Genomic DNA, 72,089 nt, shown 5'->3' with positions numbered 1-72,089 from the left:
CCTCCGGACACACGGTCATATGGGTCGTGGTGGACCGTTTCTCCAAAATGGCTCATTTCGTCCCTATGGCTGGACTGCCCTCTGCCCAGGAGCTCGCTGACGCCTACATACAGCATATCTTCCGGATGCATGGCTTTCCCTCACACATTGTGTCCGACAGAGGAACTCAGTTTACCTCGCGCTTCTGGAGGGCTCTCTGCAAACATCTGGGAGTGGCTCTGGACTTTTCTTCGGCCTACCATCCTCAGTCGAATTGCCAAGTGGAACGAGTCAATCAGATCCTGATCTCCTTCTTGCGTCACTATGTTAACACCCATCACGACGATTGGTCCACGCTCCTTCCTTGGGCTGAATTCTCCCATAACCATCACGTCAGTGAGTCCTCCTCCAGCTCTCTCTTCCATGTCATTTACAGACTTCAGCCTTCCGTCCCATTAGCTGTATCTTCTTCCTCGGATGTTCCTGCTGCTGATACCGTAGTCCGTAACTTTTCAGCAATTTGGCACTCTGTCAACACGTCCCTTGGACGCGCTTCCCTGCGGATGAAGAGACACGCGGACAAGAGGCGCCTGGATCCTCCGTGTTTCTCTCCAGGAGATCTGGTCTGGCTTGCTTCCAAATATGTCCGATTGAAGCTACCATCGTACAAGCTGGGTCCTTGCTACATCGGGCCGTTTAAAGTCATCGGCAAGATCAATGAGGTCTCCTACAAGCTGCAGCTCCCGGCCACGATGAGGATACCCAACTCCTTCCACGTCTCCCTGCTCAAGCTGGTTGTCCTTGGTCCCTTCTCCGCTGCTGCCAGTTCTGCTCCTCCTCCTATTGCTGATGATGACATCTATGCGGTAAGGGATATCGTGGCCATGAAGACCATGCGGGGCCGACAGTTCTTCCTGGTGGACTGGGCTAAGTATGGTCCTGAGGATAGGTCCTGGGAACCCCGGGAGAATGTGGGTACTCCCCTGATACGTGCGTTCCTGTCCTGGTTGCGGGGAGGGGGCGTGGGGGAGGGGGTACTGTCACGCTTCCCAGCTCCCGTGCCATGCTCCCCGGCTCCCCTGCCATGCTCCCCGGCTCCCCTGCCATGCTCCCCGGCTCCCCTGCCATGCTTCCCCACTCCCATGTCACGATCCGCCGCTCCCGTGCCATGCTTCCCGGTCCCCCGCTCCACAGCCTCCAGGCTCCCTCACCTGCGTCATCCAGGCAAGCCGGTCCCCGCTCCCGGCGCCCGTCGGCAACGCTGAGCCAGCCCGGCACTCCTGCCTTCTCTGCACCGCTTCCTGCTCTGGCTTCTGGCACCCAGGCCTCGCACATGCGCATTAGGGCGCGCGCGCGGTCATTGACCCTCTCTTAAAGGGCCAGCGTCCTCCAACAGGATTTTGTAGAATCAAGTACAGGGTATATAGGGGGTTCCTTTCCAAGTGGGCGGGGCCTGTTCTTCGTGTTTGCTAAGCTAGGAGTCAGGTCCTCCTGTGCCTTGTCCCGTACTCACCTATCTCTCTTGTAGAGCCGCTCCTGTGTCGCCAACCGGTCCTGATGGTTCCAGAACTCTGAACGGTGACTGTCCGCCATCTCGTCAGTCCCTACCGTCTCCGATCCCTGGATCCGTGTGGTGAACGACCTCCCCGCTCCGCTGGTTCCGGATTCTGCCTGACATTATCCCGGCCTCCGAACCTGAGCTCCGTCACCCGGACTACCTTCAGAGACTCCGTGGTCCCAGGGACTTCTACACTCCACTCCTCTGAACGGACTGTCTTTCTACCCGTAGTGCTCCGGCTACCGGGCACCTTACCCTTGGTGGGGTGCTCAGTCCAGTGGATTCACCTCCTGGGCCTACCCGTCATCCTGGTCCTAACACATTAAGAATCTCTGGCTTAATACTGGCTAGTAAAACAAAGCCAGTATTAAAACTCATGATTACCGAAAGGGCTGTTGGAAGAGTTGGATACAGAGCCAGATGATGGCGCTTCTATGAGAGCGCCATTTTCTGGGGCGGCTGCGGACTGCAATTCGCAGCAGAGGGGCCCAGAAACCTCGGGCTAACCTGTGCTGTGGATTCCAATCCCCAGCTACCTAATTGTGCCCGGCTGGACACAAAAATGGGGCGAAGACTACGTCGGTTGTTTTTTTTTAATTATTTCATAAAATTCATGAATTAATTAAAAAAAGGGCTTCCCTATATTTTTAGTTCCCAGTCGGGTACAAATAGGCAGCTGGGGGTTGGGGGCAGCCGTACCTGCCTGCTGTACCTGGCTAGCATACAAAAATATGGGGAAGCGCTCGTCATTTTTTTTGTAGTTTTTTGGTAAAAAAAATAAAAAATGCTTCCCTGGATTTTCCATTGCCAGTGAAGGTAACACCAAGCAGTGGGGGTTAGCAGCCAGTAGCTGCTTAGATTACCCTTAGCTAGCAATACATAAAATACAGCGGGAGCCCATAAATATTTTTTTTAACTATTTATTTAAATAACTAAAAACAAAAAGGGCTTCCCTGTATTTTGATTGCCTGACATGACAGTGCTGTAAAAATAAATCTTTAAAAAAAATGACGTAGCGCTCCGTGGTATTTTTGATTCTCAGTGCAGATAAAGCAGACAGCTATGGGTTGTCATCCCCATCTGCCTGGCGTTACCTTGGCTGGCAATCAAAATACAGGGAAGCCCATTAATTTTTTCTATTTAAAAAATAGTTAAAAAAAAAATGATGTTGGGTCCCCCCATTTTTGATAGCCAGCTAGGGTAAAGCAGACGGCTGTAGCCTGAAAACCACAGCTGGCAGCTTTACCGTGGTTGGGGATCCAATGTGGAGGTCACCCCAGGCTCTTTTTTTATAATTATTTTATAAATATTAATATTTACAAAAAAAAAGTAAGGTCCCCCCAAATTGGATCACCAGCCAAGGTAAAGCGCACAGCTGTGGTCTGGTATTCTCAGGGTGGGAAGGTCCATAGTTATTGGGCCTTCACAGCCTAAAAATAGCAGGCCGCAGGCACCCCAGACATGGCGCATCCACTAGATGCGCCAATCCTGGCGCTTCCCCACAGCTCATCCCGTGCCCTGGTGCAGTGGAAAACGGGGTAATAAATGGGGTTGATACTAGCTGTAAAGTCACCTGACATCAAGCCCAGCAGTTTGTGATGTCATGGTGTCTATCAGATACCCGACATCTTAAACTGTCAGTACTAACAAAATAAATCGACAAAAAAAATTTATTTGAAAAAAAAATTCCCTCTTTCATCAATTTATTGTAAGAAAAAAAATAAGGGGGTCCCACGACGACTCTGGACCATCTAGAATATGGGGGGAGACACTCAGGGAACGTATCGCCCATTTTCTAGGAGTGCAGAGCCTCCATGTGAGGAGTGTGGGTGCAATGAATCTGCACCCACTCTCCCCGGGTCCACAGCAGCAGAGTCCATGTCGTAACGGTTGCTACCAAAGCTGCAATGTCCTGCTCATGAGGTAAGGGCATGCCTAATCAGGAGAACTATTCTACATTTCCAAATATTGATATTTGCTGATATTATTGCTTTCCACCTACTATATATTGGGGATAGTATCTTGGAGATGGAATACCCCTTTAAGTCCAGTTATCCAGCTGAATGAATACTAAACAACAGAGCTCGCTATTTAGATGTGTTTTCTTGTGGCGTATAACAGACTCTCACGTTCAGCAGGGCAACTATAAAATAAAATACCTCCATTTGGAAATGTAGTATATAGCTCTCCTGATCAACTATGTTCCTTACCTCATGAGCAGGGCATTGCAGTAATAATAATAATTTATTCATTTATTTAGCGCTATTAGTTCCATAGCGCTTTGCACACATTGGGAACACTGTCCCCATTGGGGCTCACAGACTAAATTCCCTATCTGTATGTCTTTGGAGTGTGGGAGGAAACCAGAGTACCCGGAGAAAACCCACGCAAACACGGGGAGAACATACAAACTCCTTGCAGATGGTGTCCTTGGTGGGAATTCAACACAGGACTTCAGCGCTGCAAGACTGCAGTGCTAACCACTGAGCCACCGTGCCGCCCATTTAGCTTACAGATGCATAACCACCACTAACTGTGTCTGAACACAGGAAGCTGAGCTGACAGCCGCTCTGTGCATGTGGCAGCGTCTATTGTGAAGGAGAGGGCTGCGGGGGATCAACGCTGCACAGGTACCGTGGGACACCGGGGAACACCGGTGGAGTTATAGGGGGTGACCTGGCAGGGCCTGGGGAGGAGTTTTCTGTCGCATGTGTCATAGCACATGCGACAGAAATCAGAGGAGTAGGGTGAATGCGGCCGGCGCGCTGCTGTGCGCGCGGCCATCTTGGATTTCCGGGAGGGGGTCAGGGGGGGCACTTTGTCGACACCGGGGGACCGGAGGGGACCGGGGAGGAGATTTATCATGTTTGTTCATGCCAGATGGGAGATAAATAATTTTTTACCGACGCTGTCATTTACTGTAATGTGATCATCGGTATACGGTGTATACCTTTGATCACGTGAGCGGAGACCGGAAAAACCGGCCTAAATCATGATCTCCACGGTCTCAGCTACCCCCTGAAACCCTGGAGATTTTCTGACGCTGGGGGGCGCTATTAACTTATTTCTGCCTGCTGTTTATAAACGGCAGATCAGAATAAGGCTACATTCACACGACCGATCCATTTTTGCGGTCCGCAAAAAACGGTTCATTTTTTTTACGGGTGCATCCGTGTGGCATCCGTTTCTGTTCCATATACGGTCCGTATGTCATCCGTGTGCCTTCCGTTTGTTTGCGTTCTGCAAAAAAACTGAAGGAGGGAAAATACATAAATTTACCCATGTGATGTCACAGGTAACAACACACAACACCACACACACCCCCACCCCAGTGAGGCACCAGCAGCCAACAAGTCCTGATCGCCTCCCTCAGGTCTAGCCAGGCACACCAGGTGGGTGGAGCCAGGCGGATAGGCACGCCCTCCGAGGAGTCTGCTGGCCTGAGGCAGGGAAAGGACAAGTGAGTCGAGTGGGGAGAGGAGTAGTGAGAGGAGTAAAAGTGGCGAGCTGAGAGTCAGGGGCCTAGGACGGAGCCTAGGACCCCTTGGAACGGTCAGGCAGGCAGACGGTGGTGGCCGTCTGCAGGAGTCTGGTCAGGGACTGAACTGCGGAACCGTAGGGATCGAGAAGAGGGTGGTGACCCTTCGGACCCGAACCAGGGAGATAACAAGTCAACCGGAGCACCAGGCAGGGTACTCAGACCCCGTTCTAGCCCAGAAGCAACCGGGCTCAGACAAATCTACTGATTGCGGTCTGGACCTCAGGGGTTCATTCCCACCCAAAGTCCCGATAGACGGCAACAGCCCACCGATTTCGGATAAGAGCCACCGTCAAGGGCCAGAGATCCAAAGGGCCAGCGCCTGCGGGCAAAAGGGCTCCTCCGGTACCCAAAAGCCGGGGAGCGGACTACCGTTGCTGAAGCATAGGAGTCACTATAGCAAATTTAAAGGTGCAGGAGAAAGGCGACAATACCAACCTCACTGTGGACACACGCAGCCGGCTGCGAGCACCGATCTACACCGAACTTGGTTTACCATTGACTCTGTGTGGTTTAATCGTGAGTACACCAGTGCCATCAGGCACCGTGATGCAAGCGAGCCCCTGCGTCCTGCAACCCCCCACTCCTGCCACCTGGCCCGGGACCAACAAACCCCCTACCCACGGAGGGGTCAACACCTAGCTGCGACCCACCACCGATCCCGGACGAGCCCCCGCATCCTCACCGCAGCGGTGGTGCCCATCACCTCTCCAAGACCCGTGGGTGGCGTTACGAACTGTTACCGATCACCGTGGCTCCGGCCGTGAAACCGGTCCACCCAAAACCAAACAACCAACCCCCCCCTTTCCAGAGCGACGTGGCCCCTGGTCCGGAGGCGCTCGAGCCACCGACAACCCGAGAGAGCAGCCGAGCCCCCAGGGTGGTACAGATCCATAGCTTCAACCTACATGAGGCGGTCACATGTTCACTCCAGTGCCATTTTCTACTGCTTTTCACAGCGTAGAGCGCTCTGGTGATTTTCTAGTGCTTGTACACTTCATATCAGTCTTTTCTGTCAATATAATGTCAGAAAGACACATAATGTCCCACTCTCCTGCATTTTGTAATTTTGCACCCTTTGGTGCCTTTCATTTGGCACTAAGGGGTGCTTAGCCTTGTATTTAGCCAAAAAAATGAAAAACAATGACGTAGGGTTCCCCTATTTTTGTAGCCAGCTAGGGTAAAGCAGACGGCTGCAGTCTGCAAACCACAGCTGGCAGCTTCACCTTGGCTGGTAATCCAAAACTGAGAGCACCCCACACTGTTATTTTAAATTAAATAAATAATTTAAAAAAAAAAAACACGTGGGGGTCCCCCCAAAATTGGACCACCAGCCAAGGTAAAGCAGACAGCTGTGGTCTGATATTCTCAGACTAGAGATGTCCAAGGTTATTGGACTCTCCCCAGCCTAAAAATGGCAGGCCGCAGCCGCCCCAGAAGTGGCGCATCCATTAGATGCGCCAATCCTGGTGCTTCGCCCCAGCTCATCCCGTGCCCTGGTGCGGTGGCAAACGGGGTAATATATGGGGTTAATACCAGATGTGTAATGTCACCTGGCATCAAGCCCTGGGGTTAGTGATGTCACGCGTCTATCAGATTCCCGACATCACCAACCCAGTCAGTAATAAAAAAAAAAATAGACGACAAACACATTTTCATTTGAAAAAACACTGCCCAATACATTCCCTCTTTAACCAATTTATTAGAAAGAAAAACAAATCCAGGTCTGCTGTAATCCAAGGAGTTCCCATGACAATCCACACTGTCCCAGTCAATGAAGAGCAGGATGTTCCCCATTGGCTGGGAGAGCAATGCAGTGACCTGAGCTAACATCAATGGGTCAGCCCAGGTCACTGCAGGGGATAAGTGCTGCTGTCAGCGAGGTACATTACTTGCGGTAATCTTCTGCACTGCTGACAGCACCTGTCACTGAGTTCAATGACCTTCACAGCCAAGTATCGCGAGAGGCCCGTGACGTCACCGCTAGCCACAGTCTCGGGTTGGAAACGAGAGAAGGTGATATGACAAGCGGCGGCCATGGAGGACAGTGACAGCGCTGAGGTCGGGAGGGCGGGACTTCATCACCGCAGGAAAGCCGAGCGGGACCATGTGTGCCGAGTGAGAGGTGGGCGCAGCCTAGCTGGGTAATGTGTGCATAGTGCCAGGTGGGCGGAGCCTAGCGGGGTGATGTGTTCAGAGTGACAGATGGGCGGAGCCTAGCGGGACCATGTGTGCAGAGTGCCAGGTGGGCGGAGCCTAGCGGGACCATGTGTGCATAGTGCCAGGTGGGCGGAGCCTAGTGGGGCTATGTAAGCGGGCGGCGGAGTGCGAAGTGGGTGGAACCTAGCGGGACCATGTGGCGCTAAGGACGTCAGTGTCGTGGACTGCATGGCTGAGGACAGGTGAGTGTGAGTGTGTGTGTGAGTGTGTGTTTGTGTGTGTGTACATGCCGCGTGCAGGAGGGGGGCGGAGCGAGCTGAGCGGGGAAGTCTAGCACACGTAACTAGGATAAATATCGGGTTACTAAAAAAAGCGCTTTGCTTCGATACCTGATGTTTATCTTGGTTACCAGCTTACCGCAGGCTGCCAGGGATGGCTCCCTACACACTGTAGCTGTAAAAAGCCCTGCTTTTGCTACTAGAACCGTTCTCAAACGTAAGTAGAACTATCGAGCTTTAGCAAAAAGCTTGAGTTCTAGTTCGATCTAGAACAGCCCCTGAAATCACTCGAACCGCGAACTGGAAAACCGCGAACCGCGCTCAACTCTACTCATAATGGAGAAAGGGGCAGCATGTGTGGGATCAGTATGGAGTGAAGCAATGTAGCGGAGTCAATATCAAGAGTGGGGTAGTGTGTGTGTGTGTGTGTGTGTGGGGGGGGGGTCTCAGTATAAACGTTAGTGTGGTGGTCTTAGCATGAGTGGGGCAACATGGAGGTGTCATTATGGAAAAGAGGAAGGCAGCATTAGGAGCTCATGGAGAGGGGCAGCATGCATGGGACATTGTGAGAAGGGGGCAGCATGCATGGGACATTGTGAGGAGGGGGCAGTATGCATGGGACACTGTAAGGAGGGGGCAGCATGCATGGGACACTGTAAGGAGGGGGCAGCATGCATGGGACACTGAGGAGGGGGCAGCATGCATGGGACATTGTGAGGAGGGAGCAGCATGCATGGGACACTGAGGAGGGGGCAGCATGCATGGGACATTGTGAGGAGGGAGCAGCATGCATGGGACACTGAGGAGGGCGCAGCATGCATGGGACACTGTGTGGAGGGGGCAGCATGCATGGGACATTGTGAGGAGGGGGCAGCATGCATGGGACATTGTGAGGAGGGAGCAGCATGCATGGGACACTGAGGAGGGCGCAGCATGCATGGGACACTGTAAGGAGGGAGTAGCATGCATGGGACATTGTGAGGAGAGTTGAGCGCGGCTCGCGGTTCGAGGATCTCCATTTCGCGGCTCGAGTAATTTTGGGGGCTGTTCTAGATTGAACTAGAACTCGAGCTTTTTGCTAAAGCTCGATAGTTCTAGATACATTCGAGAACGGTTCTAGCAGCAAAAAGACAAGCTAATTACTAGATGGCTTTCCGCTGTAATAGTGTAAGTCACTCTGTGACTCACACTATTATGAAATTTCAGTGTATAGTGTGCGGGAACAGCGCATTCAGATCACTGCTGTTTGGATAATCGCCATTTATTTTTTTTCCTTGTCTTCCTTCCCTAAGCGCACGCGTGTAGTGGGGCGGGCCAGCATGTCAGCCAATCCCAGACACACACACAGCTAAGTGGACTTTTAGCTAGAGAAGCAACGGCATGTGTGATAGGATGTCCATGTCACATGTCCCTGCATTATAAAAACGAGTATCTGCCCGTCCGGACGCCATTATCTCTTCTGCGTCTGGGTGTCAGTCATCGCTGGCGTAGCTCCTGTCTCTGATACTGCTGTGTACGCTTTATACACAGCGCTATACAGAATAGGGATAGAAGTTTCTTTCAGCCCTTGTAAGGGCTAATACCGGCAGGGTCAGAGCCATAGGTGACAGTCAGGGCCGTGAAAACAGATTTTAACAGCTACACAAGATGACAGCGTCTGTGTAGCTAAGGTCACGGATTTCTTCGCTGCATTTCCCCATTAGGAGGGATAGAAAGGGAGGCTTCCTTTCCTCTACCCAGACCCACAACCCTGCCACTGTACCCTCCTGCCCTTTGCACACTCAAACTCATTGTTACTAAGCCATTATACTAGCAAACATTGAGGAAACTTAGTGGCATCCTAAACGTGGCTGTTGGACTTCTGTATTGTCCCACTAGTGCAAAGATATTTGCAGCACGTCTGCCTGCATTGCACACTCAAACTCATTGTTACTAAGCCATTATACTAGCAAGCACTGAGGAAACTTAGTGACATCCTAAAAGTGGCTGTTGGACTTCTGTATTGTCCCACTAGTGCAAAGATATTTGCAGCACGTCTGCCTGCATTGCACACTAAACTCATTTGTTACTAAGCCATTATACTAGCAAACACTGAGGAAACTTAGTGGCATCCTAAACGTGGCTGTTGGACTTCTGCATTGTCCCACTAGTGCAAAGATATTTGCAGCACGTCTGCCTGCATTGCACACTCAAACTCATTTGTTACTAAGCCAATATACTAGCAAACACTGAGGAAACTTAGTGGCATCCTAAAAGTGGCTGTTGGACTTCTGTATTGTCCCACTAGTGCAAAGATATGTGCAGCACGTCTGCCTGCATTGCACACTCAAACTCAATGTTACTAAGCCATTATACTAGCAAACCCTGAGGAAACTTAGTGGCATCCTAAAAGTGGCTGTTGGACTTCTGTATTGTCCCACTAGTGCAAAGATATTTGCAGCACGTCTGCCTGCATTGCACACTCAAACTCAATGTTACTAAGCCATTATACTAGCAAACCCTGAGGAAACTTAGTGGCATCCTAAACGTGGCTGTTGGACTTCTGTATTGTCCCACTAGTGCAAAGATATTTGCAGCACGTCTGCCTGCATTGCACACTCAAACTCATTGTTACTAAGCCATTATACAAGCAAACAAGGAGGAAACTTAGTGGCATCCTAAACGTGGCTGTTGGACTTCTGTATTGTCCCACTAGTGCAAAGATATTTGCAGCACGTCTGCCTGCATTGCACACTCAAACTCATTTGTTACTAAGCCATTATACTAGCAAACACTGAGGAAACTTAGTGGCATCCTAAACGTGGCTGTTGGACTTCTGCATTGTCCCACTAGTGCAAAGATATTTGCAGCACGTCTGCCTGCATTGCACACTCAAACTCATTTGTTACTAAGCCAATATACTAGCAAACACTGAGGAAACTTAGTGTCATCCTAAAACTGGCTGTTGGACTTCTGTATTGTCCCACTAGTGCAAAGATATGTGCAGCACGTCTGCTTGCATTGCACACTCACACTCATTGTTACTAAGCCATTATACTAGCAAACCCTGAGGAAACTTAGTGGCATCCTAAACGTGGCTGTTGGACTTCTGTATTGTCCCACTAGTGCAAAGATATTTGCAGCACGTCTGCCTGCATTGCACACTCAAACTCATTGTTACTAAGCCATTATACAAGCAAACAAGGAGGAAACTTAGTGGCATCCTAAACGTGGATGTTGGACTTCTGTATTGTCCCACTAGTGCAAAGATATTTGCAGCACGTCTGCCTGCATTGCACACTCAAACTCATTGTTACTAAGCCATTATACTAGCAAACACTGAGGAAACTTAGTGGCATCCTAAACGTGGCTGTTGGACTTCGGTATTGTCCCACTAGTGCAAAGATATTTGCAGCACGTCTGCCTGCATTGCACACTCAAACTCATTGTTACTAAGCCATTATACTAGCAAACACTGAGGAAACTTAGTGGCATCCTAAAAGTGGCTGTTGGACTTCTGTATTGTCCCACTAGTGCAAAGATATTTGCAGCACGTCTGCCTGCATTGCACACTGAAACTCATTTGTTACTAAGCCATTATACTAACAAACACTGAGGAAACTTAGTGGCATCCTAAACGTGGCTGTTGGACTTCTGTATTGTCCCACTAGTGCAAAGATATTTGCAGCACGTCTGCCTGCATTGCACACTCAAACTCAATGTTACTAAGCCATTATACAAGCAAACACTGAGGAAACTTAGTGGCATCCTAAACGTGGCTGTTGGACTTCTGTATTGTCCCACTAGTGCAAAGATATTTGCAGCATGTCTGCCTGCATTGCACACTCAAACTCATTGTTACTAAGCCATTATACTAGCAAACACTGAGGAAACTTAGTGGCATCCTAAACGTGGCTGTTGGACTTCGGTATTGTCCCACTAGTGCAAAGATATTTGCAGCATGTCTGCCTGCATTGCACACTCAAACTCATTGTTACTAAGCCATTATACTAGCAAACACTGAGGAAACTTAGTGGCATCCTAAACGTGGCTGTTGGACTTCTGTATTGTCCCACTAGTTCAAAGATATTTGCAGCACGTCTGCCTGCATTGCACACTCAAACTCATTGTTACTAAGCCATTATACTTGCAAACACTGAGGAAACTTAGTGGCATCCTAAACGTGGCTGTTGGAATTCTGTATTGTCATACTAGTGCAAAGATATTTGCAGCACATCTGCCTGCATTACACACTCAAACTCATTGTTACTAAGCCATTATACTAGCAAACACTGAGGAAACTTAGTGGCATCCTAAAATTGGCTGTTGGACTTCTGTATTGTCCCATTAGTGCAAAGATATTTGCAGCACGTCTGCCTGCATTGCACACTCAAACTCATTTGTTACTAAGCCAACATACTAGCAAACACTGAGGAAACTTAGTGACATCCTAAAAGTCGCTGTTGGACTTCTGTATTGTCCCACTAGTGCAAAGATATTTGCAGCACGTCTGCCTGCATTGCACACTAAACTCATTTGTTACTAAGCCATTATACTAGCAAACACTGAGGAAACTTAGTGGCATCCTAAACGTGGCTGTTGGACTTCTGTATTGTCCCACTAGTGCAAAGATATTTGCAGCATGTCTGCCTGCATTGCACACTCAAACTCATTGTTACTAAGCCATTATACTAGCAAACACTGAGGAAACTTAGTGGCATACTAAAAGTGGCTGTTGGACTTCTGTATTGTCCCACTAGTTCAAAGATATTTGCAGCACGTCTGCCTGCATTGCACACTCAAACTCATTGTTACTAAGCCATTATACTTGCAAACACTGAGGAAACTTAGTGGCATCCTAAACGTGGCTGTTGGAATTCTGTATTGTCATACTAGTGCAAAGATATTTGCAGCACATCTGCCTGCATAACACACTCAAACTCATTGTTACTAAGCCATTATACAAGCAAACACTGAGGAAACTTAGTGGCATCCTAAACGTGGCTGTTGGACTTCTGTATTGTCCTACTAGTGCAAAGATATTTGCAGCACGTCTGCCTGCATTGCACACTCAAACTCATTGTTACTAAGCCATTATACTAGCAAACACTGAGGAAACTTAGTGGCATCCTAAAATTGGCTGTTGGACTTCTGTATTGTCCCATTAGTGCAAAGATATTTGCAGCACGTCTGCCTGCATTGCACACTCAAACTCATTTGTTACTAAGCCAACATACTAGCAAACACTGAGGAAACTTAGTGACATCCTAAAAGTCGCTGTTGGACTTCTGTATTGTCCCACTAGTGCAAAGATATTTGCAGCACGTCTGCCTGCATTGCACACTCAAACTCATTTGTTACTAAGCCAATATACTAGCAAACACTGAGGAAACTTAGTGGCATCCTAAAAGTGGCTGTTGGACTTCTGTATTGTCCCACTAGTGCAAAGATATGTCCAGCACGTCTGCCTGCATTGCACACTCACACTCATTGTTACTAAGCCATTATACTAGCAAACCCTGAGGAAACTTAGTGGCATCCTAAACGTGGCTGTTGGACTTCTGTATTGTCCCACTAGTGCAAAGATATTTGCAGCACGTCTGCCTGCATTGCACACTCAAACTCATTGTTACTAAGCCATTATACAAGCAAACAAGGAGGAAACTTAGTGGCATCCTAAACGTGGCTGTTGGACTTCTGTATTGTCCCACTAGTGCAAAGATATTTGCAGCACGTCTGCCTGCATTGCACACTCAAACTCATTTGTTACTAAGCCATTATACTAGCAAACACTGAGGAAACTTAGTGGCATCCTAAACGTGGCTGTTGGACTTCTGCATTGTCCCACTAGTGCAAAGATATTTGCAGCATGTCTGCCTGCATTGCACACTCAAACTCATTTGTTACTAAGCCAATATACTAGCAAACACTGAGGAAACTTAGTGTCATCCTAAAACTGGCTGTTGGACTTCTGTATTGTCCCACTAGTGCAAAGATATGTGCAGCACGTCTGCTTGCATTGCACACTCACACTCATTGTTACTAAGCCATTATACTAGCAAACCCTGAGGAAACTTAGTGGCATCCTAAACGTGGCTGTTGGACTTCTGTATTGTCCCACTAGTGCAAAGATATTTGCAGCACGTCTGCCTGCATTGCACACTCAAACTCATTGTTACTAAGCCATTATACAAGCAAACAAGGAGGAAACTTAGTGGCATCCTAAACGTGGGTGTTGGACTTCTGTATTGTCCCACTAGTGCAAAGATATTTGCAGCACGTCTGCCTGCATTGCACACTCAAACTCATTTGTTACTAAGCCATTATACTAGCAAACACTGAGGAAACTTAGTGGCATCCTAAAAGTGGCTGTTGGACTTCTGTATTGTCCCACTAGTGCAAAGATATTTGCAGCACGTCTGCCTGCATTGCACACTCAAACTCATTGTTACTAAGCCATTATACTAGCAAACACTGAGGAAACTTAGTGGCATCCTAAACGTGGCTGTTGGACTTCTGTATTGTCCCACTAGTGCAAAGATATTTGCAGCACGTCTGCCTGCATTGCACACTCAAACTCATTGTTACTAAGCCATTATACTAGCAAACACTGAGGAAACTTAGTGGCATCCTAAACGTGGCTGTTGGACTTCTGTATTGTCCCACTAGTGCAAAGATATTTGCAGCACGTCTGCCTGCATTGCACACTGAAACTCATTTGTTACTAAGCCATTATACTAACAAACACTGAGGAAACTTAGTGGCATCCTAAACGTGGCTGTTGGACTTCTGTATTGTCCCACTAGTGCAAAGATATTTGCAGCACGTCTGCCTGCATTGCACACTCAAACTCAATGTTACTAAGCCATTATACAAGCGAACACTGAGGAAACTTAGTGGCATCCTAAACGTGGCTGTTGGACTTCTGTATTGTCCCACTAGTGCAAAGATATTTGCAGCACGTCTGCCTGCATTGCACACTCAAACTCAATGTTACTAAGCCATTATACAAGCGAACACTGAGGAAACTTAGTGGCATCCTAAACGTGGCTGTTGGACTTCTGTATTGTCCCACTAGTGCAAAGATATTTGCAGCACGTCTGCCTGCATTGCACACTCAAACTCATTGTTACTAAGCCATTATATTAGCAAACACTGAGGAAACTTAGTGGCATCCTAAACGTGGCTGTTGGAATTCTGTATTGTCATACTAGTGCAAAGATATTTGCAGCACATCTGCCTGCATTGCACACTCAAACTCATTGTTACTAAGCCATTATATTAGCAAACACTGAGGAAACAGTGGCATCCGAAAAGTGGCTGTTGGACTTCTGTATTGTCCCACTAGTGCAAAGATATTTGCAGCACGTCTGCCTGCATTGCACACTCAAACTCATTGTTACTAAGCCAACATACTAGCAAACACTGAGGAAACTTAGTGACATCCTAAAAGTCGCTGTTGGACTTCTGTATTGTCCCACTAGTGCAAAGATATTTGCAGCACGTCTGCCTGCATTGCACACTAAACTCATTTGTTACTAAGCCATTATACTAGCAAACACTGAGGAAACTTAGTGGCATCCTAAACGTGGCTGTTGGACTTCTGCATTGTCCCACTAGTGCAAAGATATTTGCAGCACGTCTGCCTGCATTGCACACTCAAACTCATTTGTTACTAAGCCATTATACTAGCAAACACTGAGGAAACTTAGTGGCATCCTAAACGTGGCTGTTGGACTTCTGCATTGTCCCACTAGTGCAAAGATATTTGCAGCACGTCTGCCTGCATTGCACACTCAAACTCATTTGTTACTAAGCCAATATACTAGCAAACACTGAGGAAACTTAGTGTCATCCTAAAACTGGCTGTTGGACTTCTGTATTGTCCCACTAGTGCAAAGATATGTGCAGCACGTCTGCTTGCATTGCACACTCACACTCATTGTTACTAAGCCATTATACTAGCAAACCCTGAGGAAACTTAGTGGCATCCTAAACGTGGCTGTTGGACTTCTGTATTGTCCCACTAGTGCAAAGATATTTGCAGCACGTCTGCCTGCATTGCACACTCAAACTCATTGTTACTAAGCCATTATACAAGCAAACAAGGAGGAAACTTAGTGGCATCCTAAACGTGGCTGTTGGACTTCTGTATTGTCCCACTAGTGCAAAGATATTTGCAGCACGTCTGCCTGCATTGCACACTCAAACTCATTTGTTACTAAGCCATTATACTAGCAAACACTGAGGAAACTTAGTGGCATCCTAAAAGTGGCTGTTGGACTTCTGTATTGTCCCACTAGTGCAAAGATATTTGCAGCACGTCTGCCTGCATTGCACACTCAAACTCATTGTTACTAAGCCATTATACTAGCAAACACTGAGGAAACTTAGTGGCATCCTAAACGTGGCTGTTGGACTTCTGTATTGTCCCACTAGTGCAAAGATATTTGCAGCACGTCTGCCTGCATTGCACACTGAAACTCATTTGTTACTAAGCCATTATACTAACAAACACTGAGGAAACTTAGTGGCATCCTAAACGTGGCTGTTGGACTTCTGTATTGTCCCACTAGTGCAAAGATATTTGCAGCACGTCTGCCTGCATTGCACACTCAAACTCAATGTTACTAAGCCATTATACAAGCGAACACTGAGGAAACTTAGTGGCATCCTAAACGTGGCTGTTGGACTTCTGTATTGTCCCACTAGTGCAAAGATATTTGAAGCATGTCTGCCTGCATTGCACACTCAAACTCATTGTTACTAAGCCATTATACTAGCAAACACTGAGGAAACTTAGTGGCATCCTAAACGTGGCTGTTGGACTTCTGTATTGTCCCACTAGTGCAAAGGATATTTGCAGCACGTCTGCCTGCATTGCACACTCAAACTCATTGTTACTAAGCCATTATACAAGCAAACACTGAGGAAACTTAGTGGCATCCTAAACGTGGCTGTTGGACTTCTGTATTGTCCCACTAGTGCAAAGATATTTGCAGCATGTCTGCCTGCATTGCACACTCAAACTCATTGTTACTAAGCCATTATACTAGCAAACACTGCGGAAACTTAGTGGCATCCTAAACATGGCTGTTGGACTTCTGTATTGTCCCACTAGTGCAAAGATATTTGCAGCACGTCTGCCTGCATTGCACACTCAAACTCATTGTTACTAAGCCATTATACTAGCAAACACTGAGGAACTTAGTGGCATACTAAAAGTGGCTGTTGGACTTCTGTATTGTCCCACTAGTTCAAAGATATTTGCAGCACGTCTGCCTGCATTGCACACTCAAACTCATTGTTACTAAGCCATTATACTTGCAAACACTGAGGAAACTTAGTGGCATCCTAAACGTGGCTGTTGGACTTTTGTATTGTCCCACTAGTGCAAAGATATTTGCAGCACGTCTGCCTGCATTGCACACTCAAACTCATTTGTTACTAAGCCATTATATTAGCAAACACTGAGGAAACTTAGTGGCATCCGAAAAGTGGCTGTTGGACTTCTGTATTGTCCCACTAGTGCAAAGATATTTGCAGCACGTCTGCCTGCATTGCACACTCAAACTCACTGTTACTAAGCCATTATACTAGCAAACACTGAGGAAACTTAGTGGCATCCTAAAATTGGCTGTTGGACTTCTGTATTGTCCCATTAGTGCAAAGATATTTGCAGCACGTCTGCCTGCATTGCACACTCAAACTCATTTGTTACTAAGCCAACATACTAGCAAACACTGAGGAAACTTAGTGGCATCCTAAACGTGGCTGTTGGACTTCTGTATTGTCCCACTAGTGCAAAGATATTTGCAGCATGTCTGCCTGCATTGCACACTCAAACTCATTGTTACTAAGCCATTATACTAGCAAACACTGCGGAAACTTAGTGGCATCCTAAACATGGCTGTTGGACTTCTGTATTGTCCCACTAGTGCAAAGATATTTGCAGCACGTCTGCCTGCATTGCACACTCAAACTCATTGTTACTAAGCCATTATACTAGCAAACACTGAGGAACTTAGTGGCATACTAAAAGTGGCTGTTGGACTTCTGTATTGTCCCACTAGTTCAAAGATATTTGCAGCACGTCTGCCTGCATTGCACACTCAAACTCATTGTTACTAAGCCATTATACTTGCAAACACTGAGGAAACTTAGTGGCATCCTAAACGTGGCTGTTGGACTTTTGTATTGTCCCACTAGTGCAAAGATATTTGCAGCACGTCTGCCTGCATTGCACACTCAAACTCATTTGTTACTAAGCCATTACATTAGCAAACACTGAGGAAACTTAGTGGCATCCGAAAAGTGGCTGTTGGACTTCTGTATTGTCCCACTAGTGCAAAGATATTTGCAGCACGTCTGCCTGCATTGCACACTCAAACTCACTGTTACTAAGCCATTATACTAGCAAACACTGAGGAAACTTAGTGGCATCCTAAAATTGGCTGTTGGACTTCTGTATTGTCTCATTAGTGCAAAGATATTTGCAGCACGTCTGCCTGCATTGCACACTCAAACTCATTTGTTACTAAGCCAACATACTAGCAAACACTGAGGAAACTTAGTGGCATCCTAAACGTGGCTGTTGGACTTCTGTATTGTCCCACTAGTGCAAAGATATTTGCAGGACGTCTGCTTGCATTGCACACTCAAACTCATTGTTACTAAGCCATTATACTAGCAAACACTGAGGAAACTGAGTGGCATCCTAAACGTGGCTATTGGACTTCTGTATTGTCCCACTAGTACAAAGATATTTGAAGCATGTCTGCCTGCATTGCACACTCAAACTCATTGTTACTAAGCCATTATACTAGCAAACACTGAGGAAACTTAGTGGCATCCTAAAAGTGGCTGTCGGACTTCTGTATTGTCCCACTAGTGCAAAGATATTTGCAGCACTTCTGCCTGCATTGCACACTCACACTCCTTGTTACTAAGCCATTATACAAGCGAACACTGAGGAAACTTAGTGGAATCCTAAACGTGGCTGTTGGACTTCTGTATTGTCCCACTAGTGCAAAGATATTTGCAGCACGTCTGCCTGCATTGCACACTCAAACTCATTTGTTACTAAGCCATTATACTAGCAAACACTGAGGAAACTTAGTGGCATCCTAAAAGTGGCTGTTGGACTTCTGTATTGTCCCACTAGAGTAAAGATATTTGCAGCACGTCTGCCTGCATTGCACACTCAAACTCATTGTTACTAAGCCATTATACTTGCAAACAGTAAGGAAACTTAGTGGCATCTCAAAAGTGGCTGTTGGACTTTTGTATTGTCCCACTAGTGCAAAGATATTTGCAGCACGTCTGCCTGCATTGCACACTCAATCTCATTTGTTACTAAGCCATTATACTAGCAAACACTGAGGAAACTTAGTGGCATCCTAAAAGTGGCTGTTGGACTTCTGTATTGTCCCACTAGTGCAAAGATATTTGCAGCACGTCTGCCTGCATTGCACACTCAAACTCATTGTTACTAGACCATTATACTAGCAAACACTGTAGAAACTTAGTGGCATCCTAAACGTGGCTGTTGGACTTCTGTATTGTCCCACTAGTGCAAAGATATTTGCAGCACGTCTGCCTGCATTGCACACTCAATCTCATTTGTTACTAAGCCATTATACTAGCAAACACTGAGGAAACTTAGTGGCATCCTAAACGTGGCTGTTGGACTTCTGTATTGTCCCACTAGTGCAAAGATATTTGCAGCATGTCTGCCTGCATTGCACACTCAAACTCATTGTTACTAAGCCATTATGCAAGCGAACACTGAGGAAACTTAGTGGCATCTTAAACGTGGCTGTTGGACTTCTGTATTGTCCCACTAGTGCAAAGATATTTGCAGCATGTCTGCCTGCATTGCACACTCAAACTCATTGTTACTAAGCCATTATACTAGCAAACACTGAGGAAACTTAGTGGCATCCTAAAAGTGGCTGTTGGACTTCTGTATTGTCCCACTAGTGCAAAGATATTTGCAGCACGTCTGCCTGCATTGCACATTCAAACTCATTGTTACTAAGCCATTATACTAACAAACACTGAGGAAACTTAGTGGCATCCTAAACGTGGCTGTTGGACTTCTTGTATTGTCCCACTAGTGCAAAGATATTTGCAGCACGTCTGCCTGCATTGCACACTCAAACTCATTTGTTACTAAGCCATTATACTAGCAAACACTGAGGAAACTTAGTGGCATCCTAAAAGTGGCTGTTGGACTTCTGTATTGTCCCACTAGTGCAAAGATATTTGCAGCACGTCTGCTTGCATTGCACACTCAAACTCATTGTTACTAAGCCATTATTCTAGCAAACACTGAGGAAACTTAGTGGCATCCTAAACGTTGCTTCTGGACTTCTGTATTGTCCCACTAGTGCAAAGATATTTGCAGCACGTCTGCCTGCATTGCACACTCAAACTCATTGTTACTAGACCATTATACTAGCAAACACTGTAGAAACTTAGTGGCATCCTAAACGTGGCTGTTGGACTTCTGTATTGTCCCACTAGTGCAAAGATATTTGCAGCACGTCTGCCTGCATTGCACACTCAATCTCATTTGTTACTAAGCCATTATACTAGCAAACACTGAGGAAACTTAGTGGCATCCTAAACGTGGCTGTTGGACTTCTGTATTGTCCCACTAGTGCAAAGATATTTGCAGCATGTCTGCCTGCATTGCACACTCAAACTCATTGTTACTAAGCCATTATGCAAGCGAACACTGAGGAAACTTAGTGGCATCTTAAACGTGGCTGTTGGACTTCTGTATTGTCCCACTAGTGCAAAGATATTTGCAGCATGTCTGCCTGCATTGCACACTCAAACTCATTGTTACTAAGCCATTATACTAGCAAACACTGAGGAAACTTAGTGGCATCCTAAAAGTGGCTGTTGGACTTCTGTATTGTCCCACTAGTGCAAAGATATTTGCAGCACGTCTGCCTGCATTGCACATTCAAACTCATTGTTACTAAGCCATTATACTAGCAAACACTGAGGAAACTTAGTGGCATCCTAAACGTGGCTGTTGGACTTCTTGTATTGTCCCACTAGTGCAAAGATATTTGCAGCACGTCTGCCTGCATTGCACACTCAAACTCATTTGTTACTAAGCCATTATACTAGCAAACACTGAGGAAACTTAGTGGCATCCTAAAAGTGGCTGTTGGACTTCTGTATTGTCCCACTAGTGCAAAGATATTTGCAGCACGTCTGCTTGCATTGCACACTCAAACTCATTGTTACTAAGCCATTATTCTAGCAAACACTGAGGAAACTTAGTGGCATCCTAAACGTTGCTTCTGGACTTCTGTATTGTCCCACTAGTGCAAAGATATTTGAAGCACGTCTGCCTGCATTGCACACTGAAACTCATTGTTACTAAGCCATTAAACTAGCAAACACTGAGGACACTTAGTGTCATCCTAAACGTGGCTGTTGGCCTTCTGTATTGTCCCACTAGTGCAAAGATATTTGCAGCACGTCTGCCTGCATTGCACACTCAAACTCATTGTTACTAAGCCATTATACTTTGCAAACACTGAGGACACTTAGTGTCATCCTAAACGTGGCTGTTGGCCTTCTGTATTGTCCCACTAGTGGAAAGATATTTGCAGCCCGTCTGCCTGCATTGCACACTCATGACATTTCCAGGAGGGATTTTCCGGTCGTTGATTCCTATATTATTCCCAATTACCCTTACCCGGTATCAATAATACACGGACACTGCTTGCGACTTGGTAAAAAATGGCCACAGCAGCCCTTTATTGCCTATTGTTTACACACTAACACAAGGGGGCGCCGTCCAACGGGCGTCCCCAACATTTAACAATAGGTAATACCATAATAATAATAATACAGTACGTAATACAATACGTAACCATGGGTAGGCCCGGTCCAGAAACCACCTTCCACCACCAAAATATGATCCCTGGCCGCAACACACACCGGGCCGGAGATGAGGTATGAATCACCTACGGATCAATACCCCCCACCTTGCAGGACCCATGCCTGCAAGATCCTTGTAACCGGAGCCACTATATCCTACAAGTGACTCTCCAATCAAATAACATTATCCGTTAAACCGCCTCTGGACCAGACCTACCCCCGCCATAAGTCCAATCCAGAAGCCATACTCCACCACCAGAACACAATCCCTGACCGCAACACACCGACCCAGAGATACGAGGCATTAATCACCTACGGATCAATACCCCAACCTTGCAGGACCCCATGCTTGCAAGATCCCTGTAACCAAAGCCACTATATCCTACAAGTGACCCTTCAAATCACACAACCGTCAGAAACACGATCCCTGGCCGCAACACTCCGACCCAGAGATGGGGGCATTAATCACCTACGGATTAAACCCCCCCCAAGTAGCATCAAGTATCAACCGTGTCTCAAAACCTTACATTCCTCTTTACCTCCAACTCAATATTATCCCCGGCTGCAACCTCCAGCCCAGAGATATGAGGCATCAATCACCTACGGATCAATCCCCCATGTGCATGACAGTAACTGTGACCTCAAAACCTTAAAGCCCATTAGCGACTTTAATCCAACAACATCCCCGGCTGCAACTAGCCCAGAGATAAGAGGTATTAATCACCTACGGATCAAAACCCCTATGCCTTGCAGAACCACGTGCTTGCACTGCACTTGGATCCAGAACCATGACCCCAACCAGTGACTCCTCCTGCAATTACCATTTCACCAAAATGGATCACTGACCATAACAATGGTCCCATATTTAAATGAGGTAAAAGTCACCAAAGGAGTAATACCCTTACCCAAACCAAAAACACCCGTACTTTCAATTACCTATCACCTGGGGCACTATAGCCACCTGTGACTCCCTGGCAACCATCAACTCCTTAATATATAATCCTTGGCAACAACCCTGACCCATATATAAGGCATTGATCACCAATGGAGCAATACCTCCTCCCTGCAGACAACCTTGTACCTGCAGGTCACCAGTAACCGGAGCCACTGTACCTTCCCCAGTGGCTCTCCATCCAAACACCAGTAACAATTAGAGCTCCTCTGGACCAGACCTACCCCCGCTGCTGTGACAAAGGACATAATCCCCATTATTTATGCTGACCATACACATATACATCATACACATCATATACATATATTCCCACATTACCCCCATCTTATTCACCCACTTCCAAGAATCCCAAATGACAATATACATCACAATCCACATAGAAATCTCTTTTGTTTCGTTTTTGTTTTTTTTTTTTTATTATTATTTTATACACGACACTTCCTCCAATCCTTTCTTTTCTCTTTTTTTTTTTTTTTTTTTTGTTGTAATGGCTCTAAAAATTGAATAACTATACATGCATATAAACACACTAATAATAACAATACACAATAGAAGGCAAGGTGGGTGGGAAACTGTCATCCAGGAAATGCAAGAGGAGCTAATTGACTCCCACCTCCTATTATATACACCATAAAGCTCCCTCCTTTCCTTCCACCACACTCCACCCCCTAACCAATCACCTTCTTTTCCTCATTGCTAAACGAACCAACACTGTTTAACCCCATCAACTCCCTACCCTCCGGGCTGTCATGTCGCCCCTACACCCTATGGGTTCCATGGCTTTCTTGACATTTCCAGGAGGGATTTTCCGGTCGTTGATTCCTATATTATTCCCAATTACCCTTACCCGGTATCAATAATACACGGACACTGCTTGCGACTTGGTAAAAAATGGCCACAGCAGCCCTTTATTGCCTATTGTTTACACACTAACACAAGGGGGCGCCGTCCAACGGGCGTCCCCAACATTTAACAATAGGTAATACCATAATAATAATAATACAGTACGTAATACAATACGTAACCCTGGGTAGGCCCGGTCCAGAAACCACCTTCCACCACCAAAATATGATCCCTGGCCGCAACACACACCGGGCCGGAGATGAGGTATGAATCACCTACGGATCAATACCCCCCACCTTGCAGGACCCATGCCTGCAAGATCCTTGTAACCGGAGCCACTATATCCTACAAGTGACTCTCCAATCAAATAACATTATCCGTTAAACCGCCTCTGGACCAGACCTACCCCCGCCACAGAACAGGCCACGTGACACCTTGCGTGGCCTGGACCCCCACACACCCAACGCTTGCTCCCCCAACTTGCAAGCCAAACCAACCATTAAAACCTTTCCATCTATCACTTAAACTCTGAGCATCCCATATATGCACCATCCAGCGTACCCAGTCCACCTTACTGCACCGCACTCCCCTGATCCTTGGTGGCAGGAGCCACCGGGTCCCTCTGACGGCCACTCAGGCCCACCATGCCACAAGCTCCCAAACTATACCGGAATCCACACCATGCCCCGCTGGCCTTATTATAACCAATTAAATGCAGTACCGACTGTACCATCGTCCTCCCCAGTACCGACCAAAGAACCACTGTACAGTCACCCTGTACAGTCAGTCCTCCTCCATTCTCCAGCTGAATTAAACCACCACTGGGGTTGAGATACAACAACAGGATGACACTCACACTGCTTATGCTACTGGGTCACTTCGCACCCCAAACCTAGTTCTCCCAGGAAACCGCTAAGGTGAAACCCCGCTGTAAAACGACTGCAATCCATAGCCTTGAAATTTCCCCTACAGCTGACCTTGCAGCTTCCCCAGAGCCAAATATCACTACTGGTCTCCCCTGACCGATTTATTCCGCCATCACACCCTCTGACAACAACAGAGGCTCGAGCTGTCTTCCCCAGAAAATCCCAAAATCTTCCCACATACTCAACTACCACACTAATGGACCTTCTTCATCCGAAATCAGGCCCACTTAATTTCAACGAGGCCCACACGGCCTAACGGAACCATGCTCCACCCCAAAATTAACACGGCCTCAAAAAACAAAACAACCGCAACCATCGCCCTTTACCCCTTACTGAGTCGAAGATATTGAAGCATTACCTTCGATCCCAAGGTCCCCAACAACACCTCCAACCATAATGCATAGTCCGCTTGCCTCCGCAAACTGGACCACGACAAGCTCCCTGTACTACAATACCCACCGGAAAATTGCAGCCACACCACTGGCCCGATTGACTCCATATGCAACTATGGGCATCAGGAGACACAACTTTACCAAACACCATGTCCGGGCCTTTCGATCTCAAGCAAAACCTTGTGACATGCAACCCCCTTTGAGCTCTCATATTACACCCCAAGATAAATTAAAACCTTGGCCACACCATAGTATCCGCTCAAAGCCGACCACCGTGGGGCGTACCACCATTTTCCCGTAACGCACAACTGCACCTTCAAACCAAATACCTTCGTGCCGTGAGACCGGAGCACCACGACTCCCTAAGCAAACCCTTACCCAGATGCCCATACCTATCACCGGGCCAAGCATTACTTTTTTTTTTTTTTTTTTTTTTTTTTAAATTGTATATGAATATTAAATAGACTCCACCAGCCCACAGATGCCAGGAGTCCACCCATGCAAAACACCCAATAATACCAGATGGCCCTAAGCTATCCGACTTACACTCTATGCACCACAAGTACCCAATCCTCTAGTCCAAACCATAACTCGCATAGTCCCCACCCGTAATCACGGCTGTCCGAAGAACTCCATTATTCCGTCCGCAGCCCACCATTGCTGATTAACCGAGTTCACCCACAGCAGCCCAAAGCGGCCCAGCACCTACATTAACACCAATTCAGTCACGCTGGACTCAACATTCCTCCCAGCACCAACCTCCACAATGGGATAACATGCTGACTAGCCACAAATTAACCCCATGTTACCATTGATGCGGTTGCAAACTCACAAACCCATTACAGCAACCAACACTTCACCTTCTCCTACATTTCCGCTCTCCTTTATTCCCTTATCCACAGCAACCTTTGCGCCATACCGGGGCCCTGCACCTACACATCACTCACAAAAACCCCCTGAAAACTCCTCGAACACACCGTACCGCGGGACCCCTCGCCCCTTTACCTTACCCACCATAATTCATCCAATAAGAACCACCATGCATCAGAAGATTAATAATGAAACACCCCAGCAAACCTTCAATAACTGCGCCGTCTCACCCGCTCACATGTGCCGCAATCATCAGCCCCCTTAACCAAGTCTCACAAGACCTAAACTGCGGTAAACGCCGAACCTCGCCATCCCCAACCTGCAACTGTAACCACCGGACCTGACGCCACCTGCACCCTCACGGCCCCGCTGCCATGAGACCACCCCGTCCGTAACTCTGCCCCTGGCCTCCAGAACAACCAACCGACCTATGAACTAACCACATGCTCCAAACCCCCCCAGCTGCTACCCATATCTCCAGACACTACTCCACTACAGCGACTGTCCCCCCACCACTACAAAAAGGCTGAAACTTAAATTGATTACCGCGCCAGGCTGCCTCCAGAGGACGCCCTCAGATCAGCCGTCACCGTCCTTTTCGCCAGTCGTCCGTCGCTGATCCCGGGACAGTCCCTCAAGCTGCAGGCACCGAATGCCCGCCGGGTTCGCCCCCTGACGCCAGGAGCACCGTGTCCACATGCCCTGTTTGGGCCGATTGTCGCCTCCACAATGCTGGGCGCTCCCCTCCTGGGGGAAGCCGCTACTGATGAGAGCTGCACCCTTGTCCCAATGCCTGCTCCAGGATAGACAGCAGGCCTCCTGTCTCCTCCTCGTCGCCACCTGCTGCGCCCAGTCCTCCGGTCCCGATAATCCAGCCACACAGGTGAGGTGACCCTGCAGGCGCCTCCTGTCTCCTCCTCGCCGCCGCCTTCTGCGCCCAGTCCTCCGGTCCCAATAATCCAAGCCACACAGGTGAGGTGACCCTGTAGGCAGCCGTCCTCCGCCCCCCCGCGGAGGGAGGGGGGGGGTGTTGTCCATCAAAAAATCCAGCCTGAGGCCTCACACCGGAAGTAGGCCCCCGGGCTGGACACGCCCCCTTTTCGGCCATCGCGGCCCTGCAGGAGATTCCTCCCAACAGCCAGAGCGGGCGCTGCAAGCTACCGCTGCCCACCCAGCTGCGGAGGGTCCCCACGGGAGTGGGGGCTCTCACGTTGTCCTCCTCCTTCCCACCTTCCCCAAAAGACCCCGGCGAGTCCTGAAACTGCCAGCACTACAGCAAAGAGGGGGGGGGGGGGGAGGGGAAGGTGCCGAGGAGACACCCAGGCAGCCTGGGTGTAGGACTGCACTACCTGGGCGCCCTGCACCGCCATGCTGACCAGATCCGAGGATTCCTCAGGACATCATGATGGAGGTTCCCCAGCCCGTCCAAGCTGCAGCTCTGCGATGTCCGGATCCATCATGCTGGATGTCATGATGGAGGTTCCTCAGCCCGTCCAAACTGTCATCCAGGAAATGCAAGAGGAGCTAATTGACTCCCACCTCCTATTATATACACCATAAAGCTCCCTCCTTTCCTTCCACCACACTCCACCCCCTAACCAATCACCTTCTTTTCCTCATTGCTAAACGAACCAACACTGTTTAACCCCATCAACTCCCTACCCTCCGGGCTGTCATGTCGCCCCTACACCCTATGGGTTCCATGGCTTTCTAACTCATTTGTTACTAAGCCATTATACTAGCAAACACTGAGGAGACTTAGTGGCATCCTAAACGTGGCTGTTGGACTTCTGTGTTGTCCCACTAGTGCAAAGATATTTGAAGCACGTCTGCCTGCATTGCACACTCAAACTCATTGTTACTAAGCCATTATTCTAGCAAACACTGAGGAAACTTAGTGGCATCCTAAACGTTGCTTCTGGACTTCTGTATTGTCCCACTAGTGCAAAGATATTTGAAGCACGTCTGCCTGCATTGCACACTGAAACTCATTGTTACTAAGCCATTAAACTAGCAAACACTGAGGACACTTAGTGTCATCCTAAACGTGGCTGTTGGCCTTCTGTATTGTCCCACTAGTGCAAAGATATTTGCAGCCCGTCTGCCTGCATTGCACACTCAAACTCATTTGTTACTAAGCCATTATACTAGCAAACACTGAGGAGACTTAGTGGCATCCTAAAAGTGGCTGTTGGACTTCTGTATTGTCCCACTAGTGCAAAGATATTTGCAAAAATATCAGGATCGGGCACTGCAGAGCAAAACTGCCAGACAGTGGAGCCGTACTCACAGTTGCATGGAATCAGTATTCCTGGACCTCAGCTGCACCTGAACTTGAAGTGCTTGGTGGAGCGGTGCTCAGCAGCAAAACAAGACCATGTCCATGAATCCGAGACGAGAAAAGCGGCAGCTCACTCCATCAGGTGCACAAAATTCCTTTTTTTTTTTTCTTCTCCTCTGTCAGTCCCGGATAGGAAGAAAGAGATATCTGGCTGAATATATATATAATATATATATCTGGCTGAATATATCTGAAAGAGATATACCTGTTACTGTATTGATAGCTCTTTTCCTCCATGTGGTATTATTGGCTCTGTATGAGCCTGCATACATAAGAATATGAAATAAGCTTTTATAATTGAAAAACCTCTTAGCTCCGCTCTTGCTACTTGTGTATATATATATATAAAAAAAAAAAAAAAAAACATGCATTGTCTACAGAAAATGAGATTTTGATCAGTGGAAAATGTGCAATAATGTGCTAATAATTATAATGGTTTATGTCATGCATGTATATTAGATTGGTGTACTATCGCAATGTCACTGCAGCTTGTGGATATTGTTTGCATATGTTAGCGGCTGATGCTGCTTTTTAATTGCACTCACGTCAGCTGGGAAAACTCTTTAAAAACGACCAGCTGGCTGCCTTTTCCAGGACTCGACAAAGCGCTTGTCAGCGCGAAACAGGCTGTCGTCCGTTCACCGTCCCCCGCACCCACCTCTCTCCCCATGCTCCTGAATTTGTCTGTTAAACGCAGAATAAAGGAATTTTGTGCACCTGATGGAGTGAGCTGCCGCTTTTCTCGTCTCGGATGCAAAGATATTTGCAGCACGTCTGCCTGCATTGCACATTCAAACTCATTGTTACTAAGCCATTATACTAGCAAACACTGAGGAAACTTAGTGGCATCCTAAACGTGGCTGTTGGACTTCTGTATTGTCCCACTAGTGCAAAGATATTTGCAGCACGTCTGCCTGCATTGCACACTCAAACTCATTGTTACTAAGCCCTTATACTAGCAAACACTGAGGAAACTTAGTGGCATCCTAAAAGTGGCTGTTGGACTTCTGTATTGTCCCACTAGTGCAAAGATATTTGCAGCACGGCTGCCTGCATTGCACACTCAAACTCATTTTTTACTAAGCAATTGTACTAGCAAACACTGAGGAAATTTAGTGGCATCCTAAACGTGGCTGTTGGACTTCTGTATTGTCCCACTAGTGCAAAGATATTTGCAGCACGTCTGCATGCATTGCACATTCAAACTCATTTGTTACTAAGCCATTATACTAGCAAACACTGAGGAAACTTAGTGGCATCCTAAACGTTGCTTCTGGACTTCTGTATTGTCCCACTAGTGCAAAGATATTTGAAGCACGTCTGCCTGCATTGCACACTGAAACTCATTGTTACTAAGCCATTAAACTAGCAAACACTGAGGACACTTAGTGTCATCCTAAACGTGGCTGTTGGACTTCTGTATTGTCCCACTAGTGCAAAGATATTTGCAGCACGTCTGCCTGCATTGCACACTCAAACTCATTTGTTACTAAGCCATTATACTAGCAAACACTGAGGAGACTTAGTGGCATCCTAAAAGTGTCTGTTGGACTTCTGTATTGTCCCACTAGTGCAAAGATATTTGCAGCACATCTGCCTGCATTGCACACTCAAACTCATTGTTACTAAGCCATTATACTAGCAAACACTAAGGAAACTTAGTGGCATCTCAAAAGTGGCTGTTGGACTTTTGTATTGTCCCACTAGTGCAAAGATATTTGCAGCACGTCTGCCTGCATTGCACACTCAATCTAATTTGTTACTAAGCCATTATACTAGCAAACACTGAGGAAACTTAGTGGCATCCTAAAAGTGGCTGTTGGACTTCTGTATTGTCCCACTAGTGCAAAGATATTTGCAGCACGTCTGCCTGCATTGCACACTCAAACTCATTGTTACTAAGCCATTATACAAGCAAACACTGAGGAAACTTAGTGGCATCCTAAACGTGGCTGTTGGACTTCTGTATTGTCCCACTAGTGCAAAGATATTTGCAGCACGTCTGCCTGCATTGCACACTCAAACTCATTGTTACTAAGCCATTATACTAGCAAACACTGTAGAAACTTAGTGGCATTATAAACGTGGCTGTTGGACTTCTGTATTGTCCCACTAGTGCAAAGAAATTTGAAGCACGTCTGCCTGCATTGCACACTCAAACTCATTTGTTACTAAGCCATTATACTAGCAAACACTGAGGAAACTTAGTGGCATCCTAAAAGTGGCTGTTGGACTTCTGTATTGTCCCACTAGTGCAAAGATATTTGCAGCACGTCTGCCTGCATTGCACACTCAAACTCATTGTTACTAAGCCATTATACTAGCAAACACTAAGGAAACTTAGTGGCATCTCAAAAGTGGCTGTTGGACTTTTGTATTGTCCCACTAGTGCAAAGATATTTGCAGCACGTCTGCCTGCATTGCACACTCAATCTCATTTGTTACTAAGCCATTATACTAGCAAACACTGAGGAAACTTAGTGGCATCCTAAACGTGGCTGTTGGACTTCTGTATTGTCCCACTAGTGCAAAGATATTTGCAGCACGTCTGCCTGCATTGCACACTGAAATTCATTGTTACTAAGCCATTAAACTAGCAAACACTGAGGACACTTAGTGTCATCCTAAACGTGGCTGTTGGTCTTCTGTATTGTCCCACTAGTGCAAAGATATTTGCAGCACGTCTGCCTGCATTGCACACTCAAACTCATTTGTTACTAAGCCATTATACTAGCAAACACTGAGGAGACTTAGTGGCATCCTAAAAGTGGCTGTTGGACTTCTGTATTGTCCCACTAGTGCAAAGATATTTGCAGCACATCTGCCTGCATTGCACACTCAAACTCATTGTTACTAAGCCATTATACTAGCAAATACTTAGGAAACTTAGTGGCATCTCAAAAGTGGCTGTTGGACTTCTGTATTGTCCCACTAGTGCAAAGAAATTTGCAGCACGTCTGCCTGCATTGCACACTCAAACTCATTTGTTACTAAGCCATTATACTAGCAAACACTGAGGAAACTTAGTGGCATCATAAAAGTGGCTGTTGGACTTCTGTATTGTCCCACTAGTGCAAAGATATTTGCAGCACGTCTGCCTGCATTGCACACTCAAACTCATTGTTACTAAGCCATTATACTAGCAAACACTGAGGAAACTTAGTGGCATCCTAAACGTGGCTGTTGGACTTCTGTATTGTCCCACTAGTGCAAAGATATTTGCAGCATGTCTGCCTGCATTGCACACTCAAACTCATTGTTACTAAGCCATTATACAAGCAAACACTGAGGAAACTTAGTGGCATCCTAAACGTGGCTGTTGGACTTCTGTATTGTCCCACTAGTGCAAAGATATTTGCAGCATGTCTGCCTGCATTGCACACTCAATCTCATTTGTTACTAAGCCATTATACTAGCAAACACTGAGGAAACTTAGTGGCATCCTAAACGTGGCTTTTGGCCTTCTGTATTGTCCCACTAGTGCAAAGATATTTGCAGCATGTCTGCCTGCATTGCACACTCAAACTTATTGTTACTAAGCCATTATACTAGCAAACACTGAGGAAACTTAGTGGCATCCTAAACTTGGCTGTTGGACTTCTGTATTGTCCCACTAGTGCAAAGATATTTGCAGCACGTCTGCCTGCATTGCACACTCAAACTCATTGTTACTAAGCCATTATACTAGCAAACACTGAGGAAACTTAGTGGCATCCTAAAAGTGGCTGTTGGACTTCTGTATTGTCCCACTAGTGCAAAGATATTTGCAGCACGTCTGCCTGCATTGCACACTCAAACTCATTGTTACTAAGCCATTATACTAGCAAACACTGTAGAAACTTAGTGGCATCCTAAACGTGGCTGTTGGACTTCTGTATTGTCCCACTAGTGCAAAGATATTTGCAGCACGTCTGCCTGCATTGCACACTCAAACTCATTGTTACTAAGCCATTATACTAGCAAACACTAAGGAAACGTAGTGGCATCTCAAAAGTAGCTGTTGGACTTTTGTATTGTCCCACTAGTGCAAAGATATTTGCAGCACGTCTGCCTGCATTGCACACTCAATCTCATTTGTTACTAAGCCATTATACTAGCAAACACTGAGGAAACTTAGTGGCATCCTAAAAGTGGCTGTTGGACTTCTGTATTGTCCCACTAGTGCAAAGATATTTGCAGCACGTCTGCCTGCATTGGACACTCAAACTCATTGTTACTAAGCCATTATACAAGCGAACACTGAGGAAACTTAGTGGCATCCTAAACGTGGCTGTTGGACTTCTGTATTATCCCACTAGTGCAAAGATATTTGCAGCATGTCTGCCTGCATTGCACACTCAAACGCATTGTTACTAAGCCATTATACTAGCAAACACTGAGGAAACTTAGTGGCATCCTAATCGTGGCTGTTGGACTTATGTATTGTCCCACTAGTGCAAAGATATTTGCAGCACGTCTGCCTGCATTGCACACTCAAACTCATTGTTACTAAGCCATTATACTAGCAAACACTGAGGAAACTTAGTGGCATCCTAAAAGTGGCTGTTGGACTTCTGTATTGTCCCACTAGTGCAAAGATATTTGCAGCACGTCTGCCTGCATTGCACATTCAAACTCATTGTTACTAAGCCATTATACTAGCAAACACTGAGGAAACTTAGTGGCATCCTAAACGTGGCTGTTGGACTTCTGTATTGTCCCACTAGTGCAAAGATATTTGCAGCACGTCTGCCTGCATTGCACACTCAAACTCATTGTTACTAAGCCATTATACTAGCAAACACTGAGGAAACTTAGTGGCATCCTAAACGTGGCTGTTGGACTTCTGTATTGTCCCACTAGTGCAAAGATATTTGCAGCACGTTTGCCTGCATTGCACACTCAAACTCATTGTTACTAAGCCATTATACTAGCAAACACTGTAGAAACTTAATGGCATCCTAAACGTGGCTGTTGGACTTCTGTATTGTCCCACTAGTGCAAAGAAATTTGCAGCACGTCTGCCTGCATTGCACACTCAAACTCATTTGTTACTAAGCCATTATAGTAGCAAACACTGAGGAAACTTAGTGGCATCCTAAAAGTGGCTGTTGGACTTCTGTATTGTCCCACTAGTGCAAAGATATTTGCAGCACGTCTGCCTGCATTGCACACTCAAACTCATTGTTACTAAGCCTTTATACTAGCAAACACTGTAGAAACTTAGTGGCATCCTAAACATGGCTGTTGGACTTCTGTATTGTCCCACTAGTGCAAAGATATTTGCAGCACGTCTGCCTGCATTGCACACTCAAACTCATTGTTACTAAGCCATTATACTAGCAAACACTAAGGAAACTTAGTGGCATCTCAAAAGTGGCTGTTGGACTTTTGTATTGTCCCACCAGTGCAAAGATATTTGCAGCACATCTGCCTGCATTGCACACTCAATCTCATTTGTTACTAAGCCATTATACTAGCAAACACTGAGGAAACTTAGTGGCATCCTATAAGTGGCTGTTGGACTTCTGTATTGTCCCACTAGTGCAAAGATATTTGCAGCACGTCTGCCTGCATTGCACACTCATACTCATTGTTACTAAGCCATTATACTAGCAAACACTAAGGAAACTTAGTGGCATCTCAAAAGTGGCTGTTGGACTTTTGTATTGTCCCACCAGTGCAAAGACATTTGCAGCACGTCTGCCTGCATTGCACACTCAATCTCATTTGTTACTAAGCCATTATACTAGCAAACACTGAGGAAACTTAGTGGCATCCTAAAAGTGGCTGTCGGACTTCTGTATTGTCCCACTAGTGCAAAGATATTTCCAGCACATCTGCCTGCATTGCACACTCAAACTCATTGTTACTAAGCCATTATACTAGCAAACACTGACGAAACTTAGTGGCATCCTAAACGTGGCTGTTGGACTTCTGTATTGTCCCACTAGTGCAAAGATATTTGCAGCATGTCTGCCTGCATTGCACACTCAAACTCATTGTTACTAAGCCATTATACTAGCGAACACTGAGGAAACTTAGTGGCATCCTAAACGTGGCTGTTGGACTTCTGTATTGTCCCACTAGTGCAAAGATATTTGCAGCATGTCTGCCTGCATTGCACACTCAAACTCATTGTTACTAAGCCATTATACTAGCAAACACTGAGGAAACTTAGTGGCATCCTAAACGTGGCTGTTGGACTTCTGTATTGTCCCACTAGTGCAAAGATATTTGCAGCACGTCTGCCTGCATTGCACACTCAAACTCATTGTTACTAAGCCATTATACAAGCAAACACTGAGGAAACTTAGTGGCCTCCTAAACGTGGCTGTTGGACTTCTGTATTGTCCCACTAGTGCAAAGATATTTGCAGCACATCTGCCTGCATTGCACATTCCAACTCATTGTTACTAAGCCATTATACTAGCAAACACTGAGGAAACTTAGTGGCATCCTAAACTTGGCTGTTGGACTTCTGTATTGTCCCACTAGTGCGAAGATATTTGCAGCACGTCTGCCTGCATTGCACACTCAAACTCATTGTTACTAAGCCATTATACTAGCAAACACTGAGGAAACTTAGTGGCATCCTAAAAGTGGCTGTTGGACTTCTGTATTGTCCCACTAGTGTAAAGATATTTGCAGCACGTCTGCCTGCATTGCACACTCAAGCTCATTGTTACTAAGTCATTATACTAGCAAACACTAAAGAAACTTTATGGCATCCTAAACGTGGCTGTTGGACTTCTGTATTGTCCCACTAGTGCAAAGATATTTGCAGCACGTCAGCCTGCATTGCACACTCAAACTCATTGTTACTAAGCCATTATACTAGCAAACACTGAGGAAACTTAGTGGCATCCTATAAGTGGCTGTTGGACTTCTGTATTGTCCCACTAGTGCAAAGATATTTGCAGCACGTCTGCCTGCATTGCACACTCAAACTCATTTGTTACTAAGCCATTATACTAGCAAACACTGAGGAAACTTAGTGGCATCCTAAAAGTGGCTGTCGGACTTCTGTATTGTCCCACTAGTGCAAAGATATTTGCAGCACATCTGCCTGCATTGCACACTCAAACTCATTGTTACTAAGCCATTATACTAGCAAACACTGAGGAAACTTAGTGGCATCCTAAACGTGGCTGTTGGACTTCTGTATTGTCCCACTAGTGCAAAGATATTTGCAGCATGTCTGCCTGCATTGCACACTCAAACTCATTGTTACTAAGCCATTATACTAGCGAACACTGAGGAAACTTAGTGGCATCCTAAACGTGGCTGTTGGACTTCTGTATTGTACCACTAGTGCAAAGATATTTGCAGCATGTCTGCCTGCATTGCACACTCAAACTCATTGTTACTAAGCCATTATACTAGCAAACACTGAGGAAACTTAGTGGCATCCTAAACGTGGCTGTTGGACTTCTGTATTGTCCCACTAGTGCAAAGATATTTGCAGCACGTCTGACTGCATTGCACACTCAAACTCATTGTTACTAAGCCATTATACAAGCAAACACTGAGGAAACTTAGTGGCATCCTAAACGTGGCTGTTGGACTTCTGTATTGTCCCACTAGTGCAAAGATATTTGCAGCACGTCTGCCTGCATTGCACATTCCAACTCATTGTTACTAAGCCATTATACTAGCAAACACTGAGGAAACTTAGTGGCATCCTAAACTTGGCTGTTGGACTTCTGTATTGTCCCACTAGTGCGAAGATATTTGCAGCACGTCTGCCTGCATTGCACACTCAAACTCATTGTTACTAAGCCATTATACTAGCAAACACTGAGGAAACTTAGTGGCATCCTAAAAGTGGCTGTTGGACTTCTGTATTGTCCCACCAGTGCAAAGATATTTACAGCACGTCTGCCTGCATTGCACACTCAATCTCATTTGTTACTAAGCTATTATACTAGCAAACACTGAGGAAACTTAGTGGCATCCTATAAGTGGCTGTTGGACTTCTGTATTGTCCCACTAGTGCAAAGATATTTGCAGCACGTCTGCCTGCATTGCACACTCAAACTCATTGTTACTAAGCCATTATACTAGCAAACACTAAGGAAACTTAGTGGCATCTCAAAAGTGGCTGTTGGACTTTTGTATTGTCCCACCAGTGCAAAGATATTTGCAGCATGTCTGCCTACATTGCACACTCAATCTCATTTGTTACTAAGCCATTATACTAGCAAACACTGAGGAAACTTAGTGGCATCCTATAAGTGGCTGTTGGACTTCTGTTTTGTCCCACTAGTGCAAAGATATTTGCAGCACGTCTGCCTGCATTGCACACTCAAACTCATTGTTACTAAGCCATTATACAAGCGAACACTGAGGAAACTTAGTGGCATCCTAAACGTGACTGTTGGACTTCTGTATTGTCCCACTAGTGCAAAGATATTTGCAGCATGTCTGCCTGCATTGCACACAAAAACTCATTGTTACTAAGCCATTATACTAGCAAACACTGAGGAAACTTAGTGGCATCCTAAACGTGGCTGTTGGACTTCTGTATTGTCCCACTAGTGCAAAGATATTTGCAGCACGTCTGCCTGCATTGCACACTCAAACTCATTGGTACTAAGCCATTATACTAGCAAACACTGAGGAAACTTAGTGGCATCCTAAACGTGGCTGTTGGACTTCTGTATTGTCCCACTAGTGCAAAGATATTTGTAGCACGTCTGCCTGCATTGCACACTCAAACTCATTGTTACTAAGCCATTATACTAGCAAACACTGAGGAAACTTAGTGGCATCCTAAACGTGGCTGTTGGACCTCTGTATTGTCCCACTAGTGCAAAGATATTTGCAGCACGTCTGCCTGCATTGCACACTGAAACTCATTGTTACTAAGCCATTATACTAGCAAACACTGAGGAAACTTAGTGGCATCCTAAAAGTGGCTGTTGGACTTCTGTATTGTGCCACTAGTGCAAAGATATTTGCAGCACGTCTGCCTGCATTGCACACTGAAACTCATTGTTACTAAGCCATTATACTAGCAAACACTGAGGAAACTTAGTGGCATCCTAAAAGTGGCTGTTGGACTTCTGTACTGTCCCACTAGTGCAAAGATATTTGCAGCACGTCTGCCTGCATTGCACACTCAAACTCATTGTTACTAAGCCATTATACTAGCAAACACTGTAGAAACTTGGTGGCATCCTAAACGTGGCTGTTGGACTTATGTATTGTCCCACTAGTGCAAAGATATTTGCAGCATGTCTGCCTGCATTGCACACTCAAACTCATTGTTACTAAGCCATTATACTAGCAAACACTAAGGAAACTTAGTGGCATCTCAAAAGTGGCTGTTGGACTTTTGTATTGTCCCACCAGTGCAAAGATATTTGCAGCACGTCTGCCTGCATTGCACACTCAATCTCATTTGTTACTAAGCCATTATACTAGCAAACACTGAGGAAACTTAATGGCATCCTATACGTGGCTGTTGGATTTCTGTATTGTCCCACTAGTGCAAAGATATTTGCAGCACGTCTGCCTGCATTGCACACTCAAACTCATTCGTTGCTAAGCCATTATACTAGCAAACACTGAGGAAACTTAGTGGAATCCTAAAAGTGGCTGTCGGACTTCTGTATTGTCCCAATAGTGCAAAGATATTTGCAGCACATCTGCCTGCATTGCACACTCAAACTCATTGTTACTAGGCCATTATACTAGCAAACACTGAGGAAACTTAGTGGCATCCTAAACATGGCTGTTGGACTTCTGTATTGTCCCACTAGTGCAAAGATATTTGCAGAACGTCTGCCTACATTGCACACTCAAACTCATTGTTACTAAGCCATTATACAAGTGAACACTGAGGAAACTTAGTGGCATCGTAAACGTGGCTGTTGGACTTCTGTATTGTTCCACTAGTGCAAAGATATTTGCAGCACATCTGCCTGCATTGCACACTCAAACTCATTGTTACTAAGCCATTATACAAGCAAACACTGAGGAAACTTAGTGGCATCCTAAACGTGGCTGTTGGACTTCTGTATTTTCCCACTAGTGCAAATATATTTGCAGCATGTCTGCCTGCATTGCACACTCAAACTCATTGTTACTAAGCCATTATACTAGCAAACACTGAGGAAACTTAGTGGCATCCTAAACGTGGCTGTTGGACTTCTGTATTGTCCCACTAGTGCAAAGATATTTGCAGCACGTCTGCCTGCATTGCACACTCAAACTCATTTGTTACTAAGCCATTATACTAGCAAACACTGAGGAAACTTAGTGGCATCCTAAAAGTGGCTGTTGGACTTCTGTATTGTCCCACTAGTGCAAAGATATTAGCAGCACGTCTGCCTGCATTGCACACTCAAACTCATTGTTACTAAGCCATTATACTAGCAAACACTGAGGAAACTTAGTGGCATCCTACAAGTGGCTGTTGGACTTCTGTATTGTCCCACTAGTGCAAAGATATTTGCAGCACGTCTGCCTGCATTGCACACTCAAACTCATTGTTACTAAGCCATTATACTAGCAAACACTAAGGAAACTTAGTGGCATCTCAAAAGTGGCTGGCGGACTTCTGTATTGTCCCACTAGTGCAAAGATATTTGCAGCACGTCTGCCTGCATTGCACACTCAAACTCATTGTTACTAGGCCATTATACTAGCAAACACTGAGGATACTTAGTGGCATCCTAAACGTGGCTGTTGGACTTCTGTATTGTCCCACTACTGCAAAGATATTTGCAGCACGTCTGCCTACATTGCACACTCAAACTCTTTGTTACTAAGCCATTATACAAGAGAACACTGAGGAAACTTAGTGGCATCATAAACGTGGCTGTTGGACTTCTGTATTGTCCCACTAGTGCAAAGATATTTGCAGCACATCTGCCTGCATTGCACACTCAAACTCATTGTTACTAAGCCATTATACAAGCAAACACTGAGGAAACTTAGTGGCATCCTAAACGTGGCTGTTGGACTTCTGTATTATCCCACTAGTGCAAAGATATTTGCAGCATGTCTGCCTGCATTGCACACTCAAACGCATTGTTACTAAGCCATTATACTAGCAAACACTGAGGAAACTTAGTGGCATCCTAATCGTGGCTGTTGGACTTATGTATTGTCCCACTAGTGCAAAGATATTTGCAGCACGTCTGCCTGCATTGCACACTCAAACTCATTGTTACTAAGCCATTATACTAGCAAACACTGAGGAAACTTAGTGGCATCCTAAAAGTGGCTGTTGGACTTCTGTATTGTCCCACTAGTGCAAAGATATTTGCAGCACGTCTGCCTGCATTGCACATTCAAACTCATTGTTACTAAGCCATTATACTAGCAAACACTGAGGAAACTTAGTGGCATCCTAAACGTGGCTGTTGGACTTCTGTATTGTCCCACTAGTGCAAAGATATTTGCAGCACGTCTGCCTGCATTGCACACTCAAACTCATTGTTACTAAGCCATTATACTAGCAAACACTGAGGAAACTTAGTGGCATCCTAAACGTGGCTGTTGGACTTCTGTATTGTCCCACTAGTGCAAAGATATTTGCAGCACGTTTGCCTGCATTGCACACTCAAACTCATTGTTACTAAGCCATTATACTAGCAAACACTGTAGAAACTTAATGGCATCCTAAACGTGGCTGTTGGACTTCTGTATTGTCCCACTAGTGCAAAGAAATTTGCAGCACGTCTGCCTGCATTGCACACTCAAACTCATTTGTTACTAAGCCATTATACTAGCAAACACTGAGGAAACTTAGTGGCATCCTAAAAGTGGCTGTTGGACTTCTGTATTGTCCCACTAGTGCAAAGATATTTGCAGCACGTCTGCCTGCATTGCACACTCAAACTCATTGTTACTAAGCCTTTATACTAGCAAACACTGTAGAAACTTAGTGGCATCCTAAACATGGCTGTTGGACTTCTGTATTGTCCCACTAGTGCAAAGATATTTGCAGCACGTCTGCCTGCATTGCACACTCAAACTCATTGTTACTAAGCCATTATACTAGCAAACACTAAGGAAACTTAGTGGCATCTCAAAAGTGGCTGTTGGACTTTTGTATTGTCCCACCAGTGCAAAGATATTTGCAGCACATCTGCCTGCATTGCACACTCAATCTCATTTGTTACTAAGCCATTATACTAGCAAACACTGAGGAAACTTAGTGGCATCCTATAAGTGGCTGTTGGACTTCTGTATTGTCCCACTAGTGCAAAGATATTTGCAGCACGTCTGCCTGCATTGCACACTCATACTCATTGTTACTAAGCCATTATACTAGCAAACACTAAGGAAACTTAGTGGCATCTCAAAAGTGGCTGTTGGACTTTTGTATTGTCCCACCAGTGCAAAGACATTTGCAGCACGTCTGCCTGCATTGCACACTCAATCTCATTTGTTACTAAGCCATTATACTAGCAAACACTGAGGAAACTTAGTGGCATCCTATAAGTGGCTGTTGGACTTCTGTATTGTCCCACTAGTGCAAAGATATTTGCAGCACGTCTGCCTGCATTGCACACTCAAACTCATTTGTTACTAAGCCATTATACTAGCAAACACTGAGGAAACTTAGTGGCATCCTAAAAGTGGCTGTCGGACTTCTGTATTGTCCCACTAGTGCAAAGATATTTCCAGCACATCTGCCTGCATTGCACACTCAAACTCATTGTTACTAAGCCATTATACTAGCAAACACTGAGGAAACTTAGTGGCATCCTAAACGTGGCTGTTGGACTTCTGTATTTTCCCACTAGTGCAAAGATATTTGCAGCACGTCTGCCTGCATTGCACACTCAAACTCATTGTTACTAAGCCATTATACAAGCAAACACTGAGGAAACTTAGTGGCCTCCTAAACGTGGCTGTTGGACTTCTGTATTGTCCCACTAGTGCAAAGATATTTGCAGCACGTCTGCCTGCATTGCACATTCCAACTCATTGTTACTAAGCCATTATACTAGCAAACACTGAGGAAACTTAGTGGCATCCTAAACTTGGCTGTTGGACTTCTGTATTGTCCCACTAGTGCGAAGATATTTGCAGCACGTCTGCCTGCATTGCACACTCAAACTCATTGTTACTAAGCCATTATACTAGCAAACACTGAGGAAACTTAGTGGCATCCTAAAAGTGGCTGTTGGACTTCTGTATTGTCCCACTAGTGTAAAGATATTTGCAGCACGTCTGCCTGCATTGCACACTCAAGCTCATTGTTACTAAGTCATTATACTAGCAAACACTAAGGAAACTTTATGGCATCCTAAACGTGGCTGTTGGACTTCTGTATTGTCCCACTAGTGCAAAGATATTTGCAGCACGTCAGCCTGCTATGCACACTCAAACTCATTGTTACTAAGCCATTATACTAGCAAACACTGAGGAAACTTAGTGGCATCCTATAAGTGGCTGTTGGACTTCTGTATTGTCCCACTAGTGCAAAGATATTTGCAGCACGTCTGCCTGCATTGCACACTCAAACTCATTTGTTACTAAGCCATTATACTAGCAAACACTGAGGAAACTTAGTGGCATCCTAAAAGTGGCTGTCGGACTTCTGTATTGTCCCACTAGTGCAAAGATATTTGCAGCACATCTGCCTGCATTGCACACTCAAACTCATTGTTACTAAGCCATTATACTAGCAAACACTGAGGAAACTTAGTGGCATCCTAAACGTGGCTGTTGGACTTCTGTATTGTCCCACTAGTGCAAAGATATTTGCAGCATGTCTGCCTGCATTGCACACTCAAACTCATTGTTACTAAGCCATTATACTAGCGAACACTGAGGAAACTTAGTGGCATCCTAAACGTGGCTGTTGGACTTCTGTATTGTCCCACTAGTGCAAAGATATTTGCAGCATGTCTGCCTGCATTGCACACTCAAACTCATTGTTACTAAGCCATTATACTAGCAAACACTGAGGAAACTTAGTGGCATCCTAAACGTGGCTGTTGGACTTCTGTATTGTCCCACTAGTGCAAAGATATTTGCAGCACGTCTGCCTGCATTGCACACTCAAACTCATTGTTACTAAGCCATTATACAAGCAAACACTGAGGAAACTTAGTGGCATCCTAAACTTGGCTGTTGGACTTCTGTATTGTCCCACTAGTGCGAAGATATTTGCAGCACGTCTGCCTGCATTGCACACTCAAACTCATTGTTACTAAGCCATTATACTAGCAAACACTGAGGAAACTTAGTGGCATCCTAAAAGTGGCTGTTGGACTTCTGTATTGTCCCACCAGTGCAAAGATATTTACAGCACGTCTGCCTGCATTGCACACTCAATCTCATTTGTTACTAAGCTATTATACTAGCAAACACTGAGGAAACTTAGTGGCATCCTATAAGTGGCTGTTGGACTTCTGTATTGTCCCACTAGTGCAAAGATATTTGCAGCACGTCTGCCTGCATTGCACACTCAAACTCATTGTTACTAAGCCATTATACTAGCAAACACTAAGGAAACTTAGTGGCATCTCAAAAGTGGCTGTTGGACTTTTGTATTGTCCCACCAGTGCAAAGATATTTGCAGCATGTCTGCCTACATTGCACACTCAATCTCATTTGTTACTAAGCCATTATACTAGCAAACACTGAGGAAACTTAGTGGCATCCTATAAGTGGCTGTTGGACTTCTGTTTTGTCCCACTAGTGCAAAGATATTTGCAGCACGTCTGCCTGCATTGCACACTCAAACTCATTGTTACTAAGCCATTATACAAGCGAACACTGAGGAAACTTAGTGGCATCCTAAACGTGACTGTTGGACTTCTGTATTGTCCCACTAGTGCAAAGATATTTGCAGCATGTCTGCCTGCATTGCACACAAAAACTCATTGTTACTAAGCCATTATACTAGCAAACACTGAGGAAACTTAGTGGCATCCTAAACGTGGCTGTTGGACTTCTGTATTGTCCCACTAGTGCAAAGATATTTGCAGCACGTCTGCCTGCATTGCACACTCAAACTCATTGTTACTAAGCCATTATACTAGCAAACACTGAGGAAACTTAGTGGCATCCTAAACGTGGCTGTTGGACCTCTGTATTGTCCCACTAGTGCAAAGATATTTGCAGCACGTCTGCCTGCATTGCACACTGAAACTCATTGTTACTAAGCCATTATACTAGCAAACACTGAGGAAACTTAGTGGCATCCTAAAAGTGGCTGTTGGACTTCTGTATTGTCCCACTAGTGCAAAGATATTTGCAGCACGTCTGCCTGCATTGCACACTGAAACTCATTGTTACTAAGCCATTATACTAGCAAACACTGAGGAAACTTAGTGGCATCCTAAAAGTGGCTGTTGGACTTCTGTACTGTCCCACTAGTGCAAAGATATTTGCAGCACGTCTGCCTGCATTGCACACTCAAACTCATTGTTACTAAGCCATTATACTAGCAAACACTAAGGAAACTTAGTGGCATCTCAAAAGTGGCTGTTGGACTTTTGTATTGTCCCACCAGTGCAAAGATATTTGCAGCACGTCTGCCTGCATTGCACACTCAATCTCATTTGTTACTAAGCCATTATACTAGCAAACACTGAGGAAACTTAATGGCATCCTATACGTGGCTGTTGGATTTCTGTATTGTCCCACTAGTGCAAAGATATTTGCAGCACGTCTGCCTGCATTGCACACTCAAACTCATTCGTTGCTAAGCCATTATACTAGCAAACACTGAGGAAACTTAGTGGAATCCTAAAAGTGGCTGTCGGACTTCTGTATTGTCCCAATAGTGCAAAGATATTTGCAGCACGTCTGCCTGCATTGCACACTCAAACTCATTGTTACTAGGCCATTATACTAGCAAACACTGAGGAAACTTAGTGGCATCCTAAACATGGCTGTTGGACTTCTGTATTGTCCCACTAGTGCAAAGATATTTGCAGAACGTCTGCCTACATTGCACACTCAAACTCATTGTTACTAAGCCATTATACAAGTGAACACTGAGGAAACTTAGTGGCATCCTAAACGTGGCTGTTGGACTTCTGTATTGTCCCACTAGTGCAAAGATATTTGCAGCACATCTGCCTGCATTGCACACTCAAACTCATTGTTACTAAGCCATTATACAAGCAAACACTGAGGAAACTTAGTGGCATCCTAAACGTGGCTGTTGGACTTCTGTATTTTCCCACTAGTGCAAATATATTTGCAGCATGTCTGCCTGCATTGCACACTCAAACTCATTGTTACTAAGCCATTATACTAGCAAACACTGAGGAAACTTAGTGGCATCCTAAACGTGGCTGTTGGACTTCTGTATTGTCCCACTAGTGCAAAGATATTTGCAGCACGTCTGCCTGCATTGCACACTCAAACTCATTTGTTACTAAGCCATTATACTAGCAAACACTGAGGAAACTTAGTGGCATCCTAAAAGTGGCTGTTGGACTTCTGTATTGTCCCACTAGTGCAAAGATATTAGCAGCACGTCTGCCTGCATTGCACACTCAAACTCATTGTTACTAAGCCATTATACTAGCAAACACTGAGGAAACTTAGTGGCATCCTACAAGTGGCTGTTGGACTTCTGTATTGTCCCACTAGTGCAAAGATATTTGCAGCACGTCTGCCTGCATTGCACACTCAAACTCATTGTTACTAAGCCATTATACTAGCAAACACTAAGGAAACTTAGTGGCATCTCAAAAGTGGCTGGCGGACTTCTGTATTGTCCCACTAGTGCAAAGATATTTGCAGCACGTCTGCCTGCATTGCACACTCAAACTCATTGTTACTAGGCCATTATACTAGCAAACACTGAGGATACTTAGTGGCATCCTAAACGTGGCTGTTGGACTTCTGTATTGTCCCACTACTGCAAAGATATTTGCAGCACGTCTGCCTACATTGCACACTCAAACTCTTTGTTACTAAGCCATTATACAAGAGAACACTGAGGAAACTTAGTGGCATCATAAACGTGGCTGTTGGACTTCTGTATTGTCCCACTAGTGCAAAGATATTTGCAGCACATCTGCCTGCATTGCACACTCAAACTCATTGTTACTAAGCCATTATACAAGCAAACACTGAGGAAACTTAGTGGCATCCTAAACGTGGCTGTTGGACTTCTGTATTTTCCCACTTGTGCAAAGATATTTGCAGCATGTCTGCCTGCATTGCACACTCAAACTCATTGTTACTAAGCCATTATACTAGCAAACTTAGTGGCATCCTAAACGTTCCTGTTGGACTTCTGTATTGTCCCACTAGTGCAAAGATATTTACAGCACATCTGCCTGCATTGCACACTCAAACTCATTGTTACTAAGCCATTATACTAGCAAACACTGAGGAAACTTAGTGGCATCCTAAACGTGGCTGTTGGACTTCTGTATTGTCCCACTAGTGCAAAGATATTTGCAGCACGTCTGCCTGCATTGCACACTCAAACTCATTTGTTACTAAGCCAATATACTAGCAAACACTGAGGAAACTTAGTGGCATCCTAAAAGTGGCTGTTGGACTTCTGTATTGTCCCACTAGTGCAAAGATATTTGCAGCACGTCTGCCTGCATTGCACACTCAAACTCATTGTTACTAAGCCATTATAATAAAATATTCAGCAATTAGAATCACCAGTTGGTGAGTCTATAGGGACAATACTCACAGACTAGATCAAGAAACAGCACCAGTGAGAGATAAATATAAAACTTAACTTTTAATTATACTTCAATAAAATTACGTGAAATCTAAAAAATACAGTTCAGATTGCCCTATAGGTAGCCAGGGTACCGTATTCAACCCTATATCAGGTAGCCCCTGGGTAATTACCACAAGGGGATAACGATTATGTGTGTAAAGAGTAATGCTAAATCTATTACTCAATGCAGTGACGGTAACCAAAGGGGGAGGGGACAGTGGTCCAACAAATGATATACACAATGTCTATATCAACCCCATATCCATTACCAGCAGAGTATAGCTTATTGCCTTTTTACTGATTAATAAGGCACATCAAACACACAAAGAGAAAATTGGAATGGTCTCACCCGTTTAGATGATCCTCCAAGATTATAGTCAGCATTTTCATACAGGAGGGGTCACGGCAAGGGCTGGATGTCGGGTTTTAAATAAAGCTTACCCTAAGCCCCTTTGACTCCCGTCCTTACAAGGACGGTCCACAGCTGAACCTATGTCCTCATACATAAACAGTCCCACATGCCTCCCGACGCGTTTCGTCACCGAGATGTGACTCCTCAGGGGACCGGGCATACAAGAATTGCGGGCCAGATGTACTGTGGCACTTGCAGAGTCCCACCACCAAATGCTGCAAACCGTTAGCCCCAGAACTAGCAGCTTATGTATATACAAGCAGGGCCCAACGGCCAATCCAAAGCGCCTCCACTTAGGTGCACTTAATAAACATAATTGATCGATTAAAAATAAACTCACCGCCCCTTGCGTTCCCCTAATCGGGTCCCGCTGGATAACACGTGTCATGGCGTCCCTTTCTCCTTCATACACTGCACGCCCGGTGCGTGTATCGCATATCCGGGTTGTGGACATGAAAGTGAGGCTTGTAACGCATCACGTGGTATATTCAGCACCTCGTGATCAAAGACGTAATCCACTATGTCATGCGCAGATGCTGCACTGTAGGGGTGTTAGACATAGAAGGAGGTTTGTGCCCTATCACGTGATGTAAACAACACCACGTGATTCTACACGTGATCGGTCGCGTCAGTGCTAAGTCGCAGAGGACGCTGTGATTTACAGATACCGCCCCCGATTTACCTAATGGGGCTGGTAGGGGGAACAAGACCACCCACTATAGGCCACCCTCCAGAATGCGGCCGTATCACGTGCAGCAAAAAAGCGATCTTAGGTGTCCAATTCCCCTGTATAGCGGGGAGGGGGAGGGGCAAGGAGAAAATCCATTATACTCTACAGATGTATAATGGGGCACCCAGTTCACAAAAACACCACTCCTTACGATAGAAAAAAATCATCCCTAGATCAATCATAGGGGTGATTGTACAAAAACTGACATGTTATACAGACAAATCGCCACCATCCAGCCCTTGCCGTGACCCCTCCTGTATGAAAATGCTGACTATAATCTTGGAGGATCATCTAAACGGGTGAGACCATTCCAATTTTCTCTTTGTGTGTTTGATGTGCCTTATTAATCAGTAAAAAGGCAATAAGCTATACTCTGCTGGTAATGGATATGGGGTTGATATAGACATTGTGTATATCATTTGTTGGACCACTGTCCCCTCCCCCTTTGGTTACCGTCACTGCATTGAGTAATAGATTTAGCATTACTCTTTACACACATAATCGTTATCCCCTTGTGGTAATTACCCAGGGGCTACCTGATATAGGGTTGAATACGGTACCCTGGCTGCCTATAGGGCAATCTGAACTGTATTTTTTAGATTTCACGTAATTTTATTGAAGTATAATTAAAAGTTAAGTTTTATATTTACTAAGCCATTATACTAGCAAACACTGTAGAAACTTAGTGGCATCCTAAACGTGGCTGTTGGACTTCTGTATTGTCCCACTAGTGCAAAGATATTTGCAGCACGTCTGCCTGCATTGTACACTCAAACTCATTTGTTACTAAGCCATTATACTAGCAAACACTGAGGAAACTTAGTGGCATCCTATACGTGGCTGTTGGACTTCTGTATTGTCCCACTAGTGCAAAGATATTTGCAGCACGTCTGCCTGCATTGCACACTCAAAATCATTTGTTACTAAGCCATTATATTAGCAAACACTGAGGAAACTTAGTGGTATCCTAAAAGTGGCTGTTGGACTTCTGTATTGTCCCACTAGTGCAAAGATATTTGCAGCACGTCTGCCTGCATTGCACACTCAAACTCATTGTTACTAAGCCATTATACTAGCAAACACTGAGGAAACTTAGTGGCATCTTAAACGTGGCTGTTGGACTTCTGTATTGTCCCACTAGTGCAAAGATATTTGCAGCATGTCTGCATGGATTGCACACTCAAACTCATTGTTACTAAGCCATTATACAAGCAAACACTGAGGAAACTTAGTGGCATCCTAAACGTGGCTGTTGGACTTCTGTATTTTCCCACTAGTGCAAAGATATTTGCAGCATGTCTGCCTGCATTGCACACTCAAACTCATTGTTACTAAGCCATTATACTAGAAAACACTGACGAAACTTAGTGGCATCCTAAACGTGGCTGTTGGACTTCTGTATTGTCCCACTAGTGCAAAGATATTTGCAGCACGTCTGCCTGCATTGCAGACTCAAACTCATTGTTACTAAGCCATTATACTAGCAAACACTGAGGAAACTTAGTGGCATCCTAAAAGTGGCTGTTGGACTTCTGTAATGTCCCACTAGTGCAAAGATATTTGCAGCATGTCTGCCTGCATTGCACACTCAAACTCATTGTTACTAAGCCATTATACTAGCAAACACTGTAGAAACTTAGTGGCATCCTAAACGTGGCTGTTGGACTTCTGTATTGTCCCACTATTGCAAAGATATTTGCAGCACGTCTGCCTGCATTGTACACTCAAACTCATTTGTTACTAAGCCATTATACTAGCAAACACTGAGGAAAGTTAGTGGCATCCTAAAAGTGGCTGTTGGACTTCTGTATTGTCCCACTAGTGCAAAGTTATATGCAGCACGTCTGCCTGCATTGCACACTCAAACTCATTGTTACTAAGCCATTATACTAGCAAACACTGAGGAAACTTAGTGGCATCCTAAACGTGGCTGTTGGACTTCTGTATTGTCCCACTAGTGCAAAGATATTTGCAGCACGTCTGCCTGCATTGCACACTCAAACTCATTTGTTACTAAGCCATTATACTAGCAAACACTGAGGAAACTTAGTGGTATCCTAAAAGTGGCTGTTGGACTTCTGTATTGTCCCACTAGTGCAAAGATATTTGCAGCACGTCTGCCTGCATTGCACACTCAAACTCATTGTTACTAAGCCATTATACTAGCAAACACTGTAGAAACTTAGTGGCATCCTAAACGTGGCTGTTGGACTTCTGTATTGTCCCACTAGTGCAAAGATATTTGCAGCACGTCTGCCTGCATTGCACACACAAACTCATTTGTTACTAAGCCATTATACTAGCAAACACTGAGGAAACTTAATGGCATCCTAAAAGTGGCTGTCGGACTTCTGTATTGTCCCACTAGTGCAAAGATATTTGCAGCACGTCTGCCTGCATTGCACACTCAAACTCATTGTTACTAAGCCATTATACAAGCAAACACTGAGGAAACTTAGTGGCATCCTAAAAGTGGCTGTTGGACTTCTGTATTGTCCCACTAGTGCAAAGATATTTGCAGCACGTCTGCCTGCATTGCACACTCAAACTCATTGTTACTAAGCCATTATACTGGCAAACACTGAGGAAACTTAGTGGCATCCTAAACGTGGCTGTTGGACTTCTGTATTGTCCCACTAGTGCAAAGATATTTGCAGCATGTCTGCCTGCATTGCACACTTAAACTCATTGTTACTTAGCCATTATACAAGCAAACACTGAGGAAACTTAGTGGCATCCTAAACGTGGCTGTTGGACTTCTGTATTTTCCCACTAGTGCAAAGATATTTGCAGCATGTCGGCCTGCATTGCACACTCAAACTCATTGTTACTAAGCCATCATACTAACAAACACTGACGAAACTTAGTGGCATCCTAAACGTGGCTGTTGGACTTCTGTATTGTCCCACTAGTGCAAAGATATTTGCAGCACGTCTGCCTGCATTGCACACTCAAACTCATTGTTACTAAGCCATTATACTAGCAAACACTTAGGAAACTTAGTGGCATCCTAAAAGTGGCTGTTGGACTTCTGTAATGTCCCACTAGTGCAAAGATATTTGCAACACGTCTGCCTGCATTGCACACTCAAACTCATTGTTACTAAGCCATTATAATAGCAAACACTGTAGAAACTTAATGGCATCCTAAACGTGGCTATTGGACTTCTGTATTGTCCCACTAGTGCAAACATATTTCCAGCACGTCTGCCTGCATTGCACACTCAAACTCATTGTTACTAAGCCATTATACTAGCAAACACTGAGGAAACTTAGTGGCATCCTAAACGTGGCTGTTGGACTTCTGTATTGTCCCACTAGTGCAAAGATATTTGCAGCACGTCTGCCTGCATTGCACACTCAAACTCATTTGTTACTAAGCCATTATACTAGCAAACACTGAGGAAACTTAGTGGCATCCTAAACGTGGCTGTTGGACTTCTGTATTGTCCCACTAGTGCAAAGATATTTGCAGCACGTCTGCCTGCATTGCAAACTCAAACTCATTATTACTAAGCCATAATACTAGCAAACACTGAGGAAACTTAGTGGCATCGTAAAAGTGGCTGTTGGACTTCTGTATTGTCCCACTAGTGCAAAGATATTTGCAGCACGTCTGCCTGCATTGCACACTCAAAATCATTTGTTACTAAGCCATTATACTAGCAAACACTGAGGAAACTTAGTGGCATCCTAAACGTGGCTGTTGGACTTCTGCATTGTCTTACTAGTGCAAAGATATTTGCAGCACGTCTGCCTGCATTGCACACTAAAACTCATTTGTTACTAAGCTATTATACTAGCAAACACTGAGGAAACTTAGTGGCATCCTAAAAGTGGCTGTTGGACTTCTGTATTGTCCCACTAGTGCAAAGATATTTGCAGCACATCTGCCTGCATTGCACACTCAAACTCATTGTTACTAAGCCATTATACTAGCAAACACTGAGGAAACTTAGTGGCATCCTAAAAGTGGCTGTTGGACTTCTGTATTGTCCCACTAGTGCAAAGATATTTGCAGCATGTCTGTCTGCATTGCACACTCAAACTCATTTGTTACTAAGCCATTATACTAGCAAACACTGAGGAAACTTGGTGGCATCCTAAACGTAACTTTTGGACTTCTGTATTGTCCCACTACTGCAAAGATATTTGCAGCACGTCTGCCTGCAATGCACACTCAAACTCATTGTTAGTAAGCCATTATACTAGCAAACACTGAGGAAACTTAGTGGCATACTAAACGTGGCTGTTGGACTTCTGTATTGTCCCACTAGTGCAAAGATATTTGCAGCATGTCTGCCTGCATTGCACACTCAAACTCATTGTTACTAAGCCATTATACAAGCAAACACTGAGGAAACTTAGTGGCATCCTAAACGTGGCTGTTGGACTTCTGTTTTTTCCCACTAGTGCAAAGATATTTGCAGCATGTCTGCCTGCATTGCACTCTCAAACTCATTGTTACTAAGCCATTATACTAGCAAATACTGACGAAACTTAGTGGCATCCTAAACGTGGCTGTTGGACTTCTGTATTGTCCCACTAGTGCAAAGATATTTGCAGCACGTCTGCCTGCATTGCACACTCAAACTCATTGTTACTAAGCCATTATACTAGCAAACACTGAGGAAACTTAGTGGCATCCTAAAAGTGGCTGCTGGAGTTCTGTAATGTCCCACTAGTGCAAAGATATTTGCAACACGTCTGCCTGCATTGCACACTCAAACTCATTGTTACTAAGCCATTATACTAGCAAACACTGTAGAAACTTAATGGCTTCCTAAAAGTGGCTGTTGGACTTCTGTATTGTCCCACTAGTGCAAAGATTTTTGCAGCACGTCTGCCTGCATTGCACACTCAAACTCATTTGTTACTAAGCCATTATACTAGCAAACACTGAGGAAACTTAGTGGCATCCTAAAAGTGGGTGTTGGACTTCTGTATTGTCCCACTAGTGCAAAGATATTTGCAGCATGTCTGCCTGCATTGCACACTCAAACTCATTGTTACTAAGCCATTATACTAGCAAACACTGTAGAAACTTAGTGGCATCTTAAACGTGGCTGGTGGACTTCTGTATTGTCCCACTAGTGCAAAGATATTTGCAGCACGTCTGCCTGCATTGCACACTCAAACTCATTGTTACTAAGCCATTATACTAGCAAACACTGAGGAAAATTAGTGGCATCCTAAACGTGGCTGTTGGACTTCTGTTTTGTCCCACTAGTGCAAAGATATTTGCAGCACGTCTGCCTGCATTGCACACTCAAACTCATTTGTTACTAAGCCATTATACTAGCAAACACTGAGGAAACTTAGTGGCATCCTAAACGTGGCTGTTGGACTTCTGTATTGTCCCACTAGTGCAAAGATATTTGCAGCACGTCTGCCTGTATTGCACACTCAAACTCATTATTACTAAGCCATAATACTAGCAAACACTGAGGAAACTTAGTGGCATCGTAAAAGTGGCTGTTGGACTTCTGTATTGTCCCACTAGTGCAAAGATATTTGCAGCACGTCTGCCTGCATTGCACACTCAAACTCATTTGTTACTAAGCCATTATACTAGCAAACACTGAGGAAATATAGTGGCATCCTAAAAGTGGCTGTTGGACTTCTGTATTGTCCCACTAGTGCAAAGATATTTGCAGCACGTCTGCCTGCATTGCAAACTCAAACTCATTGTTACTAATCCATTATACTAGCAAACACTGAGGAAACTTAGTGGCATCCTAAAAGTGGCTGTTGGACTTCTGTGTTGTCCCACTAGTGCAAAGATATTTGCAGCACGTCTGCCTGCATTGCAAACTGAAACTCATTTGTTACTAAGCCATTATACTAGCAAACACTGAGGAAACTTAGTGGCATATTAAACGTGGGTGTTGGACTTCTGTATTGTCCCACTAGTGCAAAGATATTTGCAGCACATCTGCCTGCATTGCACACTCAAACTCATTGTTACTAAGCCATTATACTAGCAAACACTGAGGAAACTTAGTGGCATCCTAAAAGTGGCTGTTGGACTTCTGTATTGTCCCACTAGTGCAAAGATATTTGCAGCACGTCTGTCTGCATTGCACACTCAAACTCATTTGTTACTAAGCCATTATACTAGCAAACACTGAGGAAAGTTAGTGGCATCCTAAAAGTGGCTGTTGGACTTCTGTATTGTCCCACTAGTGCAAAGTTATATGCAGCACGTCTGCCTGCATTGCACACTCAAACTCATTGTTACTAAGCCATTATACTAGCAAACACTGAGGAAACTTAGTGGCATCCTAAACGTGGCTGTTGGACTTCTGTATTGTCCCACTAGTGCAAAGATATTTGCAGCACGTCTGCCTGCATTGCACACTCAATCTCATTTGTTACTAAGCCATTATACTAGCAAACACTGAGGAAACTTAGTGGTATCCTAAAAGTGGCTGTTGGACTTCTGTATTGTCCCACTAGTGCAAAGATATTTGCAGCACGTCTGCCTGCATTGCACACTCAAACTCATTGTTACTAAGTCATTATACTAGCAAACACTGTAGAAACTTAGTGGCATCCTAAACGTGGCTGTTGGACTTCTGTATTGTCCCACTAGTGCAAAGATGTTTGCAGCACGTCTGCCTGCATTGCACACTCAAACTCATTGTTACTAAGCCATTATACAAGCGAACACTGAGGAAACTTAGTGGCATCCTAAACGTGGCTGTTGGACTTCTGTATTGTCCCACTAGTGCAAAGATATTTGCAGCACGTCTGCCTGCATTGCACACTCAAACTCATTGTTACTAAGCCATTATACTAGCAAACACTGAGGAAACTTAGTGGCATCCTAAACGTGGCTGTTGGACTTCTGTATTGTCCCACTAGTGCAAAGATATTTGCAGCATGTCTGCCTGCATTGCACACTTAAACTCATTGTTACTTAGCCATTATACAAGCAAACACTGAGGAAACTTAGTGGCATCCTAAACGTGGCTGTTGGACTTCTGTATTTTCCCACTAGTGCAAAGATATTTGCAGCATGTCTGCCTGCATTGCACACTCAAACTCATTGTTACTAAGCCATCATACTAGCAAACACTGACGAAACTTAGTGGCATCCTAAACGTGGCTGTTGGACTTCTGTATTGTCCCACTAGTGCAAAGATATTTGCAGCACGTCTGCCTGCATTGCACACTCAAACTCATTGTTACTAAGCCATTATACTAGCAAACACTGAGGAAACTTAGTGGCATCCTAAACGTGGCTGTTGGACTTCTGTAATGTCCCACTAGTGCAAAGATATTTGCAACACGTCTGCCTGCATTGCACACTCAAACTCATTGTTACTAAGCCATTATAATAGCAAACACTGTAGAAACTTAATGGCATCCTAAACGTGGCTATTGGACTTCTGTATTGTCCCACTAGTGCAAAGATATTTGCAGCACGTCTGCCTGCATTGCACACTCAAAATCATTTGTTACTAAGCCATTATACTAGCAAACACTGAGGAAACTTAGTGGCATCCTAAACGTGGCTGTTGGACTTTTGCATTGTCTTACTAGTGCAAAGATATTTGCAGCACGTCTGCCTGCATTGCACACTCAAACTCATTTGTTACTAAGCCATTATACTAGCAAACACTGAGGAAACTTAGTGGCATCCTAAACGTGGCTGTTGGACTTCTGTATTGTCCCACTAGTGCAAAGATATTTGCAGCACATCTGCCTGCATTGCACACTCAAACTCATTGTTACTAAGCCATTATACTAGCAAACACTGAGGAAACTTAGTGGCATCCTAAAAGTGGCTGTTGGACTTCTGTATTGTCCCACTAGTGCAAAGATATTTGCAGCATGTCTGTCTGCATTGCACACTCAAACTCATTTGTTACTAAGCCATTATACTAGCAAACACTGAGGAAACTTAGTGGCATCCTAAACGTAACTTTTGGACTTCTGTATTGTCCCACTACTGCAAAGATATTTGCAGCACGTCTGCCTGCAATGCACACTCAAACTCATTGTTAGTAAGCCATTATACTAGCAAACACTGAGGAAACTTAGTGGCATACTAAACGTGGCTGTTGGACTTCTGTATTGTCCCACTAGTGCAAAGATATTTGCAGCATGTCTGCCTGCATTGCACACTCAAACTCATTGTTACTAAGCCATTATACAAGCAAACACTGAGGAAACTTAGTGGCATCCTAAACGTGGCTGTTGGACTTCTGTTTTTTCCCACTAGTGCAAAGATATTTGCAGCATGTCTGCCTGCATTGCACTCTCAAACTCATTGTTACTAAGCCATTATACTAGCAAACACTGACGAAACTTAGTGGCATCCTAAACGTGGCTGTTGGACTTCTGTATTGTCCCACTAGTGCAAAGATATTTGCAGCACGTCTGCCTGCATTGCACACTCAAACTCATTGTTACTAAGCCATTATACTAGCAAACACTGAGGAAACTTAGTGGCATCCTAAAAGTGGCTGTTGGACTTCTGTAATGTCCCACTAGTGCAAAGATATTTGCAACACGTCTGCCTGCATTGCACACTCAAACTCATTGTTACTAAGCCATTATACTAGTAAACACTGTAGAAACTTAATGGCTTCCTAAAAGTGGCTGTTGGACTTCTGTATTGTCCCACTAGTGCAAAGGTATTTGCAGCACGTCTGCCTGCATTGCACACTCAAACTCATTTGTTACTAAGCCATTATACTAGCAAACACTGAGGAAACTTAGTGGCATCCTAAACGTGGCTGGTGGACTTCTGTATTGTCCCACTAGTGCAAAGATATTTGCAGCACGTCTGCCTGCATTGCACACTCAAACTCATTGTTACTAAGCCATTATACTAGCAAACACTGAGGAAAATTAGTGGCATCCTAAACGTGGCTGTTGGACTTCTGTTTTGTCCCACTAGTGCAAAGATATTTGCAGCACGTCTGCCTGCATTGCACACTCAAACTCATTATTACTAAGCCATAATACTAGCAAACACTGAGGAAACTTAGTGGCATCGTAAAAGTGGCTGTTGGACTTCTGTATTGTCCCACTAGTGCAAAGATATTTGCAGCACGTCTGCCTGCATTGCACACTCAAAATCATTTGTTACTAAGCCATTATACTAGCAAACACTGAGGAAACTTAGTTGCATCCTAAACGTGGCTGTTGGACTTCTGCATTGTCTTACTAGTGCAAAGATATTTGCAGCACGTCTGCCTGCATTGCACACTCAAACTCATTTGTTACTAAGCCATTATACTAGCAAACACTGAGGAAACTTAGTAGCATCCTAAAAGTGGCTGTTGGACTTCTGTATTGTCCCACTAGTGCAAAGATATTTGCAGCACGTCTGCCTGCATTGCAAACTCAAACTCATTGTTACTAATCCATTATACTAGCAAACACTGAGGAAACTTAGTGGCATCCTAAAAGTGGCTGTTGGACTTCTGTGTTGTCCCACTAGTGCAAAGATATTTGCAGCACGTCTGCCTGCATTGCAAACTGAAACTCATTTGTTACTAAGCCATTATACTAGCAAACACTGAGGAAACTTAGTGGCATATTAAACGTGGCTGTTGGACTTCTGCATTGTCCCACTAGTGCAAAGATATTTGCAGCACGTCTGCCTGCATTGCACACTCAAACTCATTTGTTACTAAGCCATTATACTAGCAAACACTGAGGAAACTTAGTGGCATCCTAAAAGTGGGTGTTGGACTTCTGTATTGTCCCACTAGTGCAAAGATATTTGCAGCACATCTGCCTGCATTGCACACTCAAACTCATTGTTACTAAGCCATTATACTAGCAAACACTGAGGAAATTTAGTGGCATCCTAAAAGTGGCTGTTGGACTTCTGTATTGTCCCACTAGTGCAAAGATATTTGCAGCACGTCTGCCTGCATTGCACACTCAAACTCATTGTTACTAAGTCATTATACTAGCAAACACTGTAGAAACTTAGTGGCATCCTAAACGTGGCTGTTGGACTTCTGTATTGTCCCACTAGTGCAAAGATGTTTGCAGCACGTCTGCCTGCATTGCACACTCAAACTCATTGTTACTAAGCCATTATACAAGCGAACACTGAGGAAACTTAGTGGCATCCTAAACGTGGCTGTTGGACTTCTGTATTGTCCCACTAGTGCAAAGATATTTGCAGCACGTCTGCCTGCATTGCACACTCAAACTCATTGTTACTAAGCCATTATACTAGCAAACACTGAGGAAACTTAGTGGCATCCTAAACGTGGCTGTTGGACTTCTGTATTGTCCCACTAGTGCAAAGATATTTGCAGCATGTCTGCCTGCATTGCACACTTAAACTCATTGTTACTTAGCCATTATACAAGCAAACACTGAGGAAACTTAGTGGCATCCTAAACGTGGCTGTTGGACTTCTGTATTTTCCCACTAGTGCAAAGATATTTGCAGCATGTCTGCCTGCATTGCACACTCAAACTCATTGTTACTAAGCCATCATACTAGCAAACACTGACGAAACTTAGTGGCATCCTAAACGTGGCTGTTGGACTTCTGTATTGTCCCACTAGTGCAAAGATATTTGCAGCACGTCTGCCTGCATTGCACACTCAAAATCATTTGTTACTAAGCCATTATACTAGCAAACACTGAGGAAACTTAGTTGCATCCTAAACGTGGCTGTTGGACTTCTGCATTGTCTTACTAGTGCAAAGATATTTGCAGCACGTCTGCCTGCATTGCACACTCAAACTCATTATTACTAAGCCATAATACTAGCAAACACTGAGGAAACTTAGTGGCATCGTAAAAGTGGCTGTTGGACTTCTGTATTGTCCCACTAGTGCAAAGATATTTGCAGCACGTCTGCCTGCATTGCACACTCAAAATCATTTGTTACTAAGCCATTATACTAGCAAACACTGAGGAAACTTAGTTGCATCCTAAACGTGGCTGTTGGACTTCTGCATTGTCTTACTAGTGCAAAGATATTTGCAGCACGTCTGCCTGCATTGCACACTCAAACTCATTTGTTACTAAGCCATTATACTAGCAAACACTGAGGAAACTTAGTAGCATCCTAAAAGTGGCTGTTGGACTTCTGTATTGTCCCACTAGTGCAAAGATATTTGCAGCACGTCTGCCTGCATTGCAAACTCAAACTCATTGTTACTAATCCATTATACTAGCAAACACTGAGGAAACTTAGTGGCATCCTAAAAGTGGCTGTTGGACTTCTGTGTTGTCCCACTAGTGCAAAGATATTTGCAGCACGTCTGCCTGCATTGCAAACTGAAACTCATTTGTTACTAAGCCATTATACTAGCAAACACTGAGGAAACTTAGTGGCATATTAAACGTGGCTGTTGGACTTCTGCATTGTCCCACTAGTGCAAAGATATTTGCAGCACGTCTGCCTGCATTGCACACTCAAACTCATTTGTTACTAAGCCATTATACTAGCAAACACTGAGGAAACTTAGTGGCATCCTAAAAGTGGGTGTTGGACTTCTGTATTGTCCCACTAGTGCAAAGATATTTGCAGCACATCTGCCTGCATTGCACACTCAAACTCATTGTTACTAAGCCATTATACTAGCAAACACTGAGGAAATTTAGTGGCATCCTAAAAGTGGCTGTTGGACTTCTGTATTGTCCCACTAGTGCAAAGATATTTGCAGCACGTCTGCCTGCATTGCACACTCAAACTCATTGTTACTAAGTCATTATACTAGCAAACACTGTAGAAACTTAGTGGCATCCTAAACGTGGCTGTTGGACTTCTGTATTGTCCCACTAGTGCAAAGATGTTTGCAGCACGTCTGCCTGCATTGCACACTCAAACTCATTGTTACTAAGCCATTATACAAGCGAACACTGAGGAAACTTAGTGGCATCCTAAACGTGGCTGTTGGACTTCTGTATTGTCCCACTAGTGCAAAGATATTTGCAGCACGTCTGCCTGCATTGCACACTCAAACTCATTGTTACTAAGCCATTATACTAGCAAACACTGAGGAAACTTAGTGGCATCCTAAACGTGGCTGTTGGACTTCTGTATTGTCCCACTAGTGCAAAGATATTTGCAGCATGTCTGCCTGCATTGCACACTTAAACTCATTGTTACTTAGCCATTATACAAGCAAACACTGAGGAAACTTAGTGGCATCCTAAACGTGGCTGTTGGACTTCTGTATTTTCCCACTAGTGCAAAGATATTTGCAGCATGTCTGCCTGCATTGCACACTCAAACTCATTGTTACTAAGCCATCATACTAGCAAACACTGACGAAACTTAGTGGCATCCTAAACGTGGCTGTTGGACTTCTGTATTGTCCCACTAGTGCAAAGATATTTGCAGCACGTCTGCCTGCATTGCACACTCAAAATCATTTGTTACTAAGCCATTATACTAGCAAACACTGAGGAAACTTAGTTGCATCCTAAACGTGGCTGTTGGACTTCTGCATTGTCTTACTAGTGCAAAGATATTTGCAGCACGTCTGCCTGCATTGCACACTCAAACTCATTTGTTACTAAGCCATTATACTAGCAAACACTGAGGAAACTTAGTAGCATCCTAAAAGTGGCTGTTGGACTTCTGTATTGTCCCACTAGTGCAAAGATATTTGCAGCACGTCTGCCTGCATTGCAAACTCAAACTCATTGTTACTAATCCATTATACTAGCAAACACTGAGGAAACTTAGTGGCATCCTAAAAGTGGCTGTTGGACTTCTGTGTTGTCCCACTAGTGCAAAGATATTTGCAGCACGTCTGCCTGCATTGCAAACTGAAACTCATTTGTTACTAAGCCATTATACTAGCAAACACTGAGGAAACCTAGTGGCATATTAAACGTGGCTGTTGGACTTCTGCATTGTCCCACTAGTGCAAAGATATTTGCAGCACGTCTGCCTGCATTGCACACTCAAACTCATTTGTTACTAAGCCATTATACTAGCAAACACTGAGGAAACTTAGTGGCATCCTAAAAGTGGGTGTTGGACTTCTGTATTGTCCCACTAGTGCAAAGATATTTGCAGCACATCTGCCTGCATTGCACACTCAAACTCATTGTTACTAAGCCATTATACTAGCAAACACTGAGGAAATTTAGTGGCATCCTAAAAGTGGCTGTTGGACTTCTGTATTGTCCCACTAGTGCAAAGATATTTGCAGCACGTCTGCCTGCATTGCACACTCAAACTCATTGTTACTAAGTCATTATACTAGCAAACACTGTAGAAACTTAGTGGCATCCTAAACGTGGCTGTTGGACTTCTGTATTGTCCCACTAGTGCAAAGATGTTTGCAGCACGTCTGCCTGCATTGCACACTCAAACTCATTGTTACTAAGCCATTATACAAGCGAACACTGAGGAAACTTAGTGGCATCCTAAACGTGGCTGTTGGACTTCTGTATTGTCCCACTAGTGCAAAGATATTTGCAGCACGTCTGCCTGCATTGCACACTCAAACTCATTGTTACTAAGCCATTATACTAGCAAACACTGAGGAAACTTAGTGGCATCCTAAACGTGGCTGTTGGACTTCTGTATTGTCCCACTAGTGCAAAGATATTTGCAGCATGTCTGCCTGCATTGCACACTTAAACTCATTGTTACTTAGCCATTATACAAGCAAACACTGAGGAAACTTAGTGGCATCCTAAACGTGGCTGTTGGACTTCTGTATTTTCCCACTAGTGCAAAGATATTTGCAGCATGTCTGCCTGCATTGCACACTCAAACTCATTGTTACTAAGCCATCATACTAGCAAACACTGACGAAACTTAGTGGCATCCTAAACGTGGCTGTTGGACTTCTGTATTGTCCCACTAGTGCAAAGATATTTGCAGCACGTCTGCCTGCATTGCACACTCAAACTCATTGTTACTAAGCCATTATACTAGCAAACACTGAGGAAACTTAGTGGCATCCTAAACGTGGCTGTTGGACTTCTGTAATGTCCCACTAGTGCAAAGATATTTGCAACACGTCTGCCTGCATTGCACACTCAAACTCATTGTTACTAAGCCATTATAATAGCAAACACTGTAGAAACTTAATGGCATCCTAAACGTGGCTATTGGACTTCTGTATTGTCCCACTAGTGCAAACATATTTGCAGCACGTCTGCCTGCATTGCACACTCAAACTCATTGTCACTAAGCCATTATACTAGCAAACACTGAGGAAACTTAGTGGCATCCTAAACGTGGCTGTTGGACTTCTGTATTGTCCCACTAGTGCAAAGATATTTGCAGCACGTCTGCCTGCATTGCAAACTCAAACTCATTATTACTAAGCCATAATACTAGCAAACACTGAGGAAACTTAGTGGCATCGTAAAAGTGGCTGTTGGACTTCTGTATTGTCCCACTAGTGCAAAGATATTTGCAGCACGTCTGCCTGCATTGCACACTCAAAATCATTTGTTACTAAGCCATTATACTAGCAAACACTGAGGAAACTTAGTGGCATCCTAAACGTGGCTGTTGGACTTCTGCATTGTCTTACTAGTGCAAAGATATTTGCAGCACGTCTGCCTGCATTGCACACTCAAACTCATTTGTTACTAAGCCATTATACTAGCAAACACTGAGGAAACTTAGTGGCATCCTAAACGTGGCTGTTGGACTTCTGTATTGTCCCACTAGTGCAAAGATATTTGCAGCACATCTGCCTGCATTGCACACTCAAACTCATTGTTACTAAGCCATTATACTAGCAAACACTGAGGAAACTTAGTGGCATCCTAAAAGTGGCTGTTGGACTTCTGTATTGTCCCACTAGTGCAAAGATATTTGCAGCATGTCTGTCTGCATTGCACACTCAAACTCATTTGTTACTAAGCCATTATACTAGCAAACACTGAGGAAACTTAGTGGCATCCTAAACGTAACTTTTGGACTTCTGTATTGTCCCACTACTGCAAAGATATTTGCAGCACGTCTGCCTGCAATGCACACTCAAACTCATTGTTAGTAAGCCATTATACTAGCAAACACTGAGGAAACTTAGTGGCATACTAAACGTGGCTGTTGGACTTCTGTATTGTCCCACTAGTGCAAAGATATTTGCAGCATGTCTGCCTGCATTGCACACTCAAACTCATTGTTACTAAGCCATTATACAAGCAAACACTGAGGAAACTTAGTGGCATCCTAAACGTGGCTGTTGGACTTCTGTTTTTTCCCACTAGTGCAAAGATATTTGCAGCATGTCTGCCTGCATTGCACTCTCAAACTCATTGTTACTAAGCCATTATACTAGCAAACACTGACGAAACTTAGTGGCATCCTAAACGTGGCTGTTGGACTTCTGTATTGTCCCACTAGTGCAAAGATATTTGCAGCACGTCTGCCTGCATTGCACACTCAAACTCATTGTTACTAAGCCATTATACTAGCAAACACTGAGGAAACTTAGTGGCATCCTAAAAGTGGCTGTTGGACTTCTGTAATGTCCCACTAGTGCAAAGATATTTGCAACACGTCTGCCTGCATTGCACACTCAAACTCATTGTTACTAAGCCATTATACTAGTAAACACTGTAGAAACTTAATGGCTTCCTAAAAGTGGCTGTTGGACTTCTGTATTGTCCCACTAGTGCAAAGGTATTTGCAGCACGTCTGCCTGCATTGCACACTCAAACTCATTTGTTAGTAAGCCATTATACTAGCAAACACTGAGGAAACTTAGTGGCATCCTAAACGTGGCTGGTGGACTTCTGTATTGTCCCACTAGTGCAAAGATATTTGCAGCACGTCTGCCTGCATTGCACACTCAAACTCATTGTTACTAAGCCATTATACTAGCAAACACTGAGGAAAATTAGTGGCATCCTAAACGTGGCTGTTGGACTTCTGTTTTGTCCCACTAGTGCAAAGATATTTGCAGCACGTCTGCCTGCATTGCACACTCAAACTCATTTGTTACTAAGCCATTATACTAGCAAACACTGAGGAAACTTAGTGGCATCCTAAACGTGGCTGTTGAACTTCTGTATTGTCCCACTAGTGCAAAGATATTTGCAGCACGTCTGCCTGCATTGCACACTCAAACTCATTATTACTAAGCCATAATACTAGCAAACACTGAGGAAACTTAGTGGCATCGTAAAAGTGGCTGTTGGACTTCTGTATTGTCCCACTAGTGCAAAGATATTTGCAGCACGTCTGCCTGCATTGCAAACTGAAACTCATTTGTTACTAAGCCATTATACTAGCAAACACTGAGGAAACTTAGTGGCATATTAAACGTGGCTGTTGGACTTCTGCATTGTCCCACTAGTGCAAAGATATTTGCAGCACGTCTGCCTGCATTGCACACTCAAACTCATTTGTTACTAAGCCATTATACTAGCAAACACTGAGGAAACTTAGTGGCATCCTAAAAGTGGGTGTTGGACTTCTGTATTGTCCCACTAGTGCAAAGATATTTGCAGCACATCTGCCTGCATTGCACACTCAAACTCATTGTTACTAAGCCATTATACTAGCAAACACTGAGGAAATTTAGTGGCATCCTAAAAGTGGCTGTTGGACTTCTGTATTGTCCCACTAGTGCAAAGATATTTGCAGCACGTCTGTCTGCATTGCACACTCAAACTCATTTGTTACTAAGCCATTATACTAGCAAACACTGAGGAAACTTAGTGGCATCCTAAACGTAACTGCTGGACTTCTGTATTGTCCCACTACTGCAAAGATATTTGCAGCACATCTGCCTGCATTGCACACTCAAACTCATTGTTAGTAAGCCATTATACTAGCAAACACTGAGGAAACTTAGTGGCATCCTAAACGTGGCTGTTGGACTTCTGTATTGTCCCACTAGTGCAAAGATATTTGCAGCATGTCTGCCTGCATTGCACACTCAAACTCATTGTTACTAAGCCATTATACTAGCAAACACTGGCGAAACTTAGTGGCATCCTAAACGTGGCTGTTGGACTTCTGTATTGTCCCACTAGTGCAAAGATATTTGCAGCACGTCTGCCTGCATTGCACACTCAAACTCATTGTTACTAAGCCATTATACTAGCAAACACTGAGGAAACTTAGTGGCATCCTAAAAGTGGCTGTTGGACTTCTGTAATGTCCCACTAGTGCAAAGATATTTGCAACACGTCTGCCTGCATTGCACACTCAAACTTATTGTTACTAAGACATTATACTAGCAAACACTGAGGAAAATTAGTGGCATCCTAAACGTGGCTGTTGGACTTCTGTATTGTCCCACTAGTGCAAAGAAATTTACAGCACATCTGCCTGCATTGCACACTCAAACTCATTTGTTACTAACTCATTATACTAGCAAACACTGAAGAAACTTAGTGGCATCCTAAAAGTGGCTGTTGGACTTCTGTATTGTCCCACTAGTGCAAAGATATTTGCAGCACGTCTGCCTGCATTGCACACTGAAACTCATTTTTTACTAAGCCATTATACTAGCAAACACTGAGGAATCTTAGTGGCATCTTAAAAGTGGCTGTTGGACTTCTGTATTGTCCCACTAGTGCAAAGATATTTGCAGCACGTCTGCCTGCATTGCACACTCAAACTCATTTGTTACTAAGCCATTATACTAGCAAACACTGAGGAAACTTAGTGGCATCCTAAACGTAACTGTTGGACTTCTGTATTGTCCCACTACTGCAAAGATATTTGCAGCACGTCTGCCTGCATTGCACACTCAAACTCATTGTTACTAAGCCATTATACTAGCAAACACTGAGGAAACTTAGTGGCATCCTAAACGTGGCTGTTGGATTTCTGTATTGTCCCACTAGTGCAAAGATATTTGCAGCACGTCTGCCTGCATTGCACACTCAAACTCATTGTTAGTAAGCCATTATACTAGCAAACACTGAGGAAACTTAGTGGCATCCTAAACGTGGATGTTGGACTTCTGTATTGTCCCACAAGTGCAAATATATTTGCAGCACGTCTGCCTGCATTTCACAGTCAAACTCATTGTTACTAAGCAATTATACAAACAAACACTGAGGAAACTTAGTGGCATCCTAAACGTGGCTGTTGGACTTCTGTATTGTCCCACTAGTGCAAAGATATTTGCAGCACATCTGCCTGCATTGCACACTCAAACTCATTGTTACTAAGCCATTATACTAGCAAACATTGAGGAAACTTAGTGGCATGCTAAACGTGGCTGTTGTACTTCTGTATTATCCCACTAGTGCAAAGATATTTGCAGCACGTCTGCCTGCATTGCACACTCAAACTCATTGTTACTAATCCATTATACTAGCAAACACTGAGGAAACTTAGTGGCATCCTAAACGTGGCTGTTGGACTTCTGTATTGTCCCACTAGTGCAAAGATATTTGCAGCACGTCTGCCTGCATTGCAAACTGAAACTCATTTGTTACTAAGCCATTATACTAGCAAACACTGAGGAAACTTAGTGGCATCCTAAAAGTGGCTGTTGGACTTCTGTATTGTCCCACTAGTGCAAAGATATTTGCAGCACGTCTGCCTGCATTGCACACTTAAACTCATTGTTACTAAGCCATTATACTAGCAAACACTGAGGAAACTTAGTGGCATCCTAAACGTGGCTGTTGGACTTTTGCATTGTCCCACTAGTGCAAAGATATTTGCAGCACGTCTGCCTGCATTGCACACTCAAACTCATTGTTACTAAGCCATTATACTAGCAAACACTGAGGAAACTTAGTGGCATCCTAAACGTAACTGTTGGACTTCTGTATTGTCCCACTACGCAAAGATATTTGCAGCACGTCTGCCTGCATTGCACACTGAAACTCATTTGTTTCTAAGCCATTATACTAGCAAACACTGTGGAAACTTAGTGGCATCCTAAAAGTGGCTGTTGGACTTCTGTATTGTCCCACTAGTGCAAAGATATTTGCAGCACGTCTGCTTGCATTGCACACTCAAACTCATTGTTACTAAGCCATTATGCTAGCAAACACAGAGGAAACTTAGTGGCATCCTAAACGTGGCTGTTGGACTTCTGTATTGTCCCACTAGTGCAAAGATATTTGCAGCACGTCTGCCTGCATTGCACACTCAAACTCATTGTTACTAAGCCATTATACTAGCAAACACTGAGGAAACTTAGAGGCATCCTAAACGTGGCTGTTGGATTTCTGTATTGTCCCACAAGTGCAAAGGTATTTGCAGCACGTCTGCCTGCATTGCACACTCAAACTCATTTGTTCCTAAGCCATTATACAAGCAAACACTGAGGAAACTTAGTGGCATCCTAAAAGTGGCTGTTGTACTTCTGTATTGTCCCACTGGTGCAAAGATATTTGCAGCACGTCTGCCTGCATTGCACACTCAAACTCATTGTTACTAAGCCATTATACTAGCAAACACTGGGATAACTTAGTGGCATCCTAAATGTGTCTGTTGGACTTCTGTATTGTACCACTAGTGCAAAGATATTTGCAGCACGTCTGCCTGCATTGCACACTCAAATTCATTGTTAATAAGCCATTATAGAAGCAAAGACTGAGGAAACTTAGTGGCATCCTAAACGTGGCTGTTGGACTTCTGTAATGTCCCACTAGTGCAAAGATATTTGCAGCACGTCTGCATGCATTGCACACTCAAATTCATTGTTAATAAGCCATTATAGAAGCAAAGACTGAGGAAACTTAGTGGCATCCTAAACGTGGCTGTTGGACTTCTGTAATGTCCCACTAGTGCAAAGATATTTGCAGCAAGTCTGCCTGCATTGCACATTCAAACTCATTGTTACTAAGCCATTATACTAGGAAACACTGAGGAATCTTAGTGGCATCCTAAACGTGGCTGTTGGACTTCTGTATTGTCCCACTAATCAAAGATATTTGCAGTACGTTTGCCTGCATTGCACACTCAAACTCATTGTTACTAAGCCATAATACTAGCAAACACTGTAGAAACTTAGTGGCATCCTAAACGTGGCTGTTGGACTTCTGTATTGTCCCACTAGTGCAAAGATATTTGCAGCACATCTGCCTGCATTGCACACTGAAACTCATTTGTTACTAAGCCATTATACTAGCAAACACTGAGGAAACTTAGTGGCATCCTAAAAGTGGCTGTTGTACTTCTGTATTGTCCCACTGGTGCAAAGATATTTGCAGCACGTCTGCCTGCATTGCACACTCAAACTCATTGTTACTAAGCCATTATACTAGCAAACACTGAGGAAACTTAGTGGCATCCTAAATGTGTCTGTTGGACTTCTGTATTGTCCCACTAGAGCAAAGATATTTGCAGCACGTCTGCCTGCATTGCACACTCAAACTCATTTGTTCCTAAGCCATTATACTAGCAAACACTGAGGAAACTTAGTGGCATCCTAAAAGTGGCTGTTGTACTTCTGTATTGTCCCACTGGTGCAAAGATATTTGCAGCACGTCTGCCTGCATTGCACACTCAAACTCATTGTTACTAAGCCATTATACTAGCAAACACTGAGGAAACTTAGTGGCATCCTAAATGTGTCTGTTGGACTTCTGTATTGTCCCACTAGTGCAAAGATATTTGCAGCACGTCTGCCTGCATTGCACACTTAAATTCATTGTTAATAAGCCATTATAGAAGCAAAGACTGAGGAAACTTAGTGGCATCCTAAACGTGGCTGTTGGACTTCTGTAATGTCCCACTAGTGCAAAGATATTTGCAGCACGTCTGCCTGCATTGCACACTCAAACTCATTGTTACTAAGCCATTATACTAGGAAACACTGAGGAAACTTAGAGGCATCCTAAACGTGGCTGTTGGACTTCTGTATTGTCCCACTAATCAAAGATATTTGCAGTACGTCTGCCTGCATTGCACACTCAAACTCATTGTTACTAAGCCATTATACTAGCATTTACTGAGGAAACTTAGTGGCATCCTAAACGTGGCTGTTGGACTTCTATATTGTCCCACTAGTGCAAAGATATTTGCAGTACTTCTGCCTGCATTGCACACTCAAACTCATTGTTACTAAGCCATTATACTAGCAAACACTGAGGAAACTTAGTGGCATCCTAATAGTGGCTGTTGGACTTCTGTATTGTCCCACTAGTGCAAAGATATTTGCAGCACGTCTGCCTGAATTGCACAATCAAACTCATTTGTTACTAAGCCGTTATACTAGAAAACATTGAGGAAACTTAGTGGCATCCTAAAAGTGGCTGTTGGACTTCTGTATTGTCCCACTAGTGCAAAGATATTTGCAGCACGTCTGCCTGCATTGTATATTCAAACTCATTGTTACTAAGCCATTATACTAGCAAACACTGAGAAAACTTAGTGGCATCCTAAATGTGGCTGTTGGATTTCTGTATTGTCCCACTAGTGCAAAAATATTTGCAGCACGTCTGCCTGCATTGCACACTCAAACTCATTGTTACTAAGCCATTATACTAGCAAACACTGAGGAAACTTAGTGGCATCCTAAAAGTGGCTGTTGGACTTCTGTATTGTCCCACTATTGCAAAGATATTTGATTTGCAGCACGTCTGCCTTCATTGCACACTCAAACTCATTTGTTACTAAGCCGTTATACTAGCAAACACTGAGGAAACTTAGTGGCATCCTAAAAGTGGCTGTTGGACTTCTGTATTGTCCCACTAGTGCAAAGATATTTGCAGCACGTCTGCCTGCATTGCACACTCAAACTCATTTGTTACTAAGCCATTATACTAGCAAACACTGAGGAAACTTAGTGGCATCCTAAAAGTGGCTGTTGGACTTCTGTATTGTCCCACTAGTGCAAAGATATTTGCAGCACGTCTGCCTGCATTGCACACTCAAATTTATTGTTACTAAGCCATTATACTAGCAAACTCTGCTGCCAGTTTAAGGGCCGTAGTTGCATTGTCAGGGATAATTATTGTTGTTTATTCTGCTGTTAATAAAGCTAGACCACCGCTGAAATCTATACCACCTCTCCATTTTTACTACCACATTTTAAGTGCACAATCTTGTCGCAATCAAAATGAGTGGCAAAATGACAAATGCTGGTGGAAAGGGGAAGAGGCGTGTTGGAAAAGGAAAAAAGGGTTTGTCCGTGGGGAAGGTGGCAAAGCTCCATTAACATCTGCTGAAGATAGACCATCTTCCAGCAAAAGTAAGATGTCTACTACTTACCGTGGACAATCCGATGTTCTCCCTTTTTTACGGACACGAACAACTGGAACAAAGGTAGATGATGGCCAAACAAGGAAAATGCTTGAATGGATCTCAAGTGGTCCAACAAGTGCCCTCTCCGCCACTTCAACTACCGCATCCAAAAAACACCAGTCCTCTGAGTTGTCAGCCCAATCACACTTGCATTCTCCCAGCTCTGAAGTCTCCATCCTCCCTGCACAGTATGGTGGAACTGAGATGGCTGAGTCTGCAGAGCTGTTCAGTCACACTATAGCCTGGGAATCAGAAGTCTGCTCCCAAGCTACAGTGAGTACAGACCAGGAAATGGTCTGCAGTGATGCCCAGAACCTTTGTGACTCTGATTCAGGCCGTGAGGACCAAGTTTCTGACCATAATGTTGACCCTTTTTCACAAACTGTAACACCTGTTGTTATAGACAATGAGGAACATACTGATGACGATGAGACGCAGATACCAGATTGGGATGATAACTTAAATATTCGGTCAGGGCAACAAGAGGCTCGGTCTGAGGGTGAGGGGAGTACAAACACAACAATTGATGAGGAAGTTCTAGATCCCACCTACTGTCAACCCACAGTCAGGCACTTGAGGAGGTCAACAGAGGCGGTGGAGGAGGATGCAACCGACGACGAAGTTACCTTGCGCCTTCCTGGACAGAGTCGGAGCACTGGTAGCACGTCTAAAACTGCATCCTCAGCCACCACTTTGCCTCGGAGCACTAGTCGGGGGGCTCAGCAGGTCGCATGCCCTCTAAGCCTTGCCTAGCCTGGTCCTTTTTTGACATAGCAAAAGATCGCCCAAGTTATGTGATCTGTATAATTTGGCGTGATTCTGTTAGTAGAGGGTAAAACCTCAGCAGTTTGACAACTTCTTCCATGAATCGTCACATGAATAAATATCATATGTCCCAGTGGGAAGCTCACCGTGCTGCAATGCGGCCTAGCGGAGCGAACCATCCACCGCCTGCCCCTTCCAGTGCATCCGCGCGCTCTTCATCTTCTAGGACTGTGGGGACAGCTGTCACACCTGGTTTTCCACGCACAACTTCCACCACTGTAACCGCAACAGGGAGTTTGCTTGGTAGGTCGTCAATTGGTTTGGAAGGGGAAACAAGTACGTGTGTACAGCTCTCTCAGACATCGATAGCACCAACGTTGGATGAAGGCAACATCATGTCTATGCCTGCACTTTCCTCACAAAGCTGCATTTTTCCAGGGACACCCTACTCAACACCGTCTACACACAGCAGCCAGATCTCTGTCCCTCAGATGTGGACAAATAAAAGGCCATTTCCTGCGACCCATGACAAAGCTAAGAGGTTGACTTTATCCCTCTGTAAGCTCTTGGCTACTGAAATCCTGCCTTTCCACCTGGTGGACACACAGGATTTTAGAGACCTTATGTCTGTCGCTGTGCCCCAGTACCAGATGCCCAGTCGCCACTACTTCTCTAAGAAAGGTGTGCCCGCGCTACACCAGCATGTCGCACACAACATCACCGCTTCCTTGAGAAACTCTGTGTGTCAACGGGTGCATTTCACCACCGATACTTGGACCAGTAAGCATGGACAGGGACGTCACATGTCGCTGACTGGGCACTGGGTAACTATGGTGATAGATGGTGAAGGGTTGAAGGGTCTGCTGCACAAGTCTTGCCGTCCCCACGACTTGTGTGTCAATCCTCTGTCTGTCCAGGTTCCGCCACTGCTTCTGCCTCCTCCACCTCATCTGGGTCCTCCACCTCCGCTACAAGCCTGCCTGGTCAGGCCACCAGCGTTCTCACTGCGGAGAAGGAATCACGCACCCCTCATTACTATGCTGGCAGCAGAGCGCAACGGCATCATGCGGTCTTTAGCTTAACATGTCTTGGAAATAGGAGTCACATAGCGGCTGAGTTGTGGGCAGCTCTGCAGACTGAGTTTAATAAATGGTTGTCTCCACTCAACCTGCAGCCTGGTAAGGCCGTGTGTGACAATGCTGCAAACCTAGGTGCGGCCCTTCACCTGGGCAAGGTGACACACGTGCCTTGTATGGCTCACGTTTTGAATCTTGTTGTCCAGAAAGTTTTAACACACTATCCCGGCCTAGATGGCCTTCTGACCAGGGCACGAAAACTGTCTGCTCACTTCCGCCGTTCAACCGCCGCAGCTGAGCGACTTGCATCGCTCCAGAAGTCTTTCGGCCTGCCGGTTCATCGCCTGAAATGCGACGTGCTGACACGCTGGAATTCGACTCCCACATGTTACAGCGACTGTGGCAGCACCGGCGAGCCCTGGTGCAATACGTCATAACGTATAGCCTGGGCCAACGAGATGCAGAGGTGGGGCAGATCACCCTGATGGAGTGGTCTCAGTTCAAGGACCTATGCACCCTTCTGTACAGTTTCGACAAGGCGACGAATATGTTTAGCGATGACAATGCCATTATCAGCATGACAATTCCAGTCATTTACATGCTGGAGCACACGCTAAACACTATTCGGAGTCAGGGGGTGGGACAACAGGAAGGGGAGGAACTACAGGAGGATTCATATGCGCAAGACACAACAACATCCCCAAGGTCCAGACGTTCATCATCACCAACGCGGCAGGCATGGGACCATGGGGGACAGGGATCAACAAGGGCGCATGGTAGCAGGCGAAATGTTGAGGAAGGTGCAGGAGAACATGAAGAAATGGAGGACGAACTGTCCATGGACATGGAAGACTCAGTGGATGAGGGAGACCTTGGTCAAATTTCAGTTGAAAGAGGTTGGGGGGAGATGTCAGAGGAAGAAAGAACGGTTAGCACCTCTATGCCACAAACACAGCGTGGACTTGGTCCGCATGGCTGCACAATACAGATGAGCGCCTTCTTGCTGCACTACCTCCAACATGACCCTCGTATTGTCAAAAGTAGAAGTGATGATGACTACTGGCTTGCCACACTATTAGATCCCCGGTACAAGCCCAAATTTTGTGACATAATTCCAGCCATAGAAAGGGACGCACGTATGCAGGAGTATCAGCAGAAGCTGTTACTCGATCTTAGCTCGGCTTTTCCACCAAACAACCGTGCAGGTGCAGGGAGTGAATCTCCCTGTTGTAACTTGACAAACATGGGACGGTCTCATCATCTTCAACAGTCTAATCGTACCAGTAGCACCATATCTGGTGCTGGTAACAGCAATTTTATTGAATCTTTTCATAATTTTTTTAGACCGTCCTTTGCAAGGCCACCAGAGACAACAAGTCTGACACATAGTCAACGGCTGGAGAGGATGATACAGGAGTATCTCCAAAATGAACATCGATGCCATGACTTTGCAAATGGAGCCTTGCTCATTTTGGGCTTCAAATCTTGAAAAATGGCCAGACCTCTCAACTTACGCCTTGGAGATTTTGTCGTTGTCTCTGAATGTGTCTTCAGTGCTGCTGGGTGTGTGCTGACAGATAAGCGCA

This window comes from Anomaloglossus baeobatrachus, chromosome 3 (assembly GCF_048569485.1).
Source record: "Anomaloglossus baeobatrachus isolate aAnoBae1 chromosome 3, aAnoBae1.hap1, whole genome shotgun sequence".
In the NCBI taxonomy this organism is placed as follows: domain Eukaryota; kingdom Metazoa; phylum Chordata; class Amphibia; order Anura; family Aromobatidae; genus Anomaloglossus; species Anomaloglossus baeobatrachus.
Note: the sequence above shows the minus strand (reverse complement) of the source record.